This window comes from Cherax quadricarinatus, chromosome 58 (genome assembly GCF_038502225.1).
Source record: "Cherax quadricarinatus isolate ZL_2023a chromosome 58, ASM3850222v1, whole genome shotgun sequence".
Taxonomy (NCBI): domain Eukaryota; kingdom Metazoa; phylum Arthropoda; class Malacostraca; order Decapoda; family Parastacidae; genus Cherax; species Cherax quadricarinatus.
The window spans coordinates 23,620,798-23,692,886 of NC_091349.1; positions in this window are offsets into that span (position 1 = coordinate 23,620,798).

The window sequence follows — 72,089 nt, forward strand, 5'->3', positions numbered from 1 at the left end:
GAATCGGCCAGTGTGATAATAAAAAATAAAAAAAAAAATTCTGTTCTTACTTGGTGAAGGATAATATAAGTCAAAAGTTTTTCTGCTGTGTATATTTTGCTCCCTTTACACCCAGGATAACAGGCCTTTCGGACTTTAGGGTTGTAATACACACACTCACACACACACACACACACACACACACACACACACACACACACACACACACACACACACACACACACACACACACACACACACACATTTCTTAAATGCACCGTAAAAGAAATTGCATTTTTATTTTAAATATTTTAGTAATTTTAAGGGAGTTTAACGATTCATATTCTGGATTTTTTTTTAAATTTCTTGTAGTAGTATTGTAAATATGAAATGTGTTAACGTAAACAAGAAGAATTAATGGAAGTCTCAAACTACGAACTTGTGAGGAAGTGAGTGGGTACTTCCAAATGACTGGGGGGGGAGGAGGGGGGGGAGTGGGTGTTGATAGGGTCCTTACTGCCTGGGTGTCCGTTCGGAGTGGTGGTGTGTTAGCTCTCTCATGGACCACCCCTCAAGGGAGGTTCCTTGATGCTGGTGAGGGACTCTTGATCTAGGGAATTCGATCTATGCTCCGGTTCCATAAATTGACCCTTCAGGGAAGGTTCCTTGATGTTGGTGAGGGGGTCTTCATTTAGGGAATTGGATCTGTGCTCCAGTTCCCCAAATTAAGCCTGAATGCCTTCCACATCCCCCCCTCAGGAGCTGTATATTCCTACGGGTTTAGGGCTTCCCACTTGATTATAATCCATGAATTGAGCCTGGATACCTGACACCCCCCCCACATGCGCTGTATAACCCTACGGGTTAAGCGCTTCCCCATGATTATAATAATCTCAAGGGACAGGATATTTGTCCAATCTTCAAATAAAATTAACTATGGTATAATAGAAGCAGCAATGTCAGAAATTGACAAAGTTCACACTACATATAATATATGCCTCAAAATGTATTAACTCTCACTACAGTTATGTTAATTTATATTGGACAGTATAAACTACCTTCCGAAAGGGAGACGTTGCGTTATAACACCAAAATCTTAATTTGGTGAGCAATCTTCAATGTCCTTTATACTTTTCTTTTAATTATGTAATTGATTCGTATTTATATAAAATTACCCAAATTATTCAGGTCAGGCAAATATTACTATGTACAGTCCACTTATAATTTGTCAGTTACTGGTATAAATTATCAAATAATTCTAAGATCTATATGTTCTAATAATAATTTAGTTTAGGGGTTCTTTTTGACGATAATAATGATAATAAGAAAAATAATATTAGGTCCAGACGTAATATATGATGAACTGATAAAGTGGTCACTAAGGAGGGATATTAATGTGACCTTAAGGGAGGTAAAATATTTATTCAGGACTCTGCCTGTAAAATTTACCCACATAATTTCTCACAAATTTAAAATTTATATTTCTAGTATTTCACTGTAATAAGATGCTCTGTTATCCCGTTAAAATAATTTGTAAAAAATCTCATTTCAAAACAAATAAGAAGATTACAGTTTTATATTGTACAGGACAATTACAAAAGGGATTTAAAATAATTGGCTGAAGATTAAAGAAAAATTATATAAATAACAATGGAATTCCACAGGAGGTTTAGACCAGGTAAAATGTGGCGGGTAAATTAAGGAAAAGAGAGGACTGAGGAGGAGGAAGAAAGTGAGTTTGAAGAACTTTAGAAGTAAAGCTGAAAAATGTAGAACGTAACACAGCTTTGTGTTTTCGCGGAGAGGGAGGTTCCTGAGCCGTGGGTTTTTACGGAGGGAGGTGGGGGTTGTTTTCCTGTGCTGTGGGTTTTTACGGAGGGTGGGGGGGTTGTTTTCCTGAGCTGTGGGTTTTTACGGAGGGAGGGGGGGTTGTTTTCCTGAGCTGTGGGTTTTTACGGAGGGTGGGGGGGGGGTTGTTTTCCTGAGCTGTGGGTTTTTACGGAGGGAGGGGGGGTTGTTTTCCTGAGCTGTGGGTTTTTATGGAGGGTGGGGGGGGTTGTTTTCCTGAGCTGTGGGTTTTTACGGAGGGAGGGTGGGTTGTTTTCCTGAGCTGTGGGCTTTTACGGAGGGTGGGGGGGTTGTTTTCCTGAGCTGTGGGTTTTTACGGAGGGTGGGGGGGTTGTTTTCCTGAGCTGTGGGTTTTTACGGAGGGAGGGGGGGTTGTTTTCTTGAGCTGTGGGTTTTTATGGATGGAAGGGGAGGGGGGTTCTTTTCCTTATCTATGTATTTTTACGGAGGAAGGGGGGTTCCAGAGCTGTGGGTTTTTACGGAGGGAGGTGGGGGTTGTTTTCCTGTGCTATGGGTTTTGCCTGAATGAATTTTCTGGCTGTGGCGTGTTTAGTGTCTGTCTTCTTCCCGCTCCTGGATCAAGAACACACTCGTGTTTATCCTGAGCTACGTATTTATCCTGAAGGTGATTAACACATTCCTTTTCTGCGACAGTGATATTGACCCCGAGTTTGGTGGCTCTGAGACGGATATGGCCGCTGTAGATCGAAGAAATATCAGAAACCTAGATAAATCATGTTGAACATTCGTGGCACATCCTTTCGGTTTTGATGCGATTGGTAGTGGCATCCTTCCAGAATGTTGTATAATAAGTAAATTAGGTTATTTAGGTAGAGGTACACATAAGTACAATTATTATTAATAATTTAACATATATGCAAATTACATAGGATAACCCAGAAAAGTCAGACAAAGTGACTTATTTCCAATGTGGTGCTTGACGATGCTCCTGAGTTAGAGTACTTCCATATGTATTTTGACGAGCCGCTCGTGCACCTGATCGTTAGCCGGACGATCAGGTATTGCACATGTTGTAGAACTATCACGGCTACACGGATGGAAATGTACAACCGCTGCTGAAATGTCTTTTTGTTGCTACAGTCATGTTTATGCCTTATGTCTACAGGTACAGTATACCAGATTACCGGTCCACATACTATACATCAGTGTCCCAATCTTCCGTGACAGGAATACACCAACAGAAATACATGCTATACAAAATCCAAGAAGTGATTATCTACCTGAAAGAAAAATTCAGTGCCTACATTTATCCCGTCTGGAATCTTGTCGACGAGTCCTTGATTCTGGTCAAGGATGCCTGTTGTTCAAGCAATGTATATAAAACAAAAATAATAGTTTTGAAATTAATTTTGTGTGTGACTGTGAGACTGGCCTGGTGTTTGGTGTTATATCTGTCCTGGAAGTAACATTGGATGATGCATGGTCAATGTTGGGCATTTCCTTACGTGTGTGGAACAGAATAAATAGAGAACATATGCCAAGGTTCACTGGGGGCAGTGTTAATGGTGCAGTGCACCATCAGCAGTGTTGGGCACCACTCAGCCACTTAAAGGAGTTTCATACCCTTTAGCACTTGTGAAAATATTGCCAGGACCTTTAAATAATTTATATATATATTTCTCGAGAGCAGTATGTGACCGAGGCGGGTGGATACGCTCTTCAGTGTGTTAATGTGTGTCAGTAACTGTTTAATTACTATTTAAATACCGGACATTTGTCTCAGAATCAAATGTTATGAAATGACAAGATCAGCTCTCAGTGGTAAATAACAGAACACAAGAACCACGTAAATTAAAGAAAAAAAATCGAAATAAAACAGATTTTCTGTTACCATAACGTGAGATTGGAACAATAACATCGCCTACGTTTATCTTATAAGTTCTGACCCTAATTTTTTTTACTAAAACACTTAGAAAATTATCCTCTTTTTTACAGTTCTTTTTTAAATATTTCGAGTTATAGGGTTAAAACATTGGTAACTTTTATCATCTTTATGCATCTCTACGTCAGACACAGAATATTCCGTTCTACAAAGAAAGAAATTAGTTTAATATGTTTATTATGCACCCCATACCCATCCTGTGGGCGGTAGTCACCCCATACCCATCCTGTGGGCGGTAGTCACCCCATACCCATCCTGTGGGCGGTAGTCACCCCATACCCATCCTGTGGGCGGTAGTCACCCCATACCCATCCTGTGGGCGGTAGTCACCCCATACCCATCCTGTGGGCGGTAGTCACCCCATACCCATCCTGTGGGCGGTAATCAAAAGATTACAGAGGTACATAATGGGTCCAGGGACTGAACCTCAAAGTTATGATAGCTGAACTAGTTACAAAGGTAATGAACTCCAGGTAGATCTGGTCGCAATCATGGCAAGTTACAACGGTAAAGAGCTATTTACACTCCTATACATGGTTACAATCATGAACAAATTACTAAATAATGAGCCACTGACACGTCCACATCCGGTCAGAATTGTAAGGAGTTATAAATGCATATATTAAGTGGGTCATATACCCACACGTGCGCCTGCGCACGCACGCACACACACGAGCATGTGCGCGCGCACACAAACACACACACACACACACACACACACACACACACACACACACACACGCACACACACACACACACACACACACACACGTGGTAATGCTTTATTTACAGCTAGCAAAGTCAGGGTATTTCTCCAGAATGGTCTGTAATATACCACTGTAGATAAAATGCTTTACCATTTCTTCAACATTTCTGAGTGAGTTGTCTCTAAATTCATTAATTTTATCGCACTCCAGTACATAATGATGCAGGGTGTGGCAATAGTCCATCTGGCAAAGTTAACATTTCGTTTGGTCTATATCTGGTGGTGGTGATTTAACGTAAACGGTCCAAACGTATATATACGTTTTTACCGCTAATGCCCCAAACGTATATATATATTTTGTGTCCTACATTTAACATTGCCACGATAAGCCTGAGTCGCCTAGACATGTGAGAATGGGTGTGAGCACTCACTGTGCACCATATTAAAATAATTGGGGATGCCTGGCTACCATATGCTCTTTTTTCCTATTAAAAAACAAAATTTTTTTTTTCTTAAAAAAGTTGGGGCAGTACGGTAGTGAACGTATATATACGTTTGGACCGTTTACGGGTTAACCTGCCGAAAGATACTTGTAACCCAGCCAGTGCCGGGCGGTAGTGACATCCAAGAGTCGGCTTATTTTGTAGGATGCACCGTAGACATGTGGCTCCTCCTTCATGATGGAATGATGATAGATGGACTGACTTGTGACAATCTCCCTAAGTCAGGAAATAAAAAGCTTAAATCTTTTGGCATGCTAAGAGTATGTTACATTTTATTCTGCGTATATTACACTCAAATATAGGCTGCCTCCCAACCAGCGAACCCGGAGCTAAAGGTTTAACGATCAATAGGGTACCTGTTGTTAAATCAGCACCTTGGTTTATTGGCCAATCACAGGCAAGCTCGCCAAAGCTGAAGCAACGTGGTTCGCTTGTGGTAAGAGAACTGAAAGACTTGCCTGAGCTGCTGGTTGATAAGGTGCATTTTCTGCGGCTTCTGCTTCTATTCAACCTCTGTACATAGTGTACATAAGTGTACATGTATATTTTTTTATTATTGTTAACACATCGGCCGATTCCCACCAAGGCAGGGTGGCCCGAAAAAGAAAAACTTTCACCATCATTCACTCCATCACTGTCTTGCCAGAAGGGTGCTTTACACTACAGTTTTTAAACTGCAACATTAACACCCCTCCTTCAGAGTGCAGGCACTGTACTTCCCATCTCCAGGACTCAAGTCCGGCCTGCCGGTTTCCCTGAATCCCTTCATGAATGTTACTTTGCTCAAACTCCAACAGCTCGTCAAGCATTAAAAATCATTTGTCTCCATTGACTCCTATCAAATACGCTCAAACACGCTTGCTGGAAGTCCAAGCCCCTCGCACACAAAACCTCCTTTACCCCCTCCCTCCTACCCTTCCTAGGCCGACCCCTACCCCGCCTTCCCTCCACAACAGATTTATACACTTACGATGTCATTCTGTTTTGTTCCATTCTCTCTACATATCCGAACCACCTCAACCCCTCCTCAGCCCTCTGGATAATAATTTTGGTAATCCTACACCTTCCCCTAATTTCCAAACTACAAATTCTCTGCATTATATTCACACCACACATTGCCCTATGACATGACATCTCCACTGCCTCCAGCCTTCTCTTCGATGTAACATTCATCATATACATATATAAATATAATATATATATTTATATATGTCGTGCCGAATAGGCAGAACTTGCGATCTTGGCTTAAATAGCAACGCTCTTCTTGCCATATAGGACAAGTGAAAATTTGTGTATGCAATAATTTCGCCAAAATCATTCTGAACCTTACGAAAAAAATATATTTTACTGTGTTTGTTTAGTATTAAATTATTGTAAACAAATCTAAATTATATTTAGTTGGGTTAGGCTAAAATAAATTGCGATTGTTGTAATAAGGTTAGGTAAGTTTTCTAAGTTCCTTTTGGTGCAAAATTATAATTTTTTACATCAACATAAATGAAAAAAATATATCTTTTAACGTATAAGAGTAAATTTTAGAAAGGACTTAATTTTAAATGAGTTCTTGCTAATTGACCAGTTTTACATATTCGGCACGACATATATATATATATATATATATATATATATATATATATATATATATATATATATATATATATATATAGATATATATATATATATATCGTGCCGAATAGGCAGAACTTGCGATCTTGGCTTAAATAGCAACGCTCATCTTGCCATGTAAGACAAGTGAAAATTTGTGTATGCAATAATTTCGCCAAAATCATTCTGAACCTAACGAAAAAATTATATTTTACTGTGTTTGTTTAGTATTAAATTATCGTAAATGAATCTAAAATATATTTAGTTGGGTTAGGCTAAAATAAATTGTTCTTGTTATAATAAGGTAAGGTAAGTTTTCTAAGATTCTTTTGGAGCAAAATTAAAAAAAATTACATTAACATTAATGAAAAATATGTATCTTTAAGCGTATAAGAGAAAATTTTAGAAAGGACTTAATTTTAAATGAGTTTTTGCTAATTGACCAGTTTTACATATTCGGCACGACATATTTATATATACATACATATATATATATATATATATATATATATATATATATATATATATATATATATATATATATATATATATATATATATATATATATATATATATATATGAGAAAATATATAGGGAAGTTCCACCTCTATAGCTGGAATGGGGTCCCTCATCCTCAGAGAAGACAATAAACGTACCTCAGGGAAAACTCAAGGTTTTCCCCGGAGCTGTTTGAATATTTTCTTCTCCTACCATCCCCTATATATTTTATATTCTATGTGAACATTTATTAATAAACAGAATACATTTACAGAAAAACAAACATGAATACAATGGTACAATGTATTAAATATCATGAATTTCCTCCAGCTCCTCCGAGGCTGGGTGCAAGCCAAGTATGCAGCAAGCATTTCCCCTCTGGATGGCTACGCTGAGGCGCTGGAACATGACAGCGGTTGCCCTTGAGTCCCTGGTGGTGTTGATGAGTCCGAAACCCAATTCTTTAAGGAAACGTGTGTCATTTTTTCCCCCATGATCCCAAGGTCTCTGATCCCACTGGGACAAATTGATACTGTTGGCTTATGTCCCTATACTTGCTGATGTTGTACTCCTCCCTGTGGTCAGCAGCTCTCCCTGTCGCCCCACACTGTGATGGATGTAGGTGTCAGCCAGTGTGGACACACAGATATAGTCCCATGCTAAGAGCTTGCCATTCTTCCAAGGATAGATGATGATCCTATCAGGGCGGTTTGCTGAGTTGTGGGTATTGTTGGCTGATTATGATCGGGGCTCCCTTTCGGCTGGGCATCCAGCTGTAGCAAGGGTTCTCTTGATGTCGTTGACCTCATTGTGTCTTGCATGCCAGCCCTTGGTTTGGAAACAGTTAAGACCATGTAGACTGTATTGGTCTGCTTGCGCTTCACCGCAAATACACGTATATTGTGTGTGAATTGGGGCAGCAAGGCGCAGAACCACTGCAATACGGAGGGTCTTAGGGTCGAGTCGCGTTCCCATTGCCGATATGGGAACTGTTTGGAGGAAGTCCCCGGAGTGATGTGCGCTCACAGCCTGGAGATGGGCAATCCCCCTATCTGATGTTGCAGCCCTAAGCATGTTGGCAAGCACCTTTTCAGCGATCGGGCCATCCCAGCTTGACTGTGAGCCAGTGCTGCACTAGGGTTTGGTGCTGGAGCAGCAAGAGTCTCCCATTCAGAGATGGCACTGGCATAGCTAGGGTCTTCTATTCCTGCTGAGTCGCTGAGGGTATCAGGAGGAATTTGTCTTATCAACTCGTTTGATGCTATGGAAGAGGATAGGAAAGCTGGTAGAGCAATCTGGGAGGATCTGCCTACTCCTAGCCCTCAAAGCCTGACCGGAAGTGAGGCTTGCAACCACTGTCCATCTTCAAGGGAGAGATTCAATGCACTTTCTAGCATGGTCTTAAGGAGAGAGTCATATTCCTTGAGTTTTGAACTGCTGAAGGATGGGGAGCATCTCTGAAAGTAGGTAAGTTTTGGGATTGACAGGCACCTGGTGAGTAGGTAGAAGGCATCATGTGTGTCAATGTCTTTCATCCTGCTTTCCATCGTCCGGAGGTCTGAGACTTTTTTTTTCTAGGATCAGATCGATGGCATTGGACCCAAGAGGAGCACCAAGGAGAGTGCTATTGGCTGGGTCAATGGCTCGTGCTCCTGGTAAAACGGTGCTAATATTACCATACCCCCGGCCGAGATTGAACCCGCGGTCATAGAGTCTCAAAACTCCAGCCCGTCGTGTTAGCCACTAGACCAGCTAGCCACAATAAGATTCATCCAACTAGGTATATTTCTACACCATAGGAAGGTTAGCACAGGCACCACTGTGACCACAAATACAAGTTTTTACAGACGAATCTCCAGCTAGCGTGGCCGTGACGAACTCTAGCTCAAGTCCCTTCACTGCCGTCAACATGACTCAAGAAATCGTAATGACACGATTGCAAACAAACCATACCCCCGGCCGGGATTGAACCCGCGGTCATAGAGTCTCAAAACTCCAGCCCGTCGCGTTAGCCACTAGACGGGCTGGAGTTTTGAGACTCTATGACCGCGGGTTCAATCCCGGCCGGGGGTATGGTTTGTTTGCAATCGTGTCATTACGATTTCTTGAGTCGTGCTAATATTCTGGATCATCTGTTGAATTGTGGAAACTATTTCACATTTGGTGGGGTTTAAAGAAAGGCCCAGGCTTTCTCCCATGTATTTAATTTTACTGATGTCCTCTAGGAGAGATTCTGTTGTGCCCGCTAGGGTACCATCGTCCAGGAACCAGATATTGAGCTGGCTGGACAGTGCTTCTGTGACTTCCTTGATGACCAAACAAAATAGAAAGGGGGCGGGAGGGTCCCCCTGTTGCACGCCCTCACATGAGTCAATTTCATGGTCCCCAAACAATAGTTTGGAAGTCACACTATAACATGATTCTATGAAGGGATAAAGGGAAGGGAAGTTTCTATAAACTGCTTGGAGAGCAGCATCCCTTCTGACTGAGTTGAAAGCGTTGGCAAAGTCCAATTTGACCAAGGCTTTTTCAGCAGACATGTTTTTGATATATACTCGTGCTGCGTGGGCAGCTGCTTCACAGCCCTGTTGAACGCCAAAACCGAGCTGAGTTGGTTTCAGCATTGCAGCAGCCTCTTGACTCACCCTTCTTACTGCAGCCTTGGCGACTAGGCGCCGAAGGGTGTTACCCACTGCAATGGGCCTGATTCCGGAGGGCACACAATGAGGTACCAAAGAAAAGGGGTCTGATGGCCTCTGGGACACTGCCAGACAGGCACATGTTGGAAAATTTGGTGAGTTCAGACAGCAGCCTCTCTGAAACCTCACCAAGTGCTGGATTGAGTATTTGTTTTAAGTGTTGAGGCCTTAAACCGGTGAAACCTCCTGCTGAGCCCTGTGGAAATGACATAGCAGCTTTATACACATCAGCATCCTGTAAGGTTAGATGTTCTTCGCCTGCTTCACTGTCAGGGAGGTCAATGTTGGTACTGGGAGCCCTGGGTGGATGTTTGTCCTTCAGAGCTTGTGCCGTGCTGACGTCCTTGGGAGCGATGGTATCTTCACTGGTTATAAACCTCAGAGCTCCAATTGTGTTACCCTCTTCTATTTTTTTTTTTTGCTAATTTGTGTTCTGATTTTTGAGGTGTCGGGTGTCCTGTTGTTGGCATTTGCCCAGCGGGTGTTTGTCGCCCTAGGGGAGAGACAGACGAGGTTATCATCCCTTGGGAATGCATTTATTGCAATAATAACATGTGTTGTTAGTGACTTTTCCCTCCTTGGTGGGACAGCCAAATAGGCATTGCCAGAAAGCAGCAAGTTGTGCCAGGATCTGTTGTTTGAAGGAGCATCGTTGATTTTCTTCAGAATGTCAGTGCTAGCAGCTTGAGGGCGAGCTGCTTTGGGGATATGTGTCAGAGTCCTGGTGGATGTTAACTTGATTGCAGATTTGAGGTCCTCTGTAGAGGTGAAGTCATGGTAGCTGTCAGCCCTGTCTGCTGGGGGAGGCTGTTGGTTGTTCTCATTTGGAGCTCTCCTGGAGCCTAGACATCCATTGTGTGCACGGATGTTGCCACTTGTGGGATTGAGTGCACATTCCCTGTGGCACACCCGGCAGATGCCTCGTGAACGACAGCTTTGGCTCTGTCATGAAGATTCCTGGGAACCCGCGACTACTTGTGACATTGCTGATATCGTGGGGGTGGGAGGCCGCCAACTGTGGGGTGATGGGTGAAGGACAGCATGGATGCCTGGGGGATGAGGGTGGGGGAGTAGCGAGCGGCAGAACTTGTAATTGGTGGGGCACTAAACAGCAACACCCTTGGTCAGGAAGTCAGTGGTCCTAGGCTGGGATGAGGGGTGGGGATCAGGGATGGGGGGGAAGGGAGTGGCCTTGTGTGTTCGCTAAAGATGCACATCACTGACTAACTTTTGCTAATTGTTATACATTTATTGTTCCATTTAGAAAAAACCCTCGCCATTTGGCACACTAATCACCATGCTCACACTATTAGCCAAGGTGTTCTTCTTTTCACCATCCAATGACCGTGTCGTGGGCGGCCGCTTCCTCCCCCAACCCACGACTCCCGCCGGTCACAGATGTAAACAAAACCTCCTCCACACCTCCACTGGCAGGATCCCCTCACCACCGCTACTCGGCAAATCCCAACATGCACACTGCACTTTCACTGATACAGAAGCAACGGTCTGATGCAGAGGATTGTCACACCTCTGTGATCTCCGGTGGATGCTCACGATGATGTCTGCCGAAACTGGCCCCCATAAACCATGTTGGTTCTTGGTTTACACACACAATGTGTGGCGCACCACACACTGGCTCCCTCCCTCCCATGCCGGCAAGTGTATATTATATATATAAAATATGCATTATGTATATATCTGGCAAATTATTTCTGGTGAAGGAAATGCAAGTTAAATACTATTGCTGAGTTTTTTTCCTCCACTTGGAAACTCCTTACGACCATGTCGGAGGCTGTGCTATACCTGTGTTCGTATGAAGTCTATTCAGTAAATCTTGTTCATTTCAATAAATCTTTATAGAAGATCCATAAAATCCTTAATTTTTATTCAGTAATGTTCTTTGTTTCAATAAATTTTCATAGAAGATCCATAAAATTCCTTTATATTTATATCTTCATGGAAGAGCCATATAAAGCTTACATCATCTTTACTCATTTCTTTGTCAGTTTTTATAAAGACTTTTTCTGACCCTCTTGCCTCGTCATGGGAGGGGAGGGCCTCTTAGAGCGGTGAAGAGGCTATTGGTCTGAGGAATTAGACCTTTTCGTCTCCTTCCTCAGACCAAACCTAATTACCCCCAATCCCCCTTTTCCAATCTCATCCTCCCCAACCTCCCTTATCCCTTTCCATCCCGTTTGTAGCCTCTAGGGTCCTTCCCTCTGGCATAAAGGTTTCTAGGTAAAGGGAAAGTGTGCCGTGGCTCATCCTACTCCGTGGGGGTTCCTCGGAAGTGATGTAGTTTGTCATGGAATCTGAATGATCTGGAAGCACCCAGCTCCCGTCCTCGATTTTCAGGAGCTGGGACGGGGTGTCCTACAGGTGACGGGTGAATCTCCAGAGGCTGCCTGTCGGTTCTGGGAGGTGGCAGCTGAAGGAGGTATGCTTTGTGGCGAGTATTCGACCGGCCTCTCTTTTGTTCGTCGAGGTGGCTCGGTACATGTGAGGTTGTTATCCTGGAGCACTGGTTTACTGGCACGAAGGGTAGCGTATGGCACGGGTTCCATGCTGCATCTCCACTGCTGGCACTCTTGAGGTCCTCTTGGATGAGAGGGGGAACTTATGGCCCTTTCATGCCTTCTAGTAACTGTCCCTATGCAGTCCCTCTTCATTTTTTCACTCTTTTTTTTTTCTTTAAAATAATAAGAAAAAAGTATCACCATCATGGAGTCTGTTCCGTGGTCTCCCCCCTCCTCCTCCCAGGCCCTGTTTGGTTCTCGCATCCTGTTCTGACAAGGCTTCACTTCTCGACCTACCTAAGCTCTTGGGAGATAGCATGGGCGGTTACCAAGCACCATGGCGTGTTGTAGTGTTTTAGAATCTCAGGTTCAAGTGTTGAAGAAGGAGATTCTACTTCTTCAGGAGGAAAATAGGAGGCTGAAGCTTCGCATAGATGAGTTTGGGAGCAAGTGTGAGAAGGATTTAGCTGATAAGGAGGAAATGGTCACCACCAGTGATAGTGGCAGCTGCTGTAAGTGGCAAGTGGTTCACATTTCAGGAAGAAGGAAGATGAGAGTTAATAGAGAAGATGTGAAGATAGGAAATCGATTCTCTGTTTTCCAAGACGAGTGTACTTCAGTGGTTAGTGAGGTTGAAGGTACCACTGATTCCCCTGCTAATCAAGGAAAAAATATTTTAATAGTAGGCGATTCTCAGGTAAGGTATATGGACTGTGCATTTTGTAACAGAGACAGAAAGGTCAGACAGAGAGAGTGCATTCCTGGAACTGGTTTTGGTGACATAGTCAGCAGGTTGGATAATATTATGGCAGGTAATGGGAACAAGCCCATTATCTGTCTTAGTGGTGGGGGTAATGACATTAGTAAGGGCAGGAGAGAGGAGCTGCTGCATAAGTACAGGTCAGCCATAGAAGTAGTTAGGTCTAAGGGAGGGATCCCAGTCATACGTAGCATCTTGCCTAGAAAGGGAGTGGGAAATGAATGGATGTATAGGACAATTGGTACAAATTGCTGGCTAGACAGGTACTGCAAGGAACTTGCAATCCCATTCATTGATAACTGGGATCTTTACTTTGGCAAACGTGATATGTATGGAATGATGGGGTTCATCTCTTTGGGGATGGAGTGGTTGCATTAGCCAATTCAGTTGAGAGGGTAATTAATGACTTGTCTAGGAATTTAAATTGATGGATTATAGAGCTATGGGTGTTTGCGGGAAACAATCAGGCTGCAGCATTAGGGTTAAAAACAGCAGTTATTACCAGGATACCTCAGGGATATGTTTAAAAGTCAATATTCAAAATAAAGTTGCTAGTAATGACAAATCAATTGATCAACAAACAAACAAAGATAGTAGAGGGCAACGAGTGACTAGTTCCCTTAAGGTTTACTGTACAAATAGTAGGAGTCTAAGAAATAAGATAGATGAGCTAAGATTACTTGCAAGTGCAGGTAATATAGATAATATTGGTATAACAGAGACCTGGTTGAACCTGAAAGATAGAGAAATGCCTTCTGAATGCAACATACAGGGTTATAAACTATTCCACACTGATAGGGTCAACAGGAAGGGTGGTGGAGTGGCGCTATATGTCAGAGAAAATTTAAATTGCTGTATTAGACATGACATAAGATTAGAAACATCGAACACAGAATCTGTTTGGCTACAGTTTCTCGAGGGACGTGACAAATTAATTTTGGGTGTGATTTATAGGCCCCCCAAACCTTGATAGGGAGTGCAGTAAACTGTTATGGGACGAAATTCATAAGGCATCTAGATATGAAAATGTTGTGATAATGGGAGATTTTAACTTTAGACAAACTGATTGGAACAATATGACAGGAAATCTTGAGTCTAGTGACTTTCTTGATACGGTTCAGGATTGCGTTTTAGAACAGGTTGTGACAGAACCAACTAGAGAAAACAATCTGCTTGACTTGGTTCTTGCCAACAAAGATTCACTAATTAATAATCTTGAGGTTAATTATGAGCTTGGGGAAAGTGATCACAAATCACTTAGTTTCAATATATCATGGAATTACCCAGATAACTGCAATCACATCTCTGTCCCAGATTTTCGCTTGGCCGACTTCATGGGACTGAAAAATTAACTGGGTGTGCTAAATTGGGATGTCCTGACTATGGGTCAAGTAGGTGATCTTGGTTGCCAATATGAAGTTTTTCAGAGCATAGTTCTAGCTGCCCAGACAACTTTTGTGCCGAGTAGGGAAATAAGATCTAACAAAAATGATCCCAAATGGATGAACAATAGATTAAAACGTCTTATTTTTCAAAAGAGAAGCATGTATAGGCGTATCAATAGAGGGGATGGGCAGTTAAGAAATCAATATATTCAATTAAAGAGAGAAATAAAGAAAGGAATAAGAAAAGCAAAATGGGATTATGAGGCTAAGGTCGCAAGGGATTCGAAGACTAACCCAAAAGGGTTCTTTCAGGTATACAGAAGTAAGATTAGGGACAAGATTGGCCCACTTAAGAGTAACTCTGGACAGATCACTGACAGTGATAAGGATATGTGTGAAATTCTCAATATCTACTTCCTCTCAGTTTTCACCCAGGAAAATACTAGCAATATTCCTGAAATAATAGATTATGTAGAACAGGATAATAAACTATGTACGATTTCGGTAACTAGTGACATGGTCCTCAGACGAATAGAGAAAATAAAATCTAACAAATCCCCAGGTCCTGATGAACTGTTTGCAAGGATGTTAAAGGAATGTAAAGAGGAACTTAGCATACCTTTGGCTAATCTTTTTAACATATCACTACAAACTGGCATAGTACCTGATGAGTGGAAAATGGCAAATGTAATACATATTTACAAGGCAGGTGACAGGTCCTTGGCTTCGAACTATAGACCAATAAGCCTTACCTCCATAGTGGGAAAATTGATGGAATCAATAATTGCCGAAGCCATTCGTAACCATCTTGACAGGCACAGATTTATTAATGAATCTCAACACGGTTTTACAAAGGGGCGTTCCTGTCTTACGAATTTACTAACTTTTCTCACTAAGGTGTTTGAAGAGGTAGATCATAGTAATGAATATGATATTGTGTATATGGACTTCTGTAAGGCTTTCAATAGAGTTCCACATCAGAGGCTATTGAGGAAACTTAGGGCACACGGAATTGGAGGAGAAATTTTTTCCTGGGTAGAGGCATGGCTGACAAATAGCACAGAGTTTGCATAAATGGGGAGAAATCAGAATGGGGGCACGTCACAAGCGGTGTTCCTCAGGGGTCAGTGTTGGGCCCGTTATTGTTCACAATTTACATAAACGACATAGATGAGGGAATAAATAGCGACTTAAGCAAATTTGCTGATGACACCAAAATAGGCCGTCCAGTTTATTCTAATGAGGACACTAGAGCACTCCAGGATGATTTGAATAGACTGATGCAATGGTCGGAGAAGTGGCAGATGCAGTTTAATATTGACAAATGCAAAGTTCTGAATGTTGGACAGTTAAATAACCATGCCACATATAAGCTAAATAATGTAGATCTTAATACTACTGATTGCGAAAATGATTTAAGAGTTCTGGTTAGCAGTAATCTAAAACCAAGACAACAGTGCATTAGTGTTCACAATAAAGCTAACCGAATTCTTGGCTTCATATCTAGAAATATAAATAATAGAAGTCCTCAGGTTGTTCTTCAACTCTATATATCCTTGGTTAGGCCTCGTTTAGACTATGCTGCTCAGTTCTGGTCACCGTATTACAGAATGGATATAAATGCTCTGGAAAACGTACAGAGGAGGATGACAAAGATGATCCCATGTATCAGAAATCTTCTCTATGAGGATAGACTGAGGGCCCTGAATCTACAGTCTCTCGAATGGCGTAGAATTAGGGAGGATATGATCGAGGTGTATAAATGGAAAAGAGGAATAAATAAAGAGTATGTAAATTGCGTGCTGAAAATTTCCAGCCAAGACAGGACTCGCAGCAATGGTTTCAAGTTGGAAAAATTCAGATTCAGGATGGTTATAGGAAAGCACTGGTTTGGTATTAGAGTTGTGGATGAGTGGAACAAACTCGCGAGTACAGTTATTCAGGCTAAAACGTTGTGTAGCTTTAAAAATAGGTTAGATAAATACGTGAGTGGGTGTGGGTGGGTGTAAGTTGGACCTGACTAGCTTGTGCTGCTGGGTCTGGTGCCGTGCTCCATCCTTGAGTGGAGGTGACCAGACTGGGTGGGTCATTGGGCTAATCTGGGGGGGTGATTTGGCTTACCCGGGGGGGACATGGACCTGCTCCGCATGGGCCAGTAGGCCTGTTGCAGTTTTCCTTCATTCTTATGTTCTTATGCTCTTATCAATTTCTGCTCATTCGACTCAGAAATGACCTACTCGACACCCACTTCCTTTACGCACTGTGTTTACAAGTACACAGTAGACCAAATTCTTTTCCCTACATCCAACATCTCCAAGTGATTATCTTTCAGACCACAGTATTGGTAAAGCTCTTTTACGATACATTGACCATAATATATCCTTTCACTCTCTTTGGAGCGGTGCGTGCATCATTACAGTTCAGAATGCAGATAAAGCTCATGATCCTTCCAATCTTTCTTCCATTGATAACGTTCCATATCACAGTTCACAGGCACGCTAATCTCAGTTCTTGCAGTGGTAAAATGGCGTACCATGACGTACCGCAGCATGATCTGCGGCCCGGTCTGCGGTGCCGCAGATCATGCTGATACATTTTGCAGTCACTTGTCTTAATTGCAATGAAACTCATCTTAATGAACGTGAAATCCATTGTCTTAGGGAGAGTGAAGGCCTTACTCATGCTATGGCTGTCTCTCGGCTCCGTCTTCAAGGGAATCTTCCTCATGTTCCTTATTCTCGAGTAGCTAGGAGACCTCCAACCTTTGTGGTTCCCCCGCCTACCAGGTCCTTGGTTGCCATGTCTACCGGGGTCACCCCCATCTCTAATTCTTTTGCAGTTTTACCCTCTGAAACCCCCACCTCCCTGCCTCTTCCTATTTCTACTTCATCTTACTCACTAGTTTCTCAGTCTGCGAGACCTCGCACGCCTTCACGTTCTTCAAACCTGTCACCTGCAAAGTTGATCCTGTCTCCTAAGTCCAAGTCTCTTCGCATTCCTCTGGTGCTTAAAATTCCCCAACAGTTCTCCTTTTCAGCCTCAGTGCCTAGTTCTCACCCTCTTTCTAATTCTCACACGATGGTAGAGGTTCACCCCCCTCGTGTGGTTCCCTCTTCTGTTCCCTTCCAAACTTCTTCCTTAGTCCCTTTCCAGCCTCCTTTCTCTGCTGTTCCACTGCATGACTTTTCTGTCCCCACTGGTACATCTTTCCAGGTTCATACTCCCCTCCCCTTTCAGACCTCTTTGGTTCGTCCACAGTCTCCCCGATCTCTGCTTGCTGTACCTCACCTGTCTCTGAAGTCATGGTATCAGTATCTTCCTAGTCCGCTGAAACACTTAGTGCTGTCTCTGACTATATTGTGGAGACGAAACCCTCGATAGACACCAGTACGCCTCCTTCTGTCCCTTCTTAATTTTCACAACCCTCGCAGCAGTTTTTTCCTTCACAGCATTCCGATTCCTGCTTGCTTAAACGCTTTCCGTTCCCTCCACACATTGACTTCACTGACTCTAATAGCCCATAGATTTTATCGCTTCTCATTGTTGGCATACCTATCTTTGTGAATAATGGCTTATTTACAGTGGAATATTTGTGGCCTCGAGAGTAATCGGGGAGAGCTCCAGGTGTTTCTCTCTTAGTTTTCCTCAGTATGTGTCGGGGGGTTACAAGAACCTAAAGTTCGTTCAGTGGTTATCCGTCCCGTTTCAGACAATGTGTTGTTGCATTCTTCTGATCCTTTTCCTGATGTAACTTTTAACAAGAGTGCGCTTCTTGTGCGCGTTGGTATACCGTTTCATCAGGTCTTTGTTCGTTCTCAGCTGCATTATACTGCAGCCTTTATTTTATTTTCACAGGTGGTATACAGTTTGCTCTCTATATCTCTCCCCTTTCTGTGCATTCTATATCTCGAATGTTGCGTTCTTGATCTCTTCTCAGCCGCCACCCATCTTGTTAGGCGATTTTAAATCTCATCATCTTTGGGGAGGGACCCACTGTGACTCTCGTGGTGATCAGTTGGAGAGACTTCTCCCTTTTCATCTTGATTACGCTTGGTCTTTTCCCCCGGATTTGCACTAAAATGATCACTTTCAAATTATTCTTACTTCTACTATGTATTCCCGACCCCCTCGTAGCCCTCGTAGCCCTCGTAGGCAATTTGGACGAGCAAATCGGGACATATACTCTCATCTTACCGTTTTGCGAGTTACTGAGGCTAGTGAACATTAAAATGGTATAAAATACCGACAGGTTGTTAGGTAAGACACATATGCAACAGTTAGGTATCTTTATTTCGAAACGTTTCGCCTACACAGTAGGCTTCTTCAGTCGAGTACAGAAAAGTTGATAGAAGCAGAAGAGACTTGAAGACGATGTAATCAGTCCATCACCCTTAAAGTTTTGAGGTGGTCAGTCCCTCAGTCTGGAGAAGAGCATTGTTCCATAGTTTGAAACAATATGGAGTTGAAGTGACAGGATGGAGCCTTATATAGCGCCAGGAGGTGAGACGTAGGTCACTAGAAGAGGTAAGAACGCAGATGTTGGTCCCTCTCAAATCCAGCCGTTCTCACTAGTAGAGGTTGTCGAAATTGATTGCGGGTCTGTACCAACCTCTACTAGTGAGAACGGCTGGATTTGAGAGGGACCAACATCTGCGTTCTTACCTCTTCTAGTGACCTACGTCTCACCTCCTGGCGCTATATAAGGCTCCATCCTGTCACTTCAACTCCATATTGTTTCAAACTATGGAACAATGCTCTTCTCCAGACTGAGGGACTGACCACCTCAAAACTTTAAGGGTGATGGACTTATTACATCGTCTTCAAGTCTCTTCTGCTTCTATCAACTTTTCTGTACTCGACTGAAGAAGCCTACTGTGTAGGCGAAACGTTTCGAAATAAAGATACCTAACTGTTGCATATGTGTCTTACGTAACAACACTGAGGCTAGTGTTGCGGAACCTCCTGAAGTTGCCATGGAAATCGTAGACTATCTTCTCTGTGCTTTCCAGGGGCTTCACTTCTGTCCCTCGTTTTTCGTTTCTAAATTTGCCAGGGAACAATCGCCCTTGGATTTCTCTTCTAATGGGATGGATCCATATAACGTACCTTTTACTTTCTTAGAGCTAGAGTCCACCTCTCTGCTTTCCGGTCGTCGGCAGCTGGGCCCGATTATATTCATATCCGAATGCTACAGCCTCTGCATTTTACATCCCTTACAGTCCATATGTGTCCTTCAGATCTTGTTTGGACACTGGGAGTTCTCCCTCAACAATGGAAAGCTGCCATTGTACTATCGTTTCGTAAACCAGGCACGTCGGGGGCTTGATGCCTCTCACGATCGTCCTATTGGTCTGACCATTTGTTGTCTGTAAGGTGATGGAACGATTGGTGAAAAGACGTCTGATGTGGTATTTGAAGACTCAAAATAGGCTTTGCTCAGGCCAAGGGAGTCCCTCAATATTGTGTCCTTAGCACTATCATTTTTCTCATGGCTATAAATAACCTACCGACCGTTCTTCCATCGTATATTTAGTCGTCACTTGTGGATGACTTCGCTATAGCTTACGCAGTTGCTGACTGTCGCCTGGTAGCGGCCTCCCTTCAGGATGTGATTGACCGTGTTTCCCATTTGGCCAGTTCTCATGGATTTAAATTCTCTAGTGTGAAAACCCATTTTATTACCTTCACTAGACCTCTTCTTATCCCAGATATTCCATTGTATTTACACGGCTCACATATTCCAGAATGTGACACGGTCAAGTTTCTTCACTTTCTATTCGATAGCCGGTTGACATGGAAACCTCACATTTCTTCTTTGAAGGCAGCTTGCCATGGTCGGCTGAATCTCCATAAAATTCTTACGCATCGTTCATGGGGAGCAGATCGCCGGACTCTCCTCCGTTTGGTTTAGAAAGACACGTAAGCAAACACTATAACATATTTATTAGAAAACGTTTCGGTCCTGGGACCTTGATCACTTCTAACATACAGAGATTGCAGACTCAATGCACAAGCTATTCTCAACAAACCGCCCATGGAACAGCCCCCTAAACAGTTCATAGTACTCCCATGTGGCGATGTAGCCACGAATACTCGCCGGGCACTTGCTATGAGTAACATCAACGTTTCCACCATAAACACATCATCTATCAAAGACCTCACTACGAAACGCAGCCCCACACCTCTAACTTCTACAGCAGGCGTCTACACTATCCCCTGTGGGTTCTGTCCCAAGAAATATGTAGGCGAGACAGGCAGAGATCTTGCAGTCCGCCTGAATGAGCATCGAAATGCCTCTAACAGAGACGATGTAAGGTACGCCTGTGTCCTCCACAGAGACTCCACGGGGCATTTGATGAACTGGAACGAGGCACAACTCGTTCTCACCGAACCAGACCTCAGACGCCGACGGTGCCTAGAAGCCTCACTAATCGCCGTCACCGACACTATAGAACGCAACACTGGAAACTACAAAATTTCAAAAACATTGGCATACATGATACTTAAGCAGCACCAACCCAACAACACAGGAGTCACATGATTTCATCGTGTACCCGTCCTCATCATAGGTAGAGGTTGTTTTGATAAGGACCTGCCTCGCATGGGCCAGTAGGCCTTCTACAGTGTTCCTCCATTCTTATGTTCTTATGACATTCCTCAGGTCACGTGCGTCACATCTCACTCTCCGCCTATATATATAATGTCTTTCTACCTCTGTATGTTAGAAGTGATCAAGGTCCCAGGACCGAAACGTTTTCTAATAAATGTGTTATAGTGTTTGCTTACGTGTCTTTCTAAACCAACTTGTTAGTATTTATTACCAAGGTTTATACCATCTCCTCCCTTTGCATTCCACCCTAGCCTTGTTCAAACTGAATTATGGTGACCAAGTCTATTCTGCGGCTCCTCCTGCATCTCTTTCTAAGTTAAATCCCCTTTATCATCAGGGTCTACGCTTATGCCTGGGTGCCTTTCGTTAATTTCCTGTTGAAAACCTCTATACTGAGGCGAATGTTCCTTCCTCAGATGATCGTCGTGATGCTCATTGCCTTCGTTACTTCATCCGCTCACATGATCTTCGTGTTCCTTCTATGTACACTTTGATCTCACACGTTAGTGGAAGACCGTTAGTGGAAGCCCTGCTTCCTCCGACCATTTTCTCATTGTTTTCACTCACACCGATTTTCTCTTCAGTTGCCTCCCTTGTATGTTCATGCAGCTTCTGCCTTTTCTCTTTCCCTTTGGGAGGTTCCAACGGTTCGTGTCTGTTCTCCCCTACTGTCGTGCGCCACAGCTTTCCTACCTACGGCTGCTTCTCGTTCTCTTTTTCTTGAACACTTCAGGTCGCATGCTCATGCCGTTGCTGTTTATACAGATGGTTCTAAATCTTCTGACGGTGTTGGGTTCGCGGCAGTGATCCCTAACGATATTGTCCTGGGTCATTTGTTAGACTCAGCTAGCGTTTTTCCCGCCGAATTATATGCCATCCTCATAGCGTTCCTCTGTATTACATATGTTTCCTTCGGCGTTTGTAATAATTTCAGATTCCCTTAGCGTTTCACAGGCCATTAAACAATTTGATTCCCCTCATCCATTGGTCCTTCATATTCTGCTTTGGTTGCACCTTGTTACTAGTAAAAACAAAGACGTCGTTTTTTGTTGGATCCCTGGACACGTTGATGTGCAAGGCAATGAGCAGGCGGATGCTGCTGCGCAGTCAGCGGTACATGATCTTCCGGTTTCTTATAGAGGTAATCAGTTCAGGGATTATTTTCCAGTCATCTCTGCCCGTATTCGCAGCCGTTGGCAACAACGGTGGGCAGACATACACCATAACAAATTGCACTCTATTAAACCCCTTATAGGTTTGTGGCCATCTTCTTACCACCGTTGCCGTACTCGGGAAACTGTGCTCTCCCGTCTCCGCATCGGCCATACTCGCCTTACCCATGGGTATCCGATGGAACGACACCCTATTCCTCTCTGTGATGTTTGTCGGGTCCTTGTTTCGGTTCTTCACCTTCTTGTGGATTGCCCGGTTTACCAGAGAGCTCGCAGGATTTACCTCCACCAACACCGCCCGCTTACCACACTTCTTGCAAACGGCCCTGACTTCGACTTATGATCACTTTTTTAACTTTTTGTCAGCATCTGCTTTACTGTATGAACTTTGACACATAGCCCCCATCGTCACTTCCAAACTTTTTCTCCCCTCACCTCTGATCCCATCTCCACCTGGCTGTATATAGCCATGGCACTATTTTCTTCCCAGCAGCACTGCATGATCCATGTCATGCGCGTGTACTGAACATTCTTCACTACACACTCCAGCTGGACATTCTCCAATATGCACACCATTCTTTCTACCTAATCCACTAACATAAGAACATAAGAAAGGAGGAACACTGCAGCAGGCCTGTTGGCCCATACTAGGCAGGTCCTTTACAATTCATCCCACTAACAAACATTTGACCTACCCAATTTTCAATGCTACCCAAGAAATAAGCTCTGATGTGCAAGTCCCACTCAAATCCAACCCATCCCACTCATGTATTTATCCAACCTAAATTTGAAACTACCCAAAGTCATAGCCTCAATAACCCAACTAGGTAGACTGTTCCACTCATCTACTACCCTATTTCCAAACCAATACTTTCCTATGTCCTTTCTAAATCTAAACTTATCTAATTTAAATCCATTACTGCGGATTATCTCTTGGAGAGATATTCTCAAGACCTTGTTAATATCCCCTTTATTAATACCTATCTTCCACTTATACACTTCGATCAGGTCTCCCCTCATTCTTCGTCTAACAAGTGAATGTAACTTAAGAGTCTTCAATCTTTCTTCATAAGGAAGATTTCTAATGCTATGTATTAATTTAGTCATCCTACGCTGAATGTTTTCTAACGAATTTATGTCCATTCTGTAATATGGAGACCAGAATTGAACTGCATAATCTAGGTGAGGCCTTACTAATGATGTATAAAGCTGCAGTATGACCTCTGGACTTCTGTTGCTTACACTTCTTGATATAAATCCCAGTAATCTATTTGCCTTATTACGTACGCTTAGGCATTGCTGTCTTGGTTTAAGGTTGCTGCTTACCATAACCCCCAAGTCCTTTTCGCAATCTGTATGGTTAAGTTCTACATTATTTAACTTATAAGTGCTAGGGTTATGGACACTCCCGAGCTTCAGAACCTTGCATTTATCTACATTGAACTGCATCTGCCACTTTTCTGACCAAGAGTAGAGTTTGTCTAAATCCTCCTGAAGTTCCCTAACATCTACGTTTGAATCAATTATCCTACCTATCTTCGTGTCATCGGCGAATTTGCTCATATCACTAGTAATTCCTTCATCAAGATCATTGATATATATTATAAACAACAACGGGCCCAAGACTGATCCCTGTGGAACGCCACTTGTTACTGATCCCCACTCGGATTTAACCCCATTTATGGACACTCTTTGCTTCCTGTCTGTGAGCCATGATTCGATCCACGAGAGCACCCTTCCCCCAATGCCATGAGCTGCTACTTTCTTCAACAGTCTTTGGTGCGGAACTCTATCAAATGCCTTACTAAAATCTAAGTAAATAATATCAAATTCTTTATCGTGGTCAACAGCCTCAAAAGCTTTACTGAAGAAAGTTAATAAATTAGTTAGACAAGACCGGCCTCTTGTGAATCCATGCTGAGTATCATTAATCAAGCTATGCTTATCGAGATGGCTTCTTATAATCTCAGCTATAATTGACTCTAGTAATTTGCCTACAATTGAGGTCAGGCTTATTGGGCGGTAATTTGACGGTAACGACTTGTCCCCTGTTTTAAAAATAGGAATTACATTAGCCATCTTCCACATATCAGACACTGCACCTGTTTGAAGAGATAAATAAAAAATATTAGTTAATGGTTCACAGACTTCCATTTTGCATTCCTTTAGAACCCTTGAAAAAACCTCATCAGGACCCGGTGACTTATTTTGCTTCAGTCTGTCTATCTGCTTCACAACCATTTCACTAATGACTGTGATGTTACATAATTTATCTTCTTCTGATCCACTATAAAAATTAATTACCTGAATATTATTAGTGTCTTCCTGTGTAAAAACCGAGAGAAAATAATTATTTAAAATCGAGCACATTTCATTCTCTTTGTCAGTAAGATGCCCATAGTTATTTTTAAGGGGACCTATCTTATCTCTGACTTTTGTTCTATAGACCTGGAAAAAACTTTTTGGGTTAGTTTTAGAATCCCTAGCAACTTTAATTTCATAGTCCCTTTTAGCTTTTCTTATCCCCTTTTTAATGTCCCTCTTAATGTCAATATACTGATTCATAAGATGACCCTCGCCTCTTTTGATACGCCTATAAATTCCTTTCTTATGCCCTAGTAGATATTTCAGCCTATTATTCATCCATTTTCGGTCATTTCTATTTGATCTAATTTCCTTATAAGGGATAAACGTTGTTTGAGCAGCATGTATTGTGTTCAGAAAACTGTCATATTGATAGCTCTCTTCGTTACCCCAGTCAACAGATGATAAGTGTTCTCTAAGCCCATCGTAATCTGCTAAGCGAAAATCTGGGACTGTTACTGAGTTATCCCTACTATCATACTTCCATTCAATTCTACATGTAATTGATTTGTGGTCGCTGGCACCCAGTTCCTCTGAAACTTCTAAATTATTAACAAGGGATTCATTGTTTGCCAGAACTAAGTCAAGCAGGTTATTACCCCTTGTAGGTTCTGTCACAAACTGCTTCAAAAAACAATCCTGAACTACTTCTAAGAAATCGTATGATTCTAAATTCCCAGTTAAGAAATTCCAATCAATATGACTAAAGTTAAAGTCTCCTAGAATTACTACATTATCGTGCCTTGTGGCCCTAACAATTTCCTCCCATAGTAGTCTCCCCTGGTCCCTATCTAAATTTGGGGGACGGTATATCACACCTAAAATTAATTTTTCATGCCCCTCTGAAAATTCTATCCAAACAGACTCTGTATGTGTTACTTCAGACTTAATACCTGTTTTTATGCAACAGTTCAAGCGATCTCGGACATACAATGCCACCCCACCCCCCTTCCCGATACTTCTATCTACTTGGAACAATTTAAAACCCTGAATGTGACATTCTGCAGGCATGTCCCGACTTTTTGAATTAAACCACGTCTCAGTAATGGCAAATACATCTATCTTCCACTTATACACTTCGATCAGGTCTCCCCTCATTCTTCGTCTAACAAGTGAATGTAACTTAAGAGTCTTCAATCTTTCTTCATAAGGAAGATTTCTAATGCTATGTATTAATTTAGTCATCCTACGCTGAATGTTTTCTAACGAATTTATGTCCATTCTGTAATATGGAGACCAGAATTGAGCTGCATAATCTAGGTGAGGCCTTACTAATGATGTATAAAGCTGCAGTATGACCTCTGGACTTCTGTTGCTTACACTTCTTGATATAAATCCCAGTAATCTATTTGCCTTATTACGTACGCTTAGGCATTGCTGTCTTGGTTTAAGATTGCTGCTTACCATAACCCCCAAGTCCTTTTCGCAATCTGTATGGCTAAGTTCTACATTATTTAACTTATAAGTGCTAGGGTTATGGACACTTCCGAGCTTCAGAACCTTGCATTTATCTACATTGAACTGCATCTGCCACTTTTCTGACCAAGAGTAGAGTTTGCCTAAATCCTCCTGAAGTTCCCTAACATCTACGTTTGAATCAATTTTCCTACCTATCTTCGTGTCATCGGCGAATTTGCTCATATCACTAGTAATTCCTTCATCAAGATCATTGATATATATTATAAACAACAACGGGCCCAAGACTGATCCCTGTGGAACGCCACTTGTTACTGATCCCCACTCGGATTTAACCCCATTTATGGACACTCTCTGCTTCCTGTCTGTGAGCCATGATTCGATCCACGAGAGCACTCTTCCCCCAATGCCATGAGCTGCTACTTTCTTCAACAGTCTTTGAACATAAGAACCTGTCAAAAGAAAGATATTCATTATAACTTAAGAGTCCCAAATTATGATGTATGTAAAGAGGGTTTCACCAATTTGTATTAAAAAATTAAAGAATCTCCTAACCATCAAATTAAGAGAGAACGTCAAAATTTATATTTCCAAGAGATTTTATTATCTTAAAAGCAGTGATTCACATATGTTACTTATACTAAGCAGTAAGCTACGTATTTATCCACCAGTGTTTTCAATGCCCCTATCCCCTCAAGGGAGGTTCCTTGACGCTGGTGAGGGGCTCTTGATCTATGGAATTGGATCTGTAATCCGGTTCCCTGAATTGAGCCTGAATACTTTCCACTACACCCCCCCCCCTCCCCACCCTGGTTGAGCACGGTTATCCATTCTGTTTCCAGGCTGTGTCTTTGCCTTGCTTAAACCGTGTTGTACAGGTACATTTCCAACTGTATATAGTGTAAATACATGTAAGTACTTATTATCGCTTTTGGTGACCCTTTACACCCAGGATAACAGGCCTCATTGTGCCTGGGTTGTAATAGTAGATGGTATTGTTGCCTACTTTTCACCACATCACATCTGTTCCAGCAAACTTTTCATCATTTCATCAGGAAATATAAACACAAAAGAACATAAGAACATAAAGAAGGAACACTGCAACAGGCCTACTGGCCCATGCGGAGCAGGTCCATTTCCCCCTCCCCCGGATTAGACCAATGACCCACCCCCCTGATTATCCCAATGACCCACCCAGTCTGGTCATCCCCACTCAAGGATGGAGCACTGTACCAGACCCAGCAGCAAAAGCTAGTCAGGTCCAACTCAAACCCACCCACACCCACTCATGTATTTATCTAACCAATTTTTAAAACTACACAACGTTTTAGCCTCAATAACTTTACTCGGGAGTTTGTTCCACTCATCCACGACTCTATTACCAAACCAGTACTTTCCTATATCCTTCCAGAATCTGAATTTTTCCAACTTGAAACCATTGCTGCGAGTCCTGTCTTGGCTGGAAATTTTCAGCACACTATTTACATCCCCTTTATTTATTCCTGTTTTCCATTTATACACCTCGATCATATCCCCGCTAATTCTGCGCCTTTCGAGAGAGTGCAGATTCCGGGCCTTCAGTCTATCCTCATAGGGAAGATTTCTGATACATGGGATCATCTTTGTCATCCTCCTTTGTTCGTTTTCCAGAGCATTTATATCCATTCTGTAATGCGGTGACCAGAACTGAGCAGCATAGTCTAAATGAGGCCTAACCAAGGATATATAGAGTTGAAGAACAACCTGAGGACTTCTATTATTTATACTTCTAGATATGAAGCCAAGAATTCTGTTAGCTTTATTGCGAACACTAATGCACTGTTGTCTTGGTTTCAGGTCACTGCTAACCAGAACTCCCAAATCCTTTTCGCAATCGGTAGTATTAGGATCTACATTTAGTTTATATGTGACATGGTTATTTAACTGTCCAACATTTAGAACTTTGCATTTGTCATTATTAAACTGCATCTGCCACTTCTCCGACCATTGCATCAGTCTATTCAAATCATCTTGGAGTGCCCTAATGTCCTCATTAGAATGAATTGGACGGCCTATTTTGGTGTCATCAGCAAATTTGCTTATGTCTCTATTTATTCCCTCATCTATGTCGTTTATGTAAATTGTGAACAACAACGGGTCCAACACTGACCCCTGAGGAACACCGCTTGTGACGTGCCCCCATTCTGATTTCTCCCCATTTATGCAAACTCTCTGCTGTCTATTTGTCAGCCATGCCTCTACCCAGGAAAAAATTTCTCCTCCAATTCCGTGTGCCCTAAGTTTCCTCAATAGCCTCTGGTGTGGAACTCTATCGAAAGCCTTACTGAAGTCCATATACACAATATCATATTCATTACCATGATCTACCTCCTCAAACACCTTAGTGAAAAAAAGTTAGTAAATTCGTAAAACAGGAACGCCCCTTTGTAAAACCGTGTTGAGAATCATTAATCAATCTGTGCCTGTCAAGATGGCTACGAATTGTTTCGGCAATTATTGATTCCATAAATTTTCCCACTGTGGAGGTAAGGCTTATTGGTCTATAGTTCGATGCCAAGGACCTGGCACCTGCCTTGTAAATAGGTATTACATTTGCCATTTTCCACTTATCAGGCACTATGCCAGTTTGTAGTGATATGTTAAAAAGATTAGCCAAAGGTATGCTAAGTTCTTCTTTACATTCCTTTAACACCCTTGCAAACAGCTCATCAGGACCTGGGGATTTGTTAGGTTTTAGTTTATTTGTCTGAGGACCATGTCACAAGTTAAGGCAATCGTACATAGTTTATTATCATCCTGTTCTACGTAATCTATTATTTCAGGAATATCGCTAGGAATTTAGAATTTCACACATATCCTTATCACTGTCAGTGATCTGACCAGAGTTACTCTTAAGTGGGCCAATCTTGTCCTTAATCTTACTTCTGTATTCTTGAAAGAACCCTTTTGGGTTAGTCTTTGAATCCCTTGCGACCTTAGCCTCATAATCTCTTTTTGCTTTTCTTATTCCTTTCTTTATCTCTCTCTTTAATTGAATATATTGATTTCTTAACTGCCCATCCCCTCTTTTGATACGCCTATATATGCCTCTCCTTTGACCAATGAGATGTTTTAATCTATTGTTCATCCATTTGGAATAATTTTTGTTAGATCTAATTTCCCTACTCGGAACAAAAGTTGTCTGGGCAGCTAGAACTATGCTCTGAAAAACGTCAAATTGGCAACCAAGATCACCTACCTGACCCATGAAATCGGCCAAGCGAAAATCTGGGACAGAGATTTGATTGCAGTTATCTGGGTAATTCAATGATATATTGAAACTAAGTGATTTGTGATCACTTTCCCTAAGCTCATCATTAACCTCAAGATTACTAATTAGTGAATCTTTGTTGGCAAGAACCAAGTCAAGCAGATTGTTTCCTCTAGTTGGTTCTCTTACAACCTGTTCTATAAAGCAATTCTGAACCGTATCAAGAAAGTCACTAGACTCAAGATTTCCTGTCATATTGTTCCAATCAATTTGTCTAAAGTTAAAATCTCCTATTATCACAACATTTTCATTTCTAGATGCCTTATGAATTTCGTCCCATAACAGCTTACTGCCCTACCTATCAAGGTTTGGGGGCCTATAAATCACTCCAAAATTAATTTGTCACGACCCTCCAGAAACTGAAGCCAAACCGATTCTCTGTTCGATGTTTCTAATCTTATATCATGTCTAAGACAACAATTTAAATTTTCTCTGACATACATCGCCACACCACCACCCTTCCTGTTGACCCTATCAGTGTGAAATAGTTTATAACCCTGTATGTTGCATTCAGAAGGCATTTCTCTATCTTTCAGGTTGAACCAGGTCTCTGTTATACCAATAATATCTATATTATTTACACTTGCAAGTAATTTTAGCTCATCTATCTTATTTCTTAGACTCCTACTATTTGTATAGTAAACCTTAAGGGAGCTAGTCACTCGTTGCCCTCTAGTATCTCTCTTTGTTGATCAATTGATTTGCCATTACTAGCAACTTTATTTTGAATATTGTCTTTTAAACATATCCCTGAGGTATCCCGGTAATAACTGCTGTTTTTAACCCTAATGCTGTAGCCTGATTGTTTCCCACAAACACCCATTCCTCTATAATCTATAAGTTTAAATTCCTAGACAAGTCATCAATTACCCTCTCAATTGAATTGGCTAATGCAACCACTCCATCCCCAGAGAGATGAACCCCATCCCTTGCATACATATCACGTTTGCCAAAGTAAAGATCCCAGTTATCAATGAATGGGATTGCAAGTTCCTTGCAGTACCTGTCTAGCCAGCGATTTGTACCAATTGCCCTAGACATCCATTCATTGCCCACTCCCTTTCTAGGCAAGATGCTACATATGACTGGGATCCCTCCCTTAGACCTAACTACTTCTATGGCTGACCTGTACTTATCCAGCAGCTCCTCTCTCCTGCCCTTCCCAATGTCATTACCCCCAGCACTAAGACAGATAATGGGCTTGTTCCCATTACCTGCCATAATATTATCCAACCTGCTGACTATGTCGCCAACAACAGCTCCAGGAAGACACACTGTCTGACCTTTCTGTCTCTGTTACAAAATGCACAGTCCATGTATCTTACCTGAGAATTGCCTACTGTTAAAATATTCTTACCTTGATTAGCAGGGGAATCAGTGGTACCTTCAACCTCACTAACCACTGAAGTACACTCGTCTTGGAGAAGAGAGAATCGATTTCCTACCTTCACATCTTCTCTATTAACTCTCCTCATCTTCCTTCTTCCTGAACTGTGAACCACTTGCCACTTAAAGCGGCTGCCACTATCACTGCTGGTGACCATTCCTTCCTTACCAGCTAAATCCTTCTCACACTCGCTCCCAAACTCATCTATGCGAAGCTTCAGCTTCCCATTTTCCTCCTGAAGAAGTAGAATCTCCTTCTTTAACACATGAACCTGGGATTCTAAAGCACTAAAACAAGCCATGGTATGGGTAACAGCCCACGCTAACTCCCAAGAGCTTAGCGGTATGACCACTTGACCACTGACCTCAGCGTATACATATGCAGTATAATGTGATCCTTCATTGACAACGTTTCGCCCACACAGTGGGCTTTTTCAAGTCACTCGGGTGATCTTCTCAATCGCATCCACAACATCAACATCAGGAACAAGAAACTTTCCAGCCTTGACGTAACTTCCCTGTTCACGAAAGTACCTACTACACAAGCCATCGATCTTTTGCGCAGGAAAATTGACGATTCACTTCATCTTCCTATTCCAGCCAGCGATTTCATCAACCTTGTTGAACTATGCGTTGGCTTTACGTGTTTCTCTTTCGAAAATAACCTCTTTAAACAGACTTTTGGTCTACCCATGGAGTCGCCACTCAGTGCGGTCCTGGCGAACCTATACATGGAACATCTAGAAGCCGAACGTTTCTCCACCATTATTCCTTCGTCTGTCACCTGGCTCCGTTATGTTGAGGACATTCTCCTCATAACTCCTAGACGCTTCAACGTTCAAGCTCTCCAAGACAAGGTCAACCAGGTCGAACCTTCAATCCAGTTCACACTTGAAGAAGAAGTCGACAACACTCTTCCTTTCCTTGATGTTCTTCTCTGCAAAGCTGATCATGAACTTCGTTGTAAAGTCTATCGAAAACCCACCAACCAAAACGATCTTCTCCACTTCTTCTCTCACCACGACACCAAAACTAAACGTGATGTAATTATAGGCTTCTTCCTGCGTGTACTCAGAATCTGCAGCAATGAGTTCCTTGAGAAAGAATGCACTATAATTGAACAAGTATTTTCTAAACTCCACTATCCTCGTCATTTCAGAGACTGCAGACGGCGGGCATTAAACATCTTCAACACACCCAGAAAAGACACTGCCCAGAAGAGATACATAGTCCTCCCCACCAACTCCATTGCCAAACACGTTTTCAACATCTTTTCCAATACATCATTCCAAGTATCTACCTCCACAACCACGACCATCAAGGACAATACCAGTGATAGACAGGACAAGCTTCCATCCTCTGCAAGGGTATACATAATCCCTTGTAATGACTGCAGCAAATTATACGTGGGCGAAACGTCAAGGGACCTTCAAACACGTATTTCAGAACACCAATACGCAAGCAGGACTGACGATACAAGGAATGCCTGTGTACAACACCGTAATTCACACAACCATTTAATAAACTATAGAAACTCAAGACTTATCGCCACAGAAGACAACACTCAATACCGAAGAATCCTGGAATCATCGCTTATCTCTATATCCGACAACTTCAACCAGAACAATGGCTTCTATAACATAGCTGAACCACTTGCCAAGAAACTTCTTCATCGCTATCCCACGTAAGAGCATAGGAATGGAGGAACACTGCAGAAGGTCTGCTCACAAACTTATCCAATCTCCCTTCCATGCAACGCAAGATTTTAGACTCTATAACCCCACTCGGTACATCATCAGATGCAGCATTCTCCACCTGACCTCAGCATTCTGAAACTGACTATAAATACTCGCGTCCCTTCCACCCCAGGTAGATCTGTTTGTGACTTGAAAAAGCCCACTGTGTGGGCGAAACGTTGTCAATAAAGGATCACATTATACTGTATATGTGTTTATATTTCCATTGTGTCGGCATTTTATACCATTTATTTCAATCATTTCATCAGTCTATTGTTTCTAAATTTCATTTACATCATGCATGACGCACCCCTCAAGGGAGGTTCCTCGACACTGGTGAGGGGCTCTTGATCTAGGGAATTGGATCTGTGCTCCAGTTCCCTGAATTGAGCCTGAATGCCTTCCATCCCCCTCCCACATGCCCTGTATAATCCTATGGGTTTAGTGCTCTCACATTATTATAAAACGCATGACGCATGATTACGCCACCACGCACCAGCGAACAAAAACACATACACACACAATAAGAATACAGGAATCTGGGAAATCATTCGCGTCAGGAACCTGTCAGCTTCTACCTCGAGTATTTATTCGTACTTCTGCACTCTCAACTATCATTAAAAATGTCATACAAGTTTTTAAAAATATAATACATGGTAATTTATCTTAAATGTAACTTGCATCAATTAAAAAAGTTTATAGAAATTATGAGATGATTGTGAATGAGGTGTATGTGTGCACTCACCTGTTTGTGGTTTGCAGGGGTCGAGTCATAGCTCCAGCCCCGCCTCTTCACTGATCGCTACTAGGTCCTCTCTCCCTGCTCCATGAGCTTTATCAAACCTCGTCTTAAAACTATGTATGGTTCCCGCCTCCACTACGTCACTTTCTAGGCTATTCCACTGCCTGACAACTCTGTAACTGAAGAAATACTTCTTAACATTCCATTGACTCATCTGAGTCTTCAACTTCCAATTCCGACCCTTTTTTTCTGTGTCTCATCTCTGGAACATACTGTCTTTGTCCATCTTGTCAATTGCTCGCAGTATTTTATATGTCGTTTTCATGTCTCCCCTGACCCTCCTGTCCTCCATTGTCGTCAGGCCGATTTCCCTTAACCTTTCTTCGTAAGTGCGTGTGCGTTCGTGCGAGTGTGTGTGTGTGTGTGTGTGTGTACTCACCTAATTGTGGTTGCAAGGGTCGAGACTCAGCTCCTGGCCTAGCCTCTTCAGTGAGTGCTACTAGGTCCTCTCTCTCCCTGCTCCATGAGCTTTATCATACCTCATCTTAAAGCTATGAATGGTTCCTGCCTCCACTACCTCACTTGTTAGGCTATTCCACTTCCTGACAACTCTATGACTGAAGAAATGCTTCCTAACATCCCTGTGGAGAAATTTTCTCCAGAAGGGGGGTATCAGCCCCCTTCAGCCCCTTCAGCCCCTTTCAGCCCTGAGGGGCCCAGCCCTCTCAGAAGGGGCAAGCATCTTGTTTACTGCTACAGCGAGTAATTGATAGCAGATGCAGTACGAGTATGGGACGTGGTCGCTTCGACCAACGCTCCTTGCAGACTCCAGTGTTGTAAGGTGTATTTTAATAGAAGGCAGTCCATCTCTTACCTTAGCAGGACAATTAAGGAATATCCTGCTCCCACTTTATTATCATGGTAAAGATAGTGTACATTGTTGTCTATGCTTAAGACAGCAAGAATCAAACATTCTGCTTTGCTTCATGGAGGAAGTGGCAAGGAAGTAAAAGTACTAGGTCAGGTTTTCCTTTGTGCTGGGGGAGTAACGGCGTGGGGTGCTGTGGCGTCTTCAGATTACTTTTGACTCTACTGAGAGTGACACTGACGCCAGGATAACCAACAAAGAACGATCTGTGCGTTAGTGTGAACAAAGTGTTTCATAAAACACAATAAACAATTAAGAGAAGTGTGATCAGCTTCTTTAGTGATAAGATTGTGAACAATAAAGACAAATCTTGTGGAACATAGTGTACCAGTGTGCTTATTCCTAGACTATGGAAGACGTGGACATCCAAGGACACTTCAGCTTCTATCAAGTCACCGATACCTGTCAAAGGTGTGAAGACCACCATAGCTCACGCTACAAGAGCAAGGTAGGTTACGAATTTCTTGTAGTACGGGGGACTGCACAGTTCTTGAGCCGCAAGAAGTTTGTAATCAACCTATAGTCGGCAGTTAGGGGCGGACTTTTGAGTCCACACAAGTAAGTTTGTCAGCCATCAGTGAATGAAATATGCTAACTTAACACCCCCTAGGGGTAATTTATAATCTTACAAATTATAACTCATTCCAGCCCGTTGAGAGATGATCATAACAATTCAAGACCTCATCTGCAGGGGCGGCTGTGTAGACGATTTGCTGTCTTTTATCAGCTAAGTGTTCCCTATATTTAAAATAATAAGTTATATCATAGTTGGTAATCCCATTTCTCAATAATCCCTTTGACTCATCTGGGCCTTCAACTTCCAATTGTGACCCCTTGTTTCTGAGTCCCATCTCTGGAACATCTTGTCTCTGTCTACCGTATCTTTTCCTCGCAGTATTTTATATGTCGTTATCATGTCTCCCCTAACCCTCCTGTCCTCCAGTGTCATCAGGCCGATTTCCCTTAACCTTTCTTCATAGGACATTCCCCTTAGCTCTAGAACTCACCTTGTTGCAAACCTTTGCACTGTGAAGGGATACTCAGCCCTGTAACAACTTCAGACAGTATTACCAAGGCTGGCTCCTCCTCAGGAAAATTAGTGAATAGAAAAAGAAGTAATAACAGACAAACATAAACACTTTATTATATAGAAAATATAAAATATAAAACACTTAAATATGAAATATTAGTCCTACATTAAAGAAAATGAAAAATGAAAAATATAAATGATAACTGAATTCAACGCTAATATATATATAGGGGTGTCTGGTGTTGGTGACACTGTTGTTGAAATCGTAGCCGTTGCTGATGTGGGGGTGGTCGCAGGTGTTGGTGACCACCATTGGCTAGTTCTTCGCAGAGTATCGCCGTGAGTAGTATCCCGATGACAGGAAAGCAGGTTCTTTACCGCTGCAATGATGTGGGGTTACATCCTGCAATTTCATACAGGTGCACAGGTAATTAAATCCAAAATGGGACGTCTCCAGGACGTTAGTCCGTCTCCTGTTCTTCTCGTTGATTGACAGGTGACCCTCTCTGTCATCCAAGCTGAAAAGATAGACAGGTTACCCACTGCTTAAAAATCACTCTCCATGGCAAGTACAATACCCAAAAGATGTGGTGATTATTACAACAGTCAACCTAGAGCAAGACTGAAAGGACTAAGTTTATTATTGGTCAAAAGTGAAGCTTTCAACCAATAAATCCACTTGAATACAAGGCAGGCATGTACTTACAGTAGTGTTGGGAGCTGTGATTCGAGTGATTTACTGTTTGACCAGAGCCCAACACGTCACCTTTCGGGGGGGGGGGAGAGGGAGGGGACGGGATAGCGGGAGCTAGACTGACCCTTCCTTAACAAGCAGCCGGCAGTCAAACTATCACTTTCGGGGAGGGGGAAAAAAGGCGGGAAAAACGGGAGCTTGACTTACCCTACCTTAACTAGTAGCTGGCAATGAAACTATCACTTTCAGGGAGGGGGAAGAAAGGCAGGAGCTTGACTTACCCTACCTTAACTAGTAGCCAGCAATGAAACTATCGTTACTATATCGCTACTTCCATCTATTGAACTTTTCCCTCACACTCCCCCATACCAAGACTTATAGTCAAGGAGTATAAGAAGAATAGGCGAGGAAAAAGTTCTTACATGTGGAAGTCGCATAAGGCAACAAATCTTCTACTGTCACGACTTAACCAGTCAGAGAAATAATTGGATGAACCATTGATATACACAATATGGAACTTAAAAGCCTGGAGTGCCAATGTCCACCTCAAGAGGCGACTCTTGGTTCCCTTAAAAGTTTCTAGGTATATCAAAGGTTTGTGGTCCGTTTCTAAAATGAATTCTTTTCCCAGCAAATAAAATTTATGTTTGGAGATACCCCACACAAGGGCTAAACATTCCTTTTCTATTGTGGAGTATCTTGCTTCTGCGGGAAGGAGTTTCCGGCGTAGGAAGCATACAGGGAAGGGAGTACCATCATGGTATTGTAGCAACACCGCACCTAAGCCAGTACTGGAGGCATCAGTTCTTAAACAAAATGTTTTATTAATATCTGGAATCTTAAGTATAGGGTCTTTCGAAAAGATACTTTTAATCTCATTAAACTTTTCCCGAGCTACGTCGGAAAGTTCAAGAGATTCCTTCACAGACTTTTTAAGGAAGTCGGATAAGATGCCTGTAAGATCAGTAAGGTTCGGGATAAACAGTGCATAAAAATTTACAGAACCGAGAAAGCTTCGCATGAGCTTCTTGGTTTTGGGGAATTTAAATTCTAATAAAGCTTTGATCTTACTGGGGAAAGGCTGCAGAGTGTTATTAGAAAGCATCAGTCCAAGATATCTAATCTTGTTATACCCAAGGAAGCATTTCTTCGGTTTGGCAGTGAGGCCATGTGAGCGTAACCTATGCAAAACTGATGTTAATGTTTGGATATGTTCGCCCCACGTAGATGTCATTACGTAAATGTTATCAAAATAAACTGAAACATTTGGCATATTACTCAAGACCTTTCTCATCAGTCTCACGTAGGTAGCACAGGCAGTTACCAAACCGAAGGGCATAGTTCTATATTGCATCAGTCCTTGGTGTGTAGGAAAAGCGGTGTACTGCTTAGAAGAAGGATCTAACATTACCTGATGATATGCCTGTGCAATATCAATCTCTGAAAAGAAGGAAGAGTCATAAAATTTGTGTAGATCGCTATCTATTAAGGGCATAGGCTCAGCATCCCACCGAGTTATAGCATTAAGGCCTCTGAAGTCAATAGCAAGTCTATATGAATTATCCTCCTTCTTAACCATGACTACTGGTGATCAATATACAGATACTGAAGGTTCAATGATCTTTAGTTTTAATAATTTGTCTGCCTCTCGGTCAAATGCATCCCTAAGGTGAACTGGAGCTGGGTATAATTTCCGTTTGATAGGATTGTCCGTCAATAAGTCAATCTTATGGACTACCGTGGAGGTAACACCTGGAATATCAGTAAAGACGTCTGAAAAGTTACTCATTGAAGTAGATCATGTCTCTTATGGTCATCCAAAGATTCATTAATATTAATGGTGGCTGCGTCCGAGTGGTCAAGAGTCACCAAGTAATGTAGTTCTTCATCATGGTCTAAGTTAGAGGTGTCAATTACGCACACTTTACATTCTTCAGTTGTCTTATCAAGTTCGTGTGGAAAAACTAAGTCAAAGTTATTAAGGCAGTTAACCGAATTTCTTCGGTAATATTTCTTAAGGATGTTGATATGATAAAGCTTAGGTTAGGTTTCCCCTTGACTTCTATGAGATAGTCAACTTTCCCACAAATTTGAATACTTTATATGGACCTTTTCATGCTACTAATAATTTATTTGACTTGATAGGCAAAAGTACAAGAGCTTCATCTCCTACCTTAAAACTTCTCCTCTGACTTTTGGAATCAAAATAGGTTTTGTACTGGTCCATTGACAAGCTTAGGTTTTTCGAAACTATGTCAGAGGTCTCCTCAAGTTTGGATCTAAGGTCAAAGAGAAACTGGTAAGAAGACTGAACCTCAGCATTTACCTCCTCATTAGTCCATAAGTCATGAAGGATGGACAGTGGACCTCTGGCCTGTCTACCATAGAGAAGTTCAAAAGGTGAAAAACCCAATGAGTCACTGGGAACTTCCCTCATGGCAAACAAAGCACAGGGTAGGTAACGATGCCACTCCTTAGGTTTAAGGGAGCAAAGTTTCCTTAAAATGGACTTGAGAATCGAATGCTGGCGCTCAATCCTCCCATTACAGCTGGGATGATAGGGTGTGGTGAAGAGAGGCTTCACTCCCAGAAGTTGGTATAAATGTTGCATTAAGTCAGATGTGAATTGTGTCCCCCGGTCAGACAAAATTTCTCTAGGAATGCCCACTCTGGAGAAGATGGACAAAAGGGCTTCAGCCACCTCTGTAGTAGTTATGGTCTTTAAGGGAAGGGCTTCAGGGAAACTCGAAGCATAATCAACTAATGTTAATATATATCTATGTCCCCCAGATGAAAGTGGAGATAAAGGACCTACGATGTCAATAGCTACTCTTTCAAAAGGTACCGTAAAGACTGGCATTTTGACCATAGGTACTCGCCTGGTACCTCGGGAGGATGACAGTTGGCAAACTTTACAGGATCTACAATAGGTAGTGACATCTGAGGAAATTTTTGGCCAAAAATAGGTTTCCCTAATTTCATTTAAGGTTTTACGATGCGAGAAATGTCCGGCCACTGGCAGGTCATGAGCCATTTTAAGAACAGTCTCTCTGCATTGACTTGGAACAACTAAGATGGAATAGTCTATCTCATCTGAATTTAATTTGAATACTGACTTATACAAGATATCTTTTATATATTCAAATTTATATGAAAAGTTTTTCCTTTGGATAACTTGATTTTGTTTAGCGGCATTATGGCAATTCTGAAGAGAAGGGCAATTTCGTTGTAAATTGACAAAGGAGTCCTTCGATATATCTAAAGGCTTAAAGTCAGGGAAAATCAAAGGATAGACAGTAGGGGAAGCCTGGGCTTTGGTCTGAGTCCTAGTCAAGACATTTATGGTATCGGAGGTGATATCTTCACTTTCATCTAACAAGTGAACCGGTGATCCTACTACCTCGCTTTCGAGAGTAGCATCACTGGTTTTTAATCCCACATGAATCTCACGAGACATTGTCTCATCTGAACTTTCGAGGGGCTTCTCCGGCTCTACAGGAAGAGGATCTGAAACACCTGTGTCCATCTTTGGTGATGAAAGGTCAACCTCAGAAGGAAGAATGGCACCTTTTACATTACCTATTAGTACGGAGCAAGAAGTGATGGGAGCTAGTACGGCTTCAGACCAACCTGTGAACCATTTAGACCTAATGTAACAACGGATGGTAGGAAAAGTGTCCGTACGGCCCAAGTAGTCTGAAAGTATAGCAGAGGAATGAGTTTCTTTAAGGTTAGGGAACAGCTTATCAGAAATGACTATACATGTGCATCCAGTGTCTCGTAAAATGGTAGATACATTAAGTCCATTAACTGTTCCTGAACAGAAGGGTGCTTGGTCCTTACAGTCTTTAAAACATCTTCCAACTTTTTGGACCTTCTTAGAAGGACAATCTGGACGTTTATGTCCCTTAACACCACACAAATGACAAACAGGAATAAAAGAAGTCATTTTACTTTCCACTAGAGGCTTTGATTTCTTAAGGTCTGATGAACCCTTGCCCTTAGGGTTCGATCCCTTTAGGTCCTTATAGGAATTGTGAGCCTCAGCATACAGGTCAGCAGCCTCAGCAACTTCCTCAGCTTTAATCAGGATATGTTCTCTGATGAATGTTCGTATCTGATGGGGAAGAGCTGTCAGGAACTGGTCAGCAACCATGAAGTCTCTAAGAGATTCATAACTGTGATCAATTCCTGAACTCTCTATCCAAATTCGAACAAACGAAAGAGTGTTACCTGTAGCTGCTGAAAGTTCTGGCCAGGCTGTAAGGTTTCATTCCTGAAATCTTTCCTGTAAGAATTTGTGGTTTTTTGATATGCTTTAAGGATCGCCTTCTTCAGTAGGTTATAATTACATATGATATCCTGTGACAAAGTTGCATAGATATTCAAGGCTGTACCAGAAAATAACATTCCTAACCTAGTAGCCCAGGTGTCAGCAGGCCATTCACAGAGGGTAGCGGTATTTTCAAACCTGATAATGTATGAAGTTATGTCTTCCCCCTCTGTGAAGGGAGGTAAATTAGGTGTTGGAATATGTGCACTAGCTGCACGTTGTTCCATTACTCCTTCATCTAATTGCTGTTGTGAGAAAGTTAACTTTTTATTCTCTAATTCAAGGCGAGTTTGTTCGAGTTTACGATCCTTTTCTCTCTCCCTTAACTCATATTCTCTGTCCTTTGCTCTTTCCTCAAGTTCCCTTAATTTAACCTGTTCCTCACGTATCTTAGCTTGTTCCTCACGTACTCTTGCTCTCTCCTCACGATCAAGTCTATCACGCTCCTTTTTGTCTTCTCTTTCGATTCTCTCTCTCTCCTTTTTCTCTTCTCTTTCGATTCTCTCTCTCTCCTTTTACTCTTCTCTTTCCCTTTCTGTCTTTCTTCTCTCACAATTCTCTCTCTTTCAAGTCTTTCCTGGATCTTAGCACTAATGAAAAATTATAAATTTTTCCCTGTTATTCCTAACTTACTTCCAGCATTCATCCAAAACTGGTATGTATTCATCCATACTTGCAAGAATAACTTAAACTATCAGGGGAAATGAAACGGGTATTAAAGAAAACGGAGGGTTCAATTCCTGCTCCACTCAAACTGTAAATAAACCAGAGGGCTCGATCCCTGCTTCAATTAAACTATATGTATTAATTAAAACGAAGGGTTCTATGCCAGCTCCGAGCAAACAGTAAGTAGAATGGGGTCACTTGACCATCCAATCTTCTCACCAACAAATCAAGAGTGTCCTATGACAGTTCCCTTGATATAATAAAGAGCTCAATGAAACAAGTTGTCACTGGAAAATCTCGGGTCCCTAGAGTCTAATCCTCCAAGATGTTTCAAGCTCAAAAGAATGGTGGCAGAATTAACTATTATATCCTGCCTTGGCTTGACTTACAATAAATTGAGACTATAACAATCACCAAATCTTTTAAATACCTGTACCGTAGTCCTACCATAGAGAATGATTACTCATGGCTGGTGGTAACCGTCTGTGGTATGCGACGTTGAAGTTCCAATGGTAGTTTGAGATGGAGTTGAATCTTGATTCAGTAGAGTTGATCCTGGCAAGGTCGCCACTTGTGAAGAGATACTCAGCCCTGTAACAACTTCAGACAGTATTACCAAGGCTGGCTCCTCCTCAGGAAAATTAGTGAATAGAAAAAGAAATAATAACAGACAAACATGAACACTTTATTATATAGAGAGTAGAAAATATGAAACACTTAAATATGAAATATTAATCCTACATTAAAGAAAATGAAAAATGAAAAATATAAATGATAACTGAATTCAACGCTAATATATATATAGGGGTGTCTGGTGTTGTTGACACTGTTGTTGAAATCGTAGCCGTTGCTGATGTGGGGGGGGTCGCAGGTGTTGGTGGCCACCACTGGCTAGTTCTTCGCAGAGTATCGCCGTGAGTAGTATCTCGATGACAGGAAAGCAGGTTCTTTACCGCTGCAATGATGTGGGGTTACGTCCTGCAATTTCATACAGGTGCACAGGTAATTAAATCCAAAATGGGACGTCTCCAGGACGTTAGTCCGTCTCCTGTTCTTCTCGTTGATTGACAGGTTACCCTCTCTGTCATCCAAGCTGAAAAGATAGACAGGTTACCCACTGCTTAAAAATCACTCTCCATGGCAAGTACAATACCCAAAAGATGTGGTGATTATTACAACAGTCAACCTAGAGCAAGACTGAAAGGACTAAGTTTATTATTGGTCAAAAGTGAAGCTTTCAACCAATAAATCCACTAGAATACAAGGCAGGCATGTACTTACAGTAGTGTTGGGAGCTGTGAGTCGAGTGATTTACTGTTTGACCAGAGGGGAAGGGATAGCGTGAGTTAGACTGACCCTATGTTAACAAGCAGCCGGCAGTCAAACTATCACTTTCAGGGAGGGGGAAAAAGGCGGGAAAAACGGGACCTTGACTTACCCTACCTTAACTAGTAGCCGGCAATGAAACTATTGTTACTATATCGCTACTCCTATCTATTGAACTTTTCCCTCACATGCACTTTCTCTAATTTCTTGACGTGCTTGATCAAGTGTGGGTTCCAAACAGGTACTGCATACTCCAGTATAGACCTGACGTACACGGTGTACAATGTCTTGAACGATTCCTTACTAAGGTATCGGAACGCTATTCTCAGGCTTGCCAGGCGCCCACATGCTGCAGCAGTTATCTGGTTGATGTGAGCTTCCGGAGACATGCTCGGTGTTATACTCACCCCAAGATCTTTCTCCTTGAGCGAAGTTTGCAGTCTTTGGCCAGCTAGCCTATACTCCGTCTGCGGTCTTCTTTGCCCTTCCCCGATCTTCATGAGTTTGCATTTGGCGGGGTTAAATTCGAGAAGCCAGTTGCTGGACCAGGTGTCCAATCTGTCCAGGTCTCTTTGTAGTCCTACCTGATCCTCATCGGATTTAATTCTCCTCATTAACTTCACATCATCTGGGAACAGGGACACATCTGGGTCTAACCCTTCCATCATGTCATTCGCATATCCCAATGGGGTCGGTCCTCGGACCGACCCCTTTGGGACCCCGCTCGCCACAGGTGCACACTAGGATACGTCATCACGTTGTTGCCTCCGTGTCAGGTATTCTCTGATCCACTGCAGTACCCTTCCTGTTACATGCGCCTGGTGTGTGTGTGTGTGTGTGTGTGTGTGTGTGTGTGCTGTAATCTAGGTAACTACGTCTTTTAAATATGACATTTCCAGTTTATTTACCCGCTGTTTGAGTGTGTATGTGATCGAGTCTTGTACCTAGATGGATGAATTTGTCATCTTTATTTGACATTGTGTGTGTGTGTTCGGGCTCGCACATAATATGTACATAAATGCATGTGTGTTATATATCTAGCTACCTGGTGTTTTTGACCATTTATTCTATAATAAATTGGTTTTCACATCGATGGTCTGTCGGACAGGAGAACCTTGCTGAAAAAACACATTGACTTTTATCAGAATAGATAATTTATTGCTCATTGGGCTGTATGGTAATTTCTGGTTTAACGATTTATTATTATTATTATTATTATTATTATTATTATTATTATTATTATTATTATTATAAATGTATATTGGGGTATTTTTGCATTATGTTTATAGAGACGACGTTTATATTGAAGATAATTTCTGAATTGTTGTTGTGGTATATAGGTTCTGTAGAGGGTAGGTGCCTGAGCCCGAGCCTTTAGCTCATAAGACTGTCATTCCATTAGCTCCCTTGGGGCGGGGATGGCAGACCAGAGAGGCCTAGCTTGTGGCTAGGCCTGGGGACAGTTGGTCCCAAAGATGAGGAGGTACTTGTGCCTCCTCCCATGGGAGACTTAAGTCTCAGACACTCCCTAAAGAGGGAGCCAAGGCCGGGCCACCACTTGGAAAAGGCCCGGGTCGGGAGAATACCGGCTAATCTTTAATAATAATAAATAGGTTCTGTATATAAGTTGGTCTAGTATATGAGGAAGTCCACATTAACTGTGTATAAAGTGACCACTGAATTGTTGATAAATAATACACGTGTTCAGCATTAAGGCAAGTTTATTTTGAACACGTTTCGCTAACCAGTGGCTTTAAAAATTGATGCAGAAATGTACTCAATTGATATACCACCAGTTAACGAAACGTCATCAGAATAATAATGCCCAGTTGTTGTACATTCGCCTTATGCCTCTATCAGAGGGTATTTTGTGTGTGTAATCACTTATTTGTTTTTGCAGGGGTCGAATCACAGTTCCTGGCCCGTGTGTGTGTGTGTGGAGGGTGGGGGGGGGGGCTCTTAAGTGGATGCAAGCAAATCAGAGAAATAAACACGACCCCCGTCATCAGTCTGAAAGTTGTATATAACACTTGTGTATTCTGTATCATCCGCCACCTATAACAAATAATAATGGAAACTCGTATTTCCGTTGGTGAATATAACCAGGATTATTGTAAATCCGATGAAGGCAGAATCGTAGCTGTGTTGGTGTGTTACTGCAGCTTTCCTTCCTCTCACAAACAAATATATCCTTTCAATGTTCACGTTCTACTCTTTTCCTGATTTTTTTTTATTTTGATTTGGGGGTTTAGCAATAGTGAGTCACAAAGTTTTTGAAATTGTTTTGTAGGCCGAGTGAGGATGGCCAACCTCAGCTTATTTCAAAGACAATCCCAAAAATAGTTATTGTTCTAATGAAATCAGTCATTGTTTCTACTACTTTACTAAGAATTAATCAAAAAGAAAACGTGGTGAAGTTGAGAAATATTTCCTATCGTCAGTTAACTTTATTTCATCATTTATATTCTTTTAGAATCTTTTTATTTGAAGAAATCGAGAAATGAAGATAAAAAGGTGAAGCAGAGATCCAGAGGAGGACACAACATTATCGAAATTGTGAGTTGCTGTTCATCATGTGACATAACAGTTGCTATTTAGCAGTCCAAGAGCTAGGACATGTAGGAGACAATGATACATTGATTACTGGATGAAGAGATACGTAATCTATAATATGGTGCAAATGTTAAAATTGCATAAATGATGACCCTAGCACATGTAAAACGTTGATAGATATCCATGCACCTGTTTTTGTCTGGCAACAGAGTAGAACCATCAACAGACTCGTAAAAGAATAAAATGAAGCCATACGAATTATTCTGGGCTGTCCTATAATTACCAAAATTCTCAATAAAATTTAAAGAATTAGGTATACCTAGTACTGCTCTTTGAATACGCGAAATCAGTGTCATGCTAGGACTGAAGCTGCTGCCTAGTAACCAAAACAATGTCGTGTCTAAAGAATTTAGAACATATTGGGACAAGTGAACCAAGATAGATTCAAATAACAGCCACACACAATTTTTTTTGGATTACATGAACATTAACATGTCCTGGTAAATTGTAGCTTCTGATAGCCCGTCTATCCTCCCAAGAAACTAATTATTCACACTCCACAACTTCGATTACTTTCCAAAACCAGTTCTCTGCGACACAGACAGAACCCTAGATCAAAGAATACTATTACATAGACTATCTCTGCTAATGCTTTCCTAAACCCTGACAGAAGGAGGGAGGGTAGTGCTGTTATTGTAAACCAGTCTGATAGCACTATCGTACAGAGGATTATTACAATTAATAACTGGGTTTCCATGCGAGCTGTTTGCCTTACTTGTTACTCACAAGTTAGTGGTAACTACGACCACAGTGTAATTGTAACTGACTCTCCTAATTACTTGCTTTAAATAGCCTGAGAGTTGAATGTTTCATGGTAGTGTATGAAGCTGGGAACACATATGCACAAATTGTTAAGAAAGGGATTACAGTTGTGCTTTTGTGAATTCCCTCTTACATTAGCCTCCTGGAGCATGAACAAATTGTTAAGAAGGGGATTACAGTTGTGCTTTTGTGAATTCCCTCTTACATTAGCCTCCTGGAGCATGAACAAATTGTTAAGAAGGGGATTACAGTTGTGCTTTTGTGAATTCCCTCTTACATTTGCCTCCTGGAGCATAAACAAATTGATGAGTTACCTAAATAAGCATTATATCAATAGAACGTTGAGTATTACTTTTTTTTTTCAAACAGAACTTTACGAAACAGAATGGAACTAGCAAACGATCTTGAAAAATAGTACAAATAGGGACTAGCAGAACCATCATCCACCGTAAAAAAAAATGAGTCAAATCAAACATATCCATGGAAAATGTAACAAGGTCAGTAAGCTGCATAATGTTCCCTCAAAGAAGGTTCCTTGACGCTCGTGAGGGGATCTTGATCTAGAGAATTGGATCTGTGCTCTGGTTCCCTGAACTGAGCCTGAATACCTTCCATCCCCCCCCCCCCCACATGCGCTGCATATTCCTATGGGTTTAGCGCTTCCCTGTGATAATGCCAGACGTTACTGCTAGGCTAAGAGTATTTCCGGTAGTACGGTTTATTTGATGCCAATGACATAAAGTGCAAAGTGTGTGGACAGACAGTGCCATACACTGGAACACTATATCTTAATGTCTAATTAAACATTTCGGAGACACCTCCATGTAAACCTTAGAGGATATGGCAAAAACTTCATTCGGAAAATAAGATATCTGAAATCTGGGGTTGTATCCAAATTTATCATCGAATAGATCAACAAACTGTTTATATAAAAATGCAACCCAGCTATAATCAAATTTTTTTTTGTATTAATGCTGGTAGAATTACGGACAATATGTAAAGTAAAAGTACACAAGTGCAACTAATGTGACATTTTATTTTGGCAACGTTTCGCTCTCCAGGAGCTTTGTCAATGGCTTGATAAAACTCCTGGAGAGCGAAACGTTACCAAAATAAAATATCACATTAGTTAAACTTCTGTCCTTTTACTTGACATTTTTTTATTCAAATTAGAAATCATTTTCTTTATATTATATTCCTTACTGTACTGCATATATCAATTATGTTGAATTAGACACATGTGCAACTCTTGGGTATCTTTATTGAGGAAACGTTTCGCCACACAGTGGCTTCATCAGTAGATGAATGATATATTGATATATGTAGGTGAATGGTTCTCTGAACCATTCACCTACATATATCAATTATATAAAATAATTGTAAAATACATAATGACTAATATTCTTTTGAAGAGACGTAGCAATACTCAGTCTGAGGAAGACCCGTTGTAACGTCTTAATCCTATTTCGTGCGCTTCCCCTCGCAAGGTAAACAAGGGGTGCACACTTAACTAGCCATTTAAGCAAAGCAAAGGGCGTGGCATTTATTTGAAGACGTTATGTTCAGTGCTAGCTAAACTGTTTTAATTTAATTAATTTCCCGTCTTGAGAAATGACGCTATAATAAAGGTTAACGTTGCTTGACGTGCGTCTTCTTCTACTTGATGACTCTAACGTCTACTTTCCATCTACCATCTAAAGATATACCAGTAGAGTTAATAGTATTTTCTCCTTTTACTACAGAATGACAGAGATTTTCAAGATTTCTTTTTTTTTGGTCTATTTCTAAATGAAAAAAATATTAATATTGTGAGAGTTTCTTAGTTAAGTTGGAGTATTAACTCTGGTTAACTTTCATCTGTCCTAAGACGAACAAATCTGGGTGTTCCAACTCATGGAATTGATTCTCAACTGTTTCATGATCGTGTTCGAATATACTCAACCTGGAAATGCAAATACTTAAGCAGTAATATGTGATCCTTTATTGACAACGTTTCTCCCACACAGTGGGATTTATCAAGTCACAAACAGATCTGTGGCGTTATTTAACACCATTTATTTCCATAGTCAACCTGCTGATTCTCAATGCTATTAAGGAAGAGGACAGTACTTTGTCCCGAGACTCGTGTCACTCTCCTATACGTGTCACTCTCCAGTTAATTTTGACGTCAATTTAATTATTCTTCATGGCTTAATTCTTCTATGAAAAAAAGGTGCTTTATTAAGTTTAAATTTATGGTCTGAACTTGTTGATTACACAGAAATATTCTTCACAAATTCACTGAGTTTAACTAATCCCTTGCCTGGTACCCTTCATAACCTGCTTCTCCCACTTGGAACATCCCAAGTCTGGGATGTAATGTGCAAACGATGGTTTTTTTATTTTACTGTTAACGCTTGTGTCTCTTGCTTCATTAATTGGCGCAAATTACACTTAAGCAACAATTATCTGTCTGTCTATCCACTGATCAATTTATCAGTCTATATAAGGGATGGGATAATGCTAAAAATTTGGCGATATCGATACTTTTCTTATATATTTATAACTGTTCAATTTATAAGGGAATTCCTGTCGCACAATGTGAAATAAATAAAGCCAGATTGTTAAATTATAATTTACTTATTTTCTGAGATGTTAATATTACTCATGACTTGGTATGTTGTATTAGTTACTGGTTGTCAAAGGTACTTGTAGATAGTATGTGAATACTATCTATTTATGTGCGTGTGTGTGTGTGTGTGTATGTGTGTGTGTGTGTGTGTGTGTGTGTGTGTGTGTGTGTGTGTGTGTGTATTCACCCATATGTGGTTGCAAGGGTCGATTCACAACTCCTGGCCACACTACTTCGCTGGTCACTCCTAGGGCCACTCTCCATCAGTTCTCTATCGTACCTCTGCTTAAAGCTATGTATGGATCCTCTCTCCATTACTTTACAGATTGTTTCCCTTCCTGACAACTCTAAGGCTGAAGAATTACTTCCAAACATCCCTCTAACTCATCTGAGTTTGTAACTTTCAGTAGAATCTCCTTGTTTCTGTGTCCTATGTCTGAATCATTTAGTCCCTGGCCACCATGTAAATTCACCTCAGTATTTTATATGTCGTTATCATATCGTCCCTGTCCCTCCTGTCCTCCACTGTAGTCTGGTTGAGATCCGTTAACCTCTCCTCATAGGACATACCCTTTAGCTCCGGGACTAGTCTTATAAGCTTCTACACTTCCTTTAATTTCTTGACGTGCGTGACGAGAAGTGGGTTCCATACTGACGTATGCGCCTGACGTACACGGTGTCCATATGCTGTAGCAGTTATTTGGTTAATGTGCACCTCTTGGAATGTTCTGGGTATGTTGTTCATCCTAAGATCCTCTTCCCTGAGTAAAGTTTGCAGCATTTGACCCCCGAGCGTTTATTCCGTCTGCGGTCTTCTCTATTCTTCCCCAAAATTCATGACTTTGCACTTGACAGTTAAACTCCAGGAGCCATTTTTCAGACCAGGTTTGCAGCCTCTACACACATTTTTCTAGTCATACATGATCCTCGTCCACTTGAATTCTCCGCATTAGTGTCACGTCGTCTGCAAACTCGGGCACCTCTAAATCTATCCCTTCTATCATGTTATTCACATATACAACAAAAATCACTGGAACTAGGTCTGACCCTTGTGGAAACTCACTCAACACAGGCTCCCACTCTGACACCTCGTTACGTACCATCACTCGTTGTTTCCTTCCTAACAGGCATTCCCTGATCCATTGCAGTCCTCTCCTGTTATACCAGCCTGTTTCTCTAGTTTTTGTACCAATCTCTTGTGCGGTACTAATTCATAAGCCTTCTTACAATCCTGGAAAATGCATTCTACCGAACCCCCTCTTCCCTTTCCTACTTTTGTTACTTTGTCGTAGAACTCCAGTAGATTTGTCACATGATTTCCCATCCTTGATAAAGTATTTGTTGTCATATATAAGCCCATTGCTTTCTAGGTGCTCCACCACTCTTCAGTCAATCTTCTTTATGACATGGCATACTATACATGTCAGTGGTACTGGTCTGTTTAATGCTGTTTGTCCGTCTCATTTTTGTTTTAAATTAAGACTACATTTGCTGTCTTTCTCACCTGAGATAGTCACCCTGTTTCGAAAGATCTGTTGAAGATTGTTGTTAGAGGCACACACAATGCCTCTGTTCCCTTTTTCAGGATCCCTGAAAAAGGGAACAGACATCAAGTTCACATAGTGTTTTCACTTCCTCGGCTGTGTGAAGTGTGTCCAGTACTTGTTGGTGTACCCTACTGCCTCTGTTTGCCTAAAGCCTTTCTGTTTTCGCTGGGAATACCTCCCTAAATCTAGTGATGAGCTTTTCACACACTTCCTGGTCATTTCTTGAGAGCTCATCCCCTTCATTCCTCAGCCTAATTAACTTGTCCTTGAGAGTTGTGAATAACAATTTTGGGTCAATTTGTTTTTCGATGCTATGTCATTCTCATATTGCCACAGAGCCTCACTTCTTATTTATACATTTATGGCTCTTCGATTCAGCTCCTTATTTTCCTGAGTCCATGACTTCTATATTTTTTCATGTTTTATTGCCCTTGGGTTTGGCCTCTATATCTTCAGGTGAGCCATGCGCTCACTCTGGTCTTCCCCTTGCTTCTACTGCCCTTAAGTATGAACTATTCCTGTCTCCCTGCACATTGTGGCCATGTGTTCTATCATTTCATTTACTGTCTGTACCTGTAGCTCTCTTCCCCACTTCGCCACACGTAGGAATTGCCTCATATCTCTGCGGTTCTCGCCAAGTTTGGCATTTTCCTTCCTTCTCGTGCTTCTTCAATTTCCACTGTAAAGTCTACAATGTATTCGATACTCAGGACTGTATGATCACTAGGGCCGAAGGGGTTTTCGTAAATAACATCGCCAATGTCGGAAGTGCTGAAGAAGAATACGGAGTCTAGCCTTGCAGGTTCATCCTCTCCTCTCCTCTCTCTCTGGTTGTGTCCCTAACCGGTTGGTGCATTACGTTCTCCAGTACTACCTCCAGCATCTTAGCTCTTCACGTGTCTGTTAACCAATGTGACTCTAGGTTTTGCATGTCAATCTCCTTGTGGTTGAAATTCCCTATTTTGAGTAACTTTGCCCTGCCCTTGCGGGCGCTTCTGGCCACCTCAGCTAGAGTGTTGCACCATTGCACTGTTACTCTCATCGTTCTCTTGTCTTGGTCTCTTGTTATTCATTGGCAGGTTGTACACCACTACTATCACCACCTAGGGATGCCCGGTCTGAAATGTTCCTCCTATTATAGTCATCTGTTTCCCCTCTGTCCATTCCTCCCATCCCCTCAAAACTCCTCTGATTTTTGAAAAGCAGTGCAACTCCTCCTCCCCCATCTTTCCTCGGGATTTGATAGCCACTTGTGAAGATCGCATCTGTTATCATCCTGGTGAACTGTGTTTCTGTGAGTGCTACGATGTCTGGGGCTGCCTCCAGGATTCATGAGTACCACTCCTCACCCTTATTCCGATTGTGTTGTGTACCAATACTGTATTCTGGGGAAGGATGGAGGGGTTGGTGCTAGCTAAGGGAGTGGGAGGCAGGGCAGGATGCAATAAGAGGTTGCTGTGAAGGTGGAGATTTGCTAGGAAGGGACTCTGTTTACCTGGAGAGGGTTTTGAGGTTCAACGCCCCCGCGGCCCGGTCTGAGACCAGACCTCATGGTGGATCAGGGTCTGATCAACCAGGCAGTTACTGCTGGCCGCACGCAAGCTGACGTACGAACCACAACCCGGATGGTTAGGTACTGACTTTAGGTGCCTGTCCAGTGCCTTCTTGAAGACAGTCAGTGGTCTATTGGTAATCCCCCTTATGTATGCTGGGAGGAAATTGAGCAGTCATGGGTCCCGGACACTTATTGTGTTGTCTCTGTGTACTCGTGGCGCCCCTGCTTTTCATCAGGGGAATGTTGCATCTACTGCCGAGGCTATTGCTTCCACAGGGAGTGATTTTCGTTTGCAGATTTGGTACCAATCCCTCCAGGACCTTCCAAGTGTATATTATCATGTATCTCGCCTGCGTTCGAGGGAATACAGATCAAGGACCTTCAACCGTTCCCAGTAGTTTAGGTGCCTTATCGCACTTATGTGCGCCGTGAAAGTTCTTAGTACACTCTCCAGGTCTGCAGTGTCGCCAGCCTTGAAGGGGGCCGTTAGTGTACAGCAGTATTCCAGCCTAGAGAGCACAAGCGATTTGAAGAGAATCATCATGGCTTGACGTCCCTAGTTTTGAAGGTTCTCATTATCCATATTATCATTTTCCTAGCGGATGAGGTAGATACATTGCTGTGGTCTTTGAAGGCGAGATCCTCTGACATTATCACTCCCAGGTCCTTCACATTACTTTTCCGCTCTATTGCATGGTTGAAAGGGTCCTAAGAAGCAAGATCACCACCCATCTAGAAACCCATCAGTTACACAACCCAGGGCAACATGGGTTTAGAACAGGTCGCTCCTGTCTGTCTCAGCTACTGGATCACTACGACAAGGTCCTAAATGCACTAGAAGACAAAAAGAATGCAGATGTAATATATACAGACTTTGCAAAAGCCTTCGACAAGTGTGACCATGGCGTAATAGCGCACAAAATGCGCGCTAAAGGAATAACAGGAAAAGTCGGTCGATGGATCTATAATTTCCTCACTAACAGAACACAGAGAGTAGTCGTCAACAGAGTAAAGTCCGAGGCAGCTACGGTGAAAAGCTCTGTTCCACAAGGCACAGTACTAGCTCCCATCTTGTTTCTCATCCTCATATCCGACATAGACAAGGATGTCAGCCACAGCACCGTGTCTTCCTTTGCAGATGACACCCGAATCTGCATGACAGTGTCTTCCATTGCAGACACTGCAAGGCTCCAGGCGGACATCAACCAAATCTTTCAGTGGGCTGCAGAAAACAATATGAAGTTCAACGATGAGAAATTTCAATTACTCAGATATGGTAAACATGAGGAAATTAAATCTTCATCAGAGTACAAAACAAATTCTGGCCACGAAATAGAGCGAAACACCAACGTCAAAGACCTGGGAGTGATTATGTCGGAGGATCTCACCTTCAAGGACCATAACATTGTATCAATCGCATCTGCTAGAAAAATGACAGGATGGATAATGAGAACCTTCAAAACTAGGGAGGCCAAGCCCATGATGACACTCTTCAGGTCACTTGTTCTATCTAGGCTGGAATATTGCTGCACTCTAACAGCACCTTTCAAGGCAGGTGAAATTGCCGACCTAGAAAATGTACAGAGAACTTTCACGGCGCGCATAACGGAGATAAAACACCTCAATTACTGGGAGCGCTTGAGGTTTCTAAACCTGTATTCCCTGGAACGCAGGAGGGAGAGATACATGATTATATACACCTGGAAAATCCTAGAGGGACTAGTACCGAACTTGCACACGAAAATCACTCACTACGAAAGCAAAAGACTTGGCAGACGATGCACCATCCCCCCAATGAAAAGCAGGGGTGTCACTAGCACGTTAAGAGACCATACAATAAGTGTCAGGGGCCCGAGACTGTTCAACTGCCTCCCAGCACACATAAGGGGGATTACCAACAGACCCCTGGCAGTCTTCAAGCAGGCACTGGACAAGCACCTAAAGTCAGTTCCTGATCAGCCGGGCTGTGGCTCGTACGTTGGTTTGCGTGCAGCCAGCAGCAACAGCCTGGTTGATCAGGCGCTGATCCACCAGGAGGCCTGGTCACAGACCGGGCCGCGGGGGCGTTGACCCCCGAAACTCTCTCCAGGTAAACTCCAGGTAAACACATTTTTAATTTCTTCAAGTTTCCCATATCTGAGTAGTTGAAATTTCTCCTCCTTGAACTTCATATTGTTTTGAGTGGCCCATTCGAAGATTTGGTTGACGTCCGCTTGGAGTCTCGCGGTATCTTCGATGGAGGTCATTGCCATGGGGATCCGGGTGTCACCCGCAAAGGAAGACAGAGCTATGGCTTACATCTCTGTCAGAAATGAGGATGAGGAATAGAATGGGAGAGAGTTCTGTGCCTTTTGGAACAGAGCTTTTTACAGTGGCTGCCTGGGACTTTACTCTGCTTACTATTACTCTTTGTGTTCTATTTGTCAGGAAGTTGTAGATCCACCTACCAATTTTTCCTGTTATTCCTTTATCCCGCATTTTGTGTGCTATTACACCATGGTCACACTTGTCAAAACCTTTTGTAAAGTCTGTGTATATTACATCTGTATTTTGTTTATCCTCTTCAGCATCCAGGACCTTGTCGTAGTGGTCCAGTAGCTGGGACAGGCAAGAGCGACCTGCTCTAAACCCGTGTTGCCCTGGGTTGTGTAATTGATGGGTATCTAGGTGATTGGCTATCTTGCTTCTAAGAACCCTCTCAAAGACTTTTATGATATGGGATGTTAGTGCTATCGGTTTGTAGTTCTTTGCAATTGCTTTACTGCCACCTTTTTGGAGTGGGGCTATGTCTGTTGTTTTTAGTGTGTGTAGGATGACCCCTGTGTCCATGCTCCCTATCCATAAAATGCTAAAGGCACGCGATAGAGGCTTCTTGCAATTCTTGATGAACACGGAGTTCCTCGAGTCTGGTCCTGGGGCAGATTGCATGGGCATATCTTCAATTGTCTCTTCAAAGTCTTGTGGAGTTAGAATAATATCCGAAATTTTTGGGATGATCAAATTTTGGGTTTCGTTTATAAAGAATTTATTTGGATTGTCGACCCTTAGTCTGGGCAGTGGCTAGCTGAACACTGAATCATAATGGGGCTTTAGCATCTTACTCATTTCTTGGCTATGATCTGTGTATGTCCCATCCAGCATAAGCGGAGGCTCAATACTGGATGTTGATTTTTCCTTAGATTTGGCATAAGAGAAGAAGTATTTTTTTTTTCAAATTCCTTTATGGCTTTTAGTTCTGTTATTCTTGTCTCCTATAAGATTCCTTCAGCTTAATTTCAATATTTGCAATTTCGTTGACTAGTACCTCCCTCTGTATTTCAGATATATTAACCCAACTCAGCAGCTCTGTGACTCTTCGCCTTCGTCTGTATAGGGAACGTCTCTCTCTTTCTAGTGGGTGCAGAGACTGGATAGTTTTGTGTTATTGTATTTGGTGGGGCAGGGTGGTGGATCATGAGGTGTACAGTCCCTTGAATGATTTCTTACTTAGATATCGAAGCACTATTCTTAGGTATTCCAGGAGCCCATATGCTGCAAAATTTATTTGGATTATGTGCCCAACAGATGTGCTCGGTACTATACTCACCACAAGATCCTTTCCCATGAGTGAGATTCGCAGCCTTTGACCCCTTAGCCTGTACTCCATCCGCGGTCTCCGAAGACCTCAAAGGTTCATGATTTTGCAATTGGTGTAGTTAAACTCCAAGAGCCATCTGTTGGACCAAGAATGCAGCCTGTCTAGATTCCTCTATAGTCCTACCTGAAACTCGTCCGCTTGAATTCTCCTCATTAGTTTTATATCGTCAGAAAACAGGAACACCTCTGAATCTATCCCTCACGTCATGTCATTCACATATACCAGAAACAGCAACTGCCCAAGGACTGACCCTTGTGGAACAGTGCTCGTCGCCCGTGCTTACACTGACAACTTGTAGCGTACTATTACTCGTTGTTTCCTGCCTGTGTATATGAGTGTATGCTTGTACTCACCTATTTCTACTTTCCTATTTGTGGTTGCAGGGGTCGAGTCATAGCTCCTGGCCCCGCCTCTTCACTGATTGCTAATAGGTCCTATCTCTAGCTGCTCCATGAGCTTTATCATACCTCGCCTTAAAACTGTGTATGGTTCCCGCCTCCACTACGTCACTTTCTAGGATATTCCACGGCCTGACTACTCTATGACTGAAGAAATACTTCCTAACATCCCTTTGATTCATCTGAGTCTTCAACTTCCAATTGTGACCTCTTGTTTCTGTGTCCCATCTCTGGAACATCCTGTCTTTGTCCACCTTGTCTATTCCGTGCAGTATTTTATATGTCGTTATCATGTCTCCCCTGACCCTCCTGTCCTCCAGTGTCGTCAGGCCGATTTCCCTCAACCTTTCTTCGTAGAACAATCCCCTTAGCTCTGGGACTAGTCTTGTTGCAAACCTTTTCACTTTCTCTAATTTCTTGACGTGCTTGACCAGGTGTGGATTCCAAACTGGTGCTGCATACTCCAGTATGGGCCTGACGTAAATGGTATGTAGAATCTTGAACGATTCCTTACTGAGGTATTGGAATGCTATCCGTAGGTTTGGCAGACGCCCGTATGCTGCAGCAGTTATCTGATTGATGTGCGCCTCAGGAGATGTGCTCGGTGTTATACTCACCCTCAGATCTTTTTCCTTGAGTGAGGTTTGCAGTCTTTGGCCATTTAGACTACATTGTGTCTGCGGTCTTTGCCCTTCCCCAATCTTCATGACTTTGTATTTGCTAGGGATAAACTCAAGGAGCCAGTTGCTGGACCAGGCTTGTAGCCTGTCCAGGTCTCTTTGTAGTCTTGCCTGATCCTCGTCCGATTTGATTCTTCTCATTAACTTTACATCATCTGCAAACAAGGACGCTTCTGAGTCTATCCCTTCCGTTGTCATGCACATATACCAAAAACAGCACAGGTCCTAGGACTGACCCCTGTGGAACCCCGCTTGTCACAGGCACCCACTTTGACACCTAGTCACGCACCATGACTCGTTGTTGCCTCCCTGTCAGGTATTCTCTGATCCATTGCAGTGCCTTTCCTGTTATGTGAGCCTGATCCTCTAGCTTTTGCAGTAACCTCTTGTGAGGAACTGTGTCGATGGCCTTCTTGCAGTCCATAAAAATGCAGTCGATCAACCCCTCTGTCTTCTGTCACCTTGTCATAAAACTCCAGTAGGTTTGTGAAACAGGATTTTCCTTCCCTGAAACCGTGCTGGTTGTCGATTATACACTTGTTTCTTTCCAGGTGCTCCACCACTCTCCTCCTGATGATCTGGATTTCCTGGATTCCTACTGGTTTACACTGCAAATACTTCTTTAAATCTCGTGTTGAACTCCTCACATACCTCTTGGTCGTTTCTTGTGAACTCCGCATTACCCTTCCTCAGTCTGATTACCTGGTCCTTGACTGTTGTTTTCCTCCTGATGTGGCTATACAACAGCTTCGGGTCAGACTTGACTTTCGATGCTATGTCATTTTCATATTGTCGCTGAGCCTCCCTTCTTATCAGTGCATATTCATTTCTGGCTCTTCGGCTAATGTCTTTATTTTCCTGAGTTCTCTGTATTCTGTACCTTTTCCATTCTCTAGTACACCTAGTTTTTGCCTCCCTTAACCTTTGGATGAACCAAGGACTCGTTCTGTTCTTCCCATTATTTCTGTTTCCCTTGGGAACAAACCTCTCCTCTGCCTCCTTTCATTTTGTTGTCACATAGTCCATCATTTATTGTACTGGTTTTCCTGTCAGTTCCTTCTCCTGCTGAATGTCTTGTAGGAAGTTCCTCATGCCTGAGTAGTTCCCCCTTTTGTAGTTTGTTTTTTCCCATCCTATTCTCTCCTACTCTCTCCACTTGAAGCTCAACTATGTAGTCAAAGCACAGAACCACATGATCACTCGCTCCTAGGGGCCTTTCATACATGATATCCTCGATGTTCGAACTACTCAAGGTGAATACAAGGTCCAGTCTTGCAGGATCATCCTCACCTCTCTCTCTGGTAGTGTGTCTAACATATTGATGCATGAGGTTTTCCAGTACCACATCCATCATCTTGGCTCTCCATGTTTTGAGACCCCCATGCGGCTCCAGGTTTTCCCAGTCAATCTCCTTGTGATTGAAATCACCCATAACTAGTAACTTTGCTCCCCCCCATGTGTGCTGTTCTGGCCACCTCGGCTAGTGTGTCGACCATTGCTCTGTTGCTCTCATCGTATTCTTCTCCTGGCCTCCTGCAGTTCTGTGGTGGGTTGTACATTACTGCAATTATCACCTTATGTCCCTCAGACTGGATTGTTCCTACTAAGTAGTCCCTTTCGCCAGTGCCATCCATTCCTTCCATTTTCTCAAAACCCCACTGGTTTATAATGAACAGTGCAACTCCTCCTTCCCCTCTCCTCCCTCTGTCTTTCCTGAGGTGGAAAGATTGCATCTGTTATCATTCTGGAGAGTTTTGTTTCTGTGAGTGCTGTTATGTCTGGGGATGTCTCCTTGATTCTTTCATGCCACTCCTCACACTTATTTGTTATTCCATCTGCATTTGTATACCACACCTTCAACTTCTTTTCTAAGACTGTGGTCTGGGGGGTACATTGGGGTTGGGGAAGAAGGAAACCTGAAAAGGAACTATGGGTGGTTGCTATGGGGGTGGAGTTTGTAATGCGGTGGGTGGGGGCATTGGATATGGCATGGGTGTTTTGGTTTAGAATGTTTTGTTGCACTGGGGTTGACCTGGTTGGGGAGCTTCTATAGGAAGTTGTGAGGGAGGCTGTATTTGATCTTATTCCTGGGTCTGGGATCTCCTGTCTCCTGTCTTCCTCCTTTCACCTTTGTACCATCTTAGTTTCTGCCTTTCTTCTTGTGTTCTGTCACGGTCGAGATACACTTTCCGGGTATGCCGGCATGTCCCTTAGTCTTGCTTTCTCCTGCAGGATCTTGTTCTGAGTCGATTCTGCCTTGAAAGTCACTTTCACTGGCCAGGTTGTTGTTCTTGCAAACCCCCCTATTCTTCGAAAATTTTCCAGCTGGATCATGCCATCTTCTCCTATTGCTTTTATGATGCTTTCAATTGCATTTTTCCCCCCTTGTTTTCTTGCTTCATATGTTTCCCATTCAACTTCCTGGAGCCCATACACAAAGACTGACCTCTCCCTTTCATTCTCCCACTACGTATCCTTATGTATACACTCATTCAATTTAATTTCCTCCATTGCAGCTTTCCTTTCTTCAGTTTCACTATCTATTGTACTTGGGCTCAGTGGCCTGTCATTTTCCCTTCTCGGCTTTCCCTGGGCTCTGCTGTGGTTTGTTAGGGCCTCCACATATAGCTTAGCTCTTTCATTTACTACAGTCTCCTCTGATAGTGCTTCTACATGCAGTTTTGCTCCTTCTTTCCCTACAGTCCCCTTATTTGTGACTGAGGTAGCAGTCTCTGTCATTCCCAAAATGTTCTTTAGTTCTTTAGGCTGTTTCAGATTTTTCAGTTCCTTGTCTAATCTCTGTATCCTAGCCTCTGCTGGCTATGACTTGCATCTCCCACTTCTTGCTTTCCATATCTATCCTCTCTTCCATTCTCATGCTAAGTTCTTCTAGTTTCTTTTCCCATTCATGTTCCCTTTTTGTGAGCTCTGCTGCCCAATCTTTCTTTGCAGATTCATCCTCCTGTCCCTTGGTTTTCCTTCCTGCTCTCTGGCAACCCATGTTTTTTTTATTTTGATTGCCTCAGAATGGAAAACTTACGTAATTCTGCGTGTTAGGTTAGTAGTGTGTTTGTCCGAGTGTGGGGAGGGGGGAGGTAGAGGAGGAACTGTGGACAGTGGCTATATGGGAGAGGGGTGGGGAGGAGGATTTAGGGGGGAATATGGGGAGTGAGAAGGAGGGAGAAGCAAGAGGAAGAATGGGAGAGGGAGAGGGGGCAAAGAGGTAGAGGTGGGGAGGAGGAGGGTGAATGAGAGAGGGGGGCATCAGGGGAAGGAGTAAGAGGTTGGAGGGGGAGGGGGGGAGTGTATGTGTGAGTCTGTGTGTGTGTGTATGTGTGTGTGTGTGTGTGTGTGTGTGTGTGTGTGTGTGTGTGTGTGTGTGTGTGTGTGTGTGTGTGTGTACGTGTGCGTAAACAAAATATCAAACGAGTATATATGTATAATAAAAAATTCTTCCTTTTGAGAGCATCTCTGATATGTTAAAGTTACGATTTTTTTATTCAAATATTATTTTTCATTCTTGAGCATTAATCTTTTAAGCCTAGTGGGAATACTCTTACAGTAAGAAAAGAATCGACTGTTGTGGAAGTGGCTAAGCCTGTTGTGACAAAAAGCTAAAGTGTAGGGTGCTCCAACCAGCTCTACCTGCCACGGATTTACCCACGACCACTCCAGAGTGCAACTACCACTCTCAGTCTGGCTAGGGACACATAATATACTACGTATTATTTGTTTTTTTACGTAAAGACTTGTCTCATACCTCTCCGTGACTAAAATCTCTCTAAAACGTATTTCTGTTGGCTACTTGAGGCCGGAATGGGTGCAGTTTTCAGTAGCTATTATAACCATTGTATTCAAGGAAAAGCGATTAGTCCGGAGATGTCATACAGCTCCTGGGACAGTGGGAGGATTTCAGGTTCGCGGGCCTAAAGGAACTACAAATGAACTTTCCCTCATGCACATGGATAGCGTGTCAGCCAAATAGTTTCGCCTGAAATCTTTAAACCAATATTATCGAAAGAAGCAATAAACCCGTACGGATAATTTAGAGCATAGTGTGGTGAAGATCCGAGCATCAGCTTGTTAATCACTAGAGAGACGTGTTACCCGAAGTATCATTCGATATACACATAGATTTAGCTAAAACCTAAATGCCTCTGGTCTTAGCCAAAGCCTATCCGGCTGCGACAGTTAGAGTACTCTGAACACTAAAGCTGATGATGGTACTCCCAGCTTGAGCGTCCAAGGTGCAAGTATATCACTCTCACCTTCGCAAACAAGTCTAAACTGAGGGCGTCTCTTTCGCCTTTTGAACCGTACGAACTTAGTCTATCCCTATGAATATACAAATAGTTTCAATATGTTACATATGGTTAGATGTGACATGTGTTGACCTGAGGGCATATTATATTGAAAGTTTTGGATACGGGTGAGAAAATATCGGTTTTCGGGGGATGTGAAAAACATTAACATAATAGAGAATGTTATGAACTATAAAGTTTAACATTGCTTTTCAGTCCAAGATAAATTATGTCAACGGACAAAACTTCAAAATCTCATTCAACATTACTTATAAGAACATAAGAAAGAAGAAACGCTGCATGAGGCCTACTGGTCCATGCGAAGCAGGTCCACTTCTCCCACTGGCTTAAGCCAATGCCTTAACCTAGTCAGTTCAGTCATATTTACTTTAGGGAGAAGCACGGCATGTGACCTACTAGCACAAACTAGTCATGTCCAAGTCGCACCAACCTACACCCACTCATATATTTATCCAACCTATTATTAAACCTACACAACGTCTTAGCTTCTATGACGGTACTCGGGAGTTTGTTCCACTCATCCACAACTCTATTACCAAACCAGTGCTTTCCTATATCCTTCCTGAATCTGTATTTTTCCAACCTGACATCATTGCTGCGAGTCCCATCCTGACTAATTAGTACTGTATACACTTTTCACATAAGTTCTAAATTAATAATCAAAGTATTTATAATTATGTTAAACTAGACAAGCTACAATACCTTCAGCAGTAAAAAAAAAAAAGCGTTGTAGAATCTGAACGCCTTTTGCCCGGTGAACATGTATGAAACTTGATATATTCATAATAAATGTCTGTAACTTCAACTTACAAAGAGGACGAAGAAATTAAATAACTTCTCAGTACTTCTAAAGACAGAATTTATAGCCTCTCACACATACCTTAAAAAAAAAAGCAAAGAGAATCCTCAAGGAAAGAAAAAAACAATGGAGACATACCCAGTATAATACATACATGTGTTTTGATGGTTGGGAACAACAGAATATAAATTAAAAATGATATAAACAAATATAGATGCTCTTAAAAATAAGTTTATAAGAAGAATAGAACCGACTCCAAGAAATACTGGCAATGACGTGAATAAAACAGTGAAAAACTTCCATGGAGATGGTTCACAGTTTGGATGATCCAAGGATACAGAAAATAAAGATCATAGGATATTTTCAGGAGACGGAAGGATGAATAACGAAGGACAAAAATATATACTTGATAATGTTAAATGATGAAAATAAATGGTATAAAATACCGACACAATGGAAACATAAACACATATGCAGTTTAATGTGATCCTTTATTGACAACGTTTCACCCACACAGTGGGCTTTTTCAAGTCACACACAGATCTCTGTATGTGACTTGAAAAAGCTCACTGTGTGGGTGAAACGTTGTCAATAAAGGATCACATTAAACTGCATATGTGTTTATGTTTCCAATGTTAAATGATATTCGTTCAGCTTCAGAGATGCCATGTAACATTTCCCTGGGACAGCATATAGTATATGGCATCCTGATATCTGTGTCAAAGTCTTGGAAATATCTGCACTCATAAAATGTATGGGGGGTGCATTTCCCTGGATATTATATTCCCCTAAAATGTTCTTCCCAGTTCAAATAGGAAAGTTAACAATCCTTCAGTAATTATGGTTGTCATAGAAAACTGAAATACCAGGAACAACTGGCTTCCTGCCCATTTTCTTGACTGTCTTTATTAAGAATTAGTAAAAAAAATAACTTATTGGATGATGTAGTAAGGTACGAGATAATTCTTAGAAAGGAGTTGGAAGAATTAAGTCGCATATATGTACCTGGAAGAGAACCAGAGCAGAAGATAATTTAGCATTGAAATGAAAATGAGATTTTTTTTTTATAAGAATAGATTGTGTGTAAATGTTTTGTAGAATAATGGAAGATAGTAAGATATTTGAAATAGTATATGTTAAGTGTTTAAGTATTTCTCTGAGAAATGTAGAAGACAGTGATTCTGGGAGTTTTTTTTTTTTTTAATTTTGTGGAAATTAAGGAATTATTGCATTTTCTTTTTAATCTTCAGATAGAAAGTAGAAAAACAATGTGATTGAATCTTTAGATGAAATAACTTGCAAAACTGTATTAATATTATTGAAAATAATCCACAATTACCAGTTTTTTATTCATGGTTTTACGATTTTGCAAGTCATTTATAATAGATTTGAAGGGACATGAGCAAAACAAACCATACCACTGGCGGGGATAGAACCCGCGATCAGAGAGTCATTAAACTCCAGACCAACGCGCTAGCCACTGGGCCAGCTGGTTACTACAAGATTCGTCTAACTAGCCAGCTGGCACGGTGGCTACCGCGTCGGTCTGGAGTCTTATGACTCTCTGGTCGCGAGTTCTAACCCCCCGTGGTATGGTTTGTTTCCAATCGTGTCATTACGATTTCGTGAGTCACGAGGAAAAGCATGACACAGCCATATTGATGCAAGATTCATGTATAAAACTCTGCACTAGTGATCACAGTTTGGCTGAGGATAATCTTCCAAGTATATACAGAAACACAACTAGTGATATAAATTTTATTAGGCCGGAACTGTGAAGTGGTTAATTTCATGATTTCAATCTCATTACAAAGTTAAGCCTTAGAAAGTCAAGGTTAAATTTAACCAAGTGTTTTAAATTTGTTTAGATTGAAATTTAATAAGAAGATTGGAATGTACGAAGTCTGATGTTGTGCGTGACTTAAGAAAGTTTATTATATACTTGAAAATCAATCAGAGGCTGATGGGGAAGCTTAATGAACTATATATGTGTTTAATATATTTCTCCAGAATCTGTCACTGGCATAAATCACTTCATATCTAACTGACATGTGTTACTGTATATATTAAGTATCACTGTTATATCCATCTTGTGTGTCTCGTATATCTCACTGGTATATTGCTCAGTTACTTTCTTATTGATACGCTTCACTGAAAGTGTCACTGTTGTATATATATATCAACAATTTCTCACTGATATATAACACTGCTGTATCTCGCTTGAATATCTCACCACCGTAGATATAAGGGTGAGATATAACTGGTATATCGCTGTGGTATTTATCGTCCTTACATGGAATTTATATTTTAACTCGAAAATATTTTTAGTATATTTCACTGTTATATCATAGAGGTATATCTGTTATAGGGTATATCTTTATTATATAATAGAGATATATATCTGTTATATCATAGAAATATATCTGTTATAGGTATATATGTTATATCATAGAAGAATATCTCTGCTATATCAAAGAGGTATATCTGTTATAGGGGTATACCTTTATTATATAACAGAGACATATCTGTTATATCATAGAGGTATAGCTTTATTATATAACAGAGGTATATCTGTTATATCATAGAGGTATATATCTGTTATAACAGATATATACCTCTATGATATAACAGATATACACCTCTATGATATAACAGATATACCTCTATAATATAACAGATATATACCTCTATGATATATTATAGAGGTATATCTCTGTTATGTCATAGAGGTATATCTCTCTTATATCATAGAGGTATGTCTGTTATTTCATAGAGGTATATCTGTTATCGTAGAGGAATATATCTGTTATTTCATAGAGGTATATTGTTATATCATAGAGGTATATCTCTCTTATATCATAGAGGTATATCTCTCTTATATCATAGAGGTATATCTGTTATAGAGGTATATCTTTGTTATAGCATAGAGGTATATCTTATATCAGAGGTATATACGTCCCTGATATGTACCAATGGTACATGTTTAATATCTGTCATTTCTCACCATCAAGAATTCCATTGTTAATTCGGTCCAATATCAAATTTTCGCACTACTGAACCATCTCTTAGATTCATTAATTTTATGTTGAGGTTATCCGTGGCAGTTTTTTTCAGTGTCCACAGATGCTTGTAGCATCCAGCTGTGTCCCTGTATCCACATGACTTCCACACATGAGGGAGACTTTAAATTACACGTAGCATCCCATCCTACATTTTTCTCTGTCCTATTCATGCCAACATAATTCCGTCCTTCCTCAGGAGTAATGAATTATGTAACCATTTCTCCCAAGTAATTTATGCCCATTTTAACTACTTTTGTTTTTTAAGTTTTTTTTTTTAGTTATATTGTTAGCGCTGCCTTCAAGCCTTCAGATACTGTTGCCTTTTTGGAGGTTAACTTAAAGATTAGGTTAGGATTAGGTTAAATTGTATATCCTATACGTTACTCACAATTATATCACACAAATGTTAAACCTAGGACCCAATCTAACTTTGTTATTTTTTTAAATACACTACCTAACAGAATACTCCATTCTACTGAATGTACAGCAATGCATGCAACCATATGACCTGTCTTTGTAATACTCATTTGGGCTTTATAGTTATCTGTTTACAATAATGTTTTATCGCTGATTTCATCATTGCTTAGTTAATCTTCAGTTAATTTTAAGCCAGCCCGTAATGCTATGCATACAAGTGGCTTTGGCATGCTGCTCTTACCTGTATTTTTTGTACCTCTGTATGTATGCTCAAATTACTAAATAAATAAATAATAAATAAATAAACCTATAAAACCTGTGAGTAAACAGAATGGTTAACGGGGAGCGAGAACCGTGGTCTGCAAATTAACAATTCTGTGCTTCACAGTTGTTGCCGAAGTTCACGCCTTTCTTCCACTGTTTTATATATTCACTAACAGTCGTTTATTGCAACTTAATTTGAATCTATTAAACCTGTATTAACAATAAATAAGGATTTTTGAAAAAGGTTGACTTTTATCTAGCAACTGCCGTGAGAAACCAGAAACGTCTGAATATATACCAACATTACTAATGGGCAAGATCTACAGAGAGAAATAACTGGCAAGCACTTCGCGTAGCCCGCTCCTCAGAATGTTTGCGTCATCGCTCGCCCAAGAAAAACACACTTATAATTCACTGGAAGGAACGGAGTACCAGAGAGGGTGCAGGGGGCCCTGAACCACGCATGTGGAGGACGTTCATATATTTTGGCGAGCTCGTAAGAATGCCGTCGCAGCTTCATGTAATTACTGAAGATAAATCATGAGATCATTCCTTTGAAACTGTGTAATATTTCTCACCACTGGAAATATTACTGTTTTCCTTGTTTGTTCTTTTTATCGCCATCCTGCCTTCCATTAGTTTTGTTATTAAACTCTTATACATATTCTTGGTATTTATCATCCGTACCCCCTGTTGACTTCCCTTCACCCTCCTTCTATCTGTTCCAGTTTCTTTCTCCATCTCTCATTCTCTCTCTCTCGCTCTCTTTTTTTTTCTCTACTCGTCTCGGAAGCTGTAGGTGAGGTTTATATAAAAGTTTTATGTTAAAACGCTGTTGGCGTAATTCTTTTGCTGGAAGACTTTGCAGTATTGTGTTGCTCGGAAGGACTGACAACCTCAAAAATGGATTCCTCAACAGTTGATAGACTGTTTACATCTTCATTTAGCTACTACGCCTTCTGTCTCTATATCTGACTGAAGAACCCTACTTTGCAGGCGAAACGTTTTAGTCAACAATGAAGATAACTAACGCATATGTCTTTGCAATAAATTCATCTATATACACTATACTTTTCATTATATTACTATCCAACATGCATCGATAACGACTGTAGGGGAAAACCCCTGAAGATAGGTTCCTTGACGCTGGTGATGGGCTCTTGATCTAGGGAATTGTATTCGTGCTCCAGGTCCCTGAATTGAGTCTGAATACCTTCCATCACCACACCATCAGTGTTCCCTCATGATTCTAATGATAATGTAGGAGAAAAAATTAGAGAATCCTCCCGAATACCCAAGACACAGGACAGATTCTTGGTTCGTATTGAAGAATGAGAATGTTGATTTCATGTACCAGATACCTTTACTACGAGGATAGACTGAGGGTACTCTATCTGCATTCTCTTGAAAACCGTAGAATTAGAGTCGATATGATTGAGGTGTATTTACAGAAGACTGGAATGAATGGAGATGTAAATAACTTGCTAAAAATTTCTTGCCAAGATAAAACTGGCAGCAATTGATTCAGGTTAGAAATATTTAAATATATACTAAGGTATAGGAAATCACTGGCTGGATGAGTGGAACAAACTCCATCATTAAACCGAAATCTTGGAAAGCCTTAAAAATGGGTTACACAGGTGCACGAGTTGTGAGTTGGACCTGCCTAGCATAGGCCTGTTGCAGTACTCCTTGCTCAATGGTGATGTGGTCTTGCTACTGTGAAGACCTGTCTAATGTGCTTTCCGTTCATAGCTTACTCAGATCGTGATGATAGCTTCTCTCGACTACGAGCAGCTATATTATAAACTTAAGGAAGAGTTAATGGAAGCTAGAAGAGAGATTCAACGACTGAAAGGTATGTGCAAGGATTATCCGAGAACAGTCGTATCAGTGATCGAACCAATGATTGGATGCTGGTTGGAATGGACGAACCAAAGCTAAAACTAAGGTCGAGGAGACTGCTGTAGTGAAATTGCATTACATTAGCCATCTTCCACATATCAGACACTCCATCTTCCACATATCAGACACTCCATCTTCCACATATCAGACACTCCATCTTCCACATATCAGACACTCCATCTTCCACATATCAGACATTCCATCTTCCACATATCAGACACTCCATCTTCCACATATCAGACACTCCATCTTCCACATATCAGACACTCCATCTTCCACATATCAGACACTCCATCTTCCACATATCAGACACTCCATCTTCCACATATCAGACACGCCATCTTCCACATATCAGACACTCCATCTTCCACATATCAGACACTACACCTGTCTGAAGAGATATATTAAAAATATTAGTTAATGGTTCATAAAGCTCCATTTTGCACTCCATAAAAACTCTTAAAAAGAATTCATCAGGGTCGGTGGCTTATTTTGCTTAATTTTGTATACTTATTTGATTACCATAACTCTAATGATTGTGATATTACGTAATTTATTCTTTAAAAGTCCACTAAAAAAATTATTACTGGTACATCATTAATGTCTTGTGTGAAAACCGAGAGGAAATAAATATTAAAAATCAAGCACATTTAATTTTCTCTGTCAGTAAGCTGCACAGTTGTATATAAGAGGACCTACATTTTCTCTATCCTTTCGTCCTTGTTCATCCATTACGGGTCATTTCTATTAATCTCATTTTTCTAAACAAAATAAATGTTCTTGGGTCATCGTGTATAGTGTATAGAAAACTGTCATATTGATAGTTCTATTCGATACCACCAGTCCATTGATAATAGGTGTTTTTTAAGCCTGTTGTAATCTGGTATGCCAAAACATGAGACTGTTACTTAATTATCATTACTATCATACTTCCAATCGATATTACAGGTAATATGTAGTCACTTGCGCCAAGTTCTTCTGTAATCTCTACATTATTAACAAGGGTGTCCTTGTTAGCCAGAACCAAATGAAGCGGGTTATTTCCCTATTCTTTGCATGTTTTTCAGCACACTTATATCCATTCTACAGTATGGTGACAAAATTTGAGCAGCATAATGTAAGTGTGGCCTAACTAGAGATGCATAGAGCTGTAAAATAAATTTTGTGCTCTGTTACTTCTTGAAATAACTCTAAGTAATCTGTAGCCTTATGGTGCACTTAGGCACTGTTATTATAGCTTCAGATTTCTGCTTACTATGACTCCAAAGTTTTTTCATTTTCTGTATGATCAAGTTCTATATCACAGGTTCTACAAACAGGCAGACAGGGGGCGAATCCTTTCAAAGACATTTGTTGTGGTCAACATCTCCATTTCTTCCTCACGACTGGCATGACGCTATGGGCTTAATTACAACAAAAAAATACTTGGTTACCAGATATGTACTCAAAGATTAGGTAACGGCTTAAACAAAAAGATGCATGCCAGTGTGCACTCTAACCTTCAAGTCAATTCAAGTAACCTAAATGATGTCAGTTACACACAAAGGAATCCAAGAGGATTTGATTCCTAAAACGTCAACAGAGTAAGAAGTGACTAATAGCTAATCCTGTTTACCCGATCAGATCCAGACTACTAGATCAGCTTCTGCAAGGCTGCGCTCAGTTCCGTAAACCATCCCAAGTTGTCAGGTAACAAGTCAAAAAGTCATCCCACCCTTGGCTACACACAGGAAAACAAAAAAAAAATTTTTTGAAAGATTTTATCTCTGAAACCCACAGTGTTTTCAATATTGTCGTTTTATTATCATCTCCATTAAAAACTAGCTGTACATAACTCACGAAATCATAATACGATTGCAAAACAAACCATACCACGGGTGGGGTTAGAACCCGCTATCAGTGGCCCAGTGGCTAACGCGTCGGTCTGGAGTTTTGAGACACTCTAATCGTGGGTTCTAACCCCACCCGTGGTATGTTTTTTTTTCTAACTGTACAAACTTTTACTATAATGAGCACTTTTGCAACTATTGCACGCAAAGAGTATGTAATCTTTATTCTGAGCAAGTTAACACACACATGCTGCCTCCCCAACCAGCGACAAAGATACTGAGAATCTAACGGGGCCCCATCATCAGGTCAGTATCTAGGTTCAGCCAATGAGAAGGTGGATCTGGCAATTGTGAAGGTGACGTGGTTACCAATCACGTTTTCACCCTTGTCATTTCCATTCTAGAGCTGGTTGAAACACGGTGATCTGCTTTCTATTGCCTGCGAAATTTGTCTTGATTACCGTGGCGTGCACTAATACATATTGTTGTACATAGTGTATATAGTGTACATAATATTGTTATACATGGTGAATGATAATATAATTCAAAGTTTTTCTGCTTTTTATTTTGCTCCCTTTACACCCAAGTTAACAGGCATTTGAGTACCTGGTTGTAAAAGCAACACTGAGAAGTTTTGCTATAGTAAACACGCTTGCATTATACTGCACTTTCAGCAAAATGTACACATTTTCACAATTTTTATTAAAAACATCCCTTTCATAACGGCTACTTTTGCTGGACTGAAAAATGACAAGAAAATAAAATGTCGCAATGTGTCACGTCAGCTATAAACAGCGAATGTTTATGAAGCATTTCTCGCACTGACGGCCATGCATTTTTAGGGTCATTTTTTTCAAGCAATTAATACAGCATTCTCACAGTTCTGGCTTTATTACAGCATTTTCACGTTTTCATTGCAGCATCTTATTTCTTGCTGTTCAAATGTGAACAGCTGCTGATTGCTTTCGATGTTCTCTTGCTTTTGTACTGTTGAAAATATTATTGTTCTTACAACTGTCTATGAAGCATATTAATAAAAAATTCCATTGGTTGATTAAGAATATAACGTCATGTTATCATGCGCTTGTGTGGTATTTTCGAAACCTAAATCTGTTAATCGAATCCCCGATCGAATCCTTCTAAAACACATAGCTCGTTATATATATATATATATATATATATATATATATATATATATATATATATATATATATATATATATAATGTCGTGCCGAATAGGCAGAACTTGCGATCTTGGCTTAAATAGCAACGCTCATCTTGCCATATAGGAAAAGTGAAAAATTTGTGTATGCAATAATTTTGCCAAAATCATTCTGAACCTAACGAAAAAAATATATTTCACTGCGTTTGTTTAGTATTAAATTATTGTAAACAAATCTAAAATATATTTAGTTGGGTTAGGTTAAAATAAATTGATCTTGTTATAATAAGGTTAGGTAAGTTTTCTAAGTTCCTTTTGGTGCAAAATTATAAATTTTTACATTAACATTAATGAAAAAAAATATGTCTTTAAACGTATAAGAGAAAATTTTAGAAAGGACTTAATCTTAAATGAGTTCTTGCTAATTGACCAGTTTTACATATTCGGCACAACATTATATATATATATATATATATATGTCGTGCCGAATATGTAAAACTGGTCAATTAGCAAAAACTCATTTAAAAATAAGTCCTTTGTAAAATTTTCTCTTATACGTTTAAAGATATATTTTTTTTCATTAATTTTAATGTAAAAATTTATAATTTTGCACCAAAAGAATCTTAGAAAACTTACCTAACCTTATTATAACAAGAACAATTTATTTTAGCCTAACCCAACTAAATATATTTTAGATTTGTTTACAATAATTTAATATTAAACAAACACAGTGAAACATATTTTTTTCGTTAGGTTCAGAATGATTTTGGCGAAATTATTGCATACACAAATTTTCACTTGTCCTATATGGCAAGATGAGCGTTGCTATTTAAGCCAAGATCGCAAGTTCTGCCTATTCGGCACGACATATATATATATATATATATATATATATATATATATATATATATATATATATATATATATATATATAGGGAAATTTACTGCTATTGAGCTGCTGTTTAAAAATATATGCACGAGTTTGTTCATTTCCATAAGTTTCTAATGATGTTAAATATATGAAGCGAGAAAGTAGAGGCATTCACATGTTGACACTTGAGAACTCATGTTACTTCCCAGGTCTGCCCTGAGGGAGAGTGTCTCAGACACACACCTCAGTACTTCCGAGGTCTGCCCTCAGTGAGAGTGTCTCAGACACACACCTCAGTACTTCCCAGGTCTGCCCTGAGGGAGAGTGTCTCAGATACACACCTCAGTACTTCCGAGGTCTACCCTGAGGGAGAGTGTCTCAGACACACACCTCAGTACTTCCCAGGTCTGCCCTGAGTGTGATTTAGACACACACCTCAGCACTTAGCAGGTCTGCCCTGAGTGAGAGTGTCTCAGACACACACCTCAGCACTTCCCAGGTCTACCCTGAGTGAGAGTGTCTCAGACACACACCTCAGCACTTCCCAGGTCTGCCCTGAGTGAGAGTGTCTCAGACACACACCTCAGCACTTCCCAGGTCTGCCCTGAGTGTGACTTACTCACTCCACAGCAATATTTCATTGAACTTTAGAATTACATAGAAGTATTTCTTTGACATTAGTTAAGTCTACACACAATAGTTTGTATCTCTTACATGAATGAACAAAACACTGGATTCCTTTGCACTTGATATTGCATATTGTTGTTTAATTCTGGTCTAGAGAGATTAACCTGTTTAAGAGGGAATTTTGAGCAGTAAATAAGTATCAGGGTAGTTAACGTTCTATTGCACAATTATAGTCTTGACTACAACTTTATGCAATTCCTAAATTGAATGTCTCAAAACAATAAAAAGCCTTTAAAATAAGCTGAGGTAGGTAACAGCTCCTAGCCTGTAAATAAAGGCTAGATCTCGTAACTTAACACTCTAGAAATCCTTGTGTGAATAAAGGAGAGAGAGAGAGAGAGAGAACTATTCACATACAGATGAAAGAGTAACTCAGAAACCCTCTGGGACTTTCAGAAAGCAGGCAATTGCCAGCTAATTCGATATATTAACGAGTTGTTAGGCAGCTATTGTTAACAACATTATAAATGTGTGTCACACATCTTGTTTCCACGTGATAAAATGTTGGAAAAATATATCCATCAACGATAACATATTAGTAATTGTGTTATTTTCAGCAACTGGGCTCACATATGCTGCATATTTTCACTGTGGGGAGAAAAATAACCAAAAATATATATTAGATATGATAATTCATTGAAATGTGATAAACAATTATTTACATAAGGCAATTATTGTGAGCATATTTTAATGATTTACTGGAGTCTCGTGGACTGTCTATAATAATAATAATAATAATAATAATATTTTATTATTATTACTATTATTATTATTATTATGATTTATTATTATAATTAGCATTGCTTCCTATACTACCATTCCTATTACTTTTCTCTATTAATGTCATTAGTTT